The sequence below is a fragment of the Scyliorhinus torazame genome, chromosome 28, assembly GCF_047496885.1.
Source record: "Scyliorhinus torazame isolate Kashiwa2021f chromosome 28, sScyTor2.1, whole genome shotgun sequence".
Taxonomy (NCBI): Eukaryota; Metazoa; Chordata; class Chondrichthyes; order Carcharhiniformes; family Scyliorhinidae; genus Scyliorhinus; species Scyliorhinus torazame.
The window spans coordinates 20,297,004-20,367,012 of NC_092734.1; the positions used below are offsets into that span (position 1 = coordinate 20,297,004).

The following is a 70,009-nucleotide window of genomic DNA, read 5'->3' on the forward strand; positions in this document are numbered from 1 at the left end:
GTCAGGCTTCGGGGGCACAATCTGGTGAGCACCACACAGCTGCTGATGTACCCCCAGGAACCCCCAGGCAAGGCAGCAGTCGGAGGTCTTCTGGATCCCAGGACCCACCTGGGTCCCAGCCGGATGCTGGGCCTGTGGTACAGGATTATCCGGTGCTGATGGAGAAGTTAGGGTGCAGTCAGGACATTCAGAGGCAGATGTCAGCAACACTCCAGCAGGTCCATAACCGATTGAAGGAGCCCCAGAGGCTACAGGCACTGGCGATGTCAGCAGCAATGTGCAGCACCAAGGTCAACACTGCAATGTTGGCGACCGCAGTGAAGAGCCAGGTGCATGGTGCCAGCACCATGAGTGAAGATTTCCAAGGCACCGCGCAGTGGGTGCCGGCCATGGCTGAGAGTCTCGGCAGAATGTCCGACTCGCTGGGGGATGTTACCCAGTATCAGGCTGACCTTGAGATTCTGCGGGACATGTCCCGCTCTTAGATGGGAATGGCCGAGGTGCTGCGGTGACTGTCCCGGTCGCAGGTGGGCATTGCTGAGGTGCTGCAGAGCATGGCCCAATCACCAAGGAGCATCGCTGAGGGCATTGGTGCAGGCATCGGGGAGCCGTCAGGACTGGCAGAGCCAGATAATGCGGGGCAGCCGGGGCTTGAACCATTTGCCCCTGCATCCCAAGGTGAACGCCAGGCTCGTATGGGCACCGACGGTGGCCACCAGCTCCCCTGAGTACCACCCCTCTGAAGAGGCTGCATTTCGAGGTTAGCACACAGGACAGGGCAGCACGGCTGTGCATGTGCCGACGACAGGTGCGCCTGGGCCCTCCAGCCCCTCAGCCCCCAGAGGGCATTGAAGGCCACAGGTTGTGGTAAGCAGCTGGCTGCCCCCACCTCTGATGTGCATCCTGAGGACACACCTAGACGTAATGGTAGAGCTAGGAGGGCCAAGCACTTTTGAGGATCACTGAGGGCACTGGGGAGGGGGAAGAGGGTGGGGGTGGGTAGGGGGTGAGGGGACGAGGTGGGTTGGGGTGGGGCACCATTGGGAGAGTGGGGAGTTGTAAAACATATTAAATAACCAGTATTATTTTTTTTTGTTTATAAATTTAGAGTACCCAATTCATTTGTTCCAATTAAGGGGCAATTTAGTGTGGCCAATCCACCTACCCTGCACATCTTTGGGTTGTGGGGGCGAAACCCACACAAACACGTGGAGAATGTGCAAAGTCCACACAGACAGTGACCCAGAGCCGGGATCGAACCTGGGACCTCAGCGCCGTGAGGCAACATTGCTAACCACTGTGGCACCGTGCTGCCCTATTAAACAACCAGTATGACACCTCTGTCACTTTCTTCCGCAATGCAGGCCGATCTGCAAACCCCTGACCCATCTCTTCAGGCAACCCCCTCCCACCCCCACCCCGGGCACACCACATACAGGTGCTGGGTGTGAGCGAACACTCAGCAGACAGGCAGGGGTCAGACTATGGCATAGATTGAGGAGCATCAGTGCTCAGCTCCCTGCGGGTTATCATCAACCCCCTGCCCTCGACAGTGACCCGCTGACTGTGCTGCCACAGTCCCAGCATCCTGGAGTGATGCGACACAGACACTGGGTGTTGATGTTGGCTGCTGCGTGTGTGGTGTTGCCTCCCGCAGTGTTCAGGTAGTGTCCAGGCATCACGGTCTGATTGGGATGCTAGGCAATGACTCCCACATGCTACCTGGCCAACCGACCCACGGGATTCCACTTGGGGTGTGTGAACATAGAACAGTACAGCACAGTACAGGCCCTTCAGCCCACGATGTTGTGCTGACCATTTATCCTAATCTAAGTTCAACCTAACCTACACCCCTTCAATTTACCGCTGTCCATGTGCCTGTCTAAGAGTCGCTTCAATGTCCCTAATGACTCTGACTCCACCACCTCTGCTGGCAGTGCATTCCACACACCTACCACTCTCCGTGTAAAGAACCTACCTCTGACATCTCCCTTATACCTTCTTCCAATCACCTTAAAATTATGTCCCCTCCTGACAGCCATTTCCGCCCTGGGGAAAAGTCTCTGGCTATCCACTCTATCCATGCCTCTCATCACCTTGTACACCTCTATCAAGTCACCTCTCTTCCTTCTTCTCTCCAGTGAGAAAAGCCTTAGCTCCCTCAACCTTTCTTCTGTGAAGTGCTCACTTAATCACGATTGCCAATTCCCTATTAGAAATAGCCTTCAACTGCATGGCCAGAGGACTCGACAGTTGGTGGGGTTCTGGGTGGTTGGTGGGGCAGACGTGCACGGCCAGAGGACTCGGTAGTCGGTGGGGGTTCTGGGTGGTCGGTGGGGCAGACAGGCAGCGACAAGGGTTGCCCCCGGAACGGATACACAAGATCCAGGGGTTAGCGTAGTGGAGCCACGCGTGGTTGCCCCCCCCCCACCTTCCCATGGCGGCCCACTTCTGTGGTGGATCCCCCACCCCCAGTTGGGGTCCCCCCGCAACTGAGGGTCCCCCACCCCTGCCACGCACTGGAGTGGCAAGCCCAGTGCCCCTGGGTTCTTTGCCTGTGAGCAAAGATAGCTACTCACCTCCTCATCTCCCCACAGAAACCCTTCCCCCAGGTTCACGCTTTTCACAAGGAGTACTAATCAGCACTAGCGTGACCACTTTCTGGGTAGGCTGATGAATCATGGGAGGCCATTGGATAAGGAGTGGCTCCTGTTAATTGTCTGGAGATAGGGCTTAAGTGGTGATATTTGGTCTCTTGCCACGCTACGGCGAGATCCCGATCTTGCCTACGGGCCGGTTGCATCGCAGACTGTTTGGTGCCTGCCGTTGTTCTCGTTTTCAGCCTCTCCTGCTATTTACTGGCCTAGTTTCGCTCGACTGAGAGCGCAGCGAGGCCGGAGAAACGCACCTCAAATTTTAGTGGTAATCAAGAATAACTAAGTTTTCATATTTTCATGGGGAAAAACCTTAAATCAGTGGATATGGCTACCCTCCAACCCGACTGAATGCATTGAGAAGAATGCCTTTTAAATTATTCTCATAAATAAACCGTAAGGCAGAATTCAATACCCACCCAGGAACGGGCTGTGAGGCAAGGGTAGGACATGCAATGGGTGGGAAGGCACAGAGTGGAAAATGCTCACTTTCTCGACTCTCTCATAAGTTCAGGGTGGGAAAGGTTGAGGCCAGCCTTCCTGGTCCTAGTCCAAATGAGGCCCTGAAGTTTAAATTCAGCCCATACTGTTCACATGCTCAGGAGTAATTTCACCAGTTGAATTTCATAGTACACCTAGGATAAGTAGGGAACACATTTTTTTAAGATAACTTCAGATATTGGTCGTCTTTAGTTTTTGAAAGGTTACACATTTTGTTTTAGGCTTTAACTAAATTTAGCAAACTAGAACAAGTGAATAGAAACAGTAGGGCAATATTCTTTTACAGTGATTAAGGTCTGTTAGCTTTCGGTATAGTCAAAAATAACAAATAGCCCACAAGGTGGGACACAAGGTTGCTGTTAATTCTTCTGCTGTGCTATCACCATTTGTAGAAATATGACTTGTCCATCATCCTTCAGAACAACCAGTCTTCCTTTCAAGCTTCCAGGTAAGTCATGATGATTTAAGATATAGTTGATATTTGGCTTTGAAATAACATCCAGAGATTTGCAAACTCAATTAACTGTTCAGTTCAAAATGTTGTCATTTCATCGTGGACCAGAACAAATCTCACTGCATGTTTGTATTTCAATTGAATTCAGTGGTTCCTCCCAATTTAAATTTCCCCGTCAATGCATATAAATCATGTCCCAGATTAACTTGATTAATTATTACAATTATAAGTAAATCTGCCTTTAATCCCATATATACCATGACAAGAAGCTAAAGCCATAATTTACTTTTGTCACATTCGCCATCTCACTAATTAAGTGCGTTGGGTCCAACTCCCAATCTGTATAAATGGCTCGCACTGTGCAAGTGCCTTGCTTGAAATTGTCAGAGATCTTTAATGATGGGGCTGAAATGTCGAAAAGATGCACATTTGTGAGCTAGTCTCACTTTTTGGCCACATATTTCCTGTCAGGAAAACGAACAAGTGAATTGGTTGTATAAGTGAAACTGCCTCTAAGACTCGGGATACTATCAGGCCCTTGTAAAATCAGGATTGATACTACCACTGTATTGCTTTCATCCTGCTCAATATCAATGGAGTAAAGCCCATGAACCAATAATGTTAACACATTGCAAATTTCCTTCCAATTTAATGGTTCAGCTAACTAATCATTGCTCTATCCCTTTTACCTGCATCGTATTTTAAAATAGGGACTTACAGGACACTCAAATGGATTCCATCATACTGCATTGGTAAAGGAGAAAGATAGCATTTATGCTGGAGACAATATTTGTTGCAAGATAGCTCACTTTATTTGATCCATTTATGGGATGTGGTTGTCACTGATTGGGCCAGCATTTATTGCCCATCCCTTCAGGGGAGCAGCCTGCTAGGCTACATTTCATTACTGTAAGGATCAGGAATCAGATGGGAGGCCAACAGGACCGGAATTATCCGGCCATTCACTGGCGGCGGGATTCTCTGATCCCATCAGCAGTGCATTCCACCCCCACGGGTTTCCTGGAAATGTGGGGCGGCTTCAATGAGAACTCCCATTGGCATGCGGCCTTCCGCAGCCAAGAAATGGTTGGGGTGACCAGAGAATCCCGCCCCAGATTTCCTGCCCGAAAGGACATCAGTGAAACCAGATGAGTTTTTACGACAATTGACAATAATTTAGAATCATAGAATCCCTACAGTGCAGAAGGAGGCCGTTTGGCCCATCGAGTCTGCACCGGCCCTTGGAAAGAGCACCCTCCACCCCTAACCCAGTAACCCTACCTATTCTTTTGGACACTTAGGGACAATTTAGCATGGCCAATCCACCTAACCTGCACATCTTTGGCCTGTGGGAGGAAAGCGGAGCACCCGGAGGAAACCCACGCACACACGGGGAGAAAGGGTGAACTCCACACAGAAATCAGGCGAGGCTGGAATTGAACCCAGGGCCCTGGAGCTGTGAGGCAGCAGTGCTAATCACTGTGCCACCCTACTGGAAGGTAGTTTAATGGTCATCATTAGACTTTTAATTCCAGATTTTTATTGAATTCAAATTACATTAGCTACCCTGGTGGGATTCGAACCCGGGCCCCCAGAGCATTGCCCTGGGTCTTTGGATTACTAGCCCAGTGAAAATACCATTACGCCACTGCCTCCCCGCTTTCACATTCTGTTTCCTCCATCATGGAGCAGGTTCAATGTGCAGCAAATATCAACAGGACGCAGATAGCTCAGGTGTGAAAGCAGTGACAGTTTTTAATCAGTACTTACGCTGCATTAATTGTCATTTCAATATTCATCGTTGTTTGTTTCCTTTGCCATTTCTCACTGCCCAAACTTTCTTTTAGCTAATAAGATGGGCAAGTCTGGATAATCAAGATCAGTAGCTCACACCCACTGTAAGTTAGTTATACTTCCCTAACTTTGGCCAATTTAATTCCATTGCATTTTAGATTAGAATAGATGGGAGTTTTGATCTACAAGGGAGTCGAGAGTTATGGGGTGCAGACAGGAGAGTGAAGTCAAGACCACAATTGGGTCAGTCATGATCATACTGACGGGCAGAGCTAGGCTCAAAGGCCCAAATGGCCCTGATACTGTTGCATGACTTCAGATCAACCAATCCCAACCTTTCCAACTGGGAAATTTGTTGTCAATACATAAATATCCCAGAACCATAAAAAAAGTCCCTTCAACCCTTTGGGAATATAGTAAATGCAATGACAACATGCATTTCTCTAATACTTCTCATGTGCAGAAATACATTGCAGGATGTTTTACAGGGCTTAGAATTACAAAACAATGTTGAGAAGAAAGGTGGGGATGCAGGAGACCCTATAGGTTGGAGGTCAAAGCATAGTGGAACAAAAAGTACTTTCGGCTATTAAAAGCAGAAGAGCAAGATGGAGAGGCAGATTAGGTTAAGGAGGGCTGGGACATACTGAATGAAGGGGCAATAATGGTGGGTGGTGAATGGTATGCCAATACCTCAATAACATAGGGTGTGCACATGAATGTACACCTGAAGTAGATCATGGCCAGGTAACACCATAAAGAGATCGGAGGAAGTGGACAAGGACCTTGACATCAATTGTCAGCATCAGGGAAAACTGACGAAACCTTGAGAATGAAATGCATGGTATGAGTGACTTTTGAGGATGTGGTATTCTGCTAAATTGTGAGTGTGTAAAAATTGGCATGTGATTGATGAGAATCATCAAAGTCACAAAAGGGCAGCATGGTAGCACAGTGGTCAGCACAATTGCTTCACAGCTCCAGGGTCCCAGGTTCGATTCCCGTTTTGGGTCACTGTTTGTGCAGAATCTGCACGTTCTCCCCATGTCTGCGTGGGTTTCCTCCGGGTGCTCTGGTTTCCTCCCACAGTCCAAAGATGTGCAAGTTAGGTAGATTGGCCATGCTAAATTGCCCTTAGGTTAGGTGGAGTTACTGGCTTACGGGGATAGGGTGGAGATGTGTGAAGTGGGATGCTCTTTCCAAGAGCCGGTGCAGACTCGATGGGCCAAATGGCCTCCTTCTGCACTGTAAATTCTATGATTCTATAAACACAGCACAATGTAATACTTTACCTCTTGGTATGCACCTTCTAATGTGAATTGATGGAATTCATACCAACTGAAGTGGATGGGCTCAAGCTCACAATTCTTGGTTGAGACAAACATTCAAATGACTTGAACTTCACCTGACATTCATCAGCTTTTTGATCTGCAAGGGCGTCAAAGATTATGGGGTGCAGACAGCAAAGTGAAGTTAAGGCCACAACCATGTCAGTCATGATCATACTGAATGGCCTACTCCAGCTCCTATTTATTAGGTTCTCATTACTTACCCAGCTCAGCTCAAGTTCAGAAGGAACCTTGACATTAGTATGTAAATTTAGGAATCTGAATTTCAACTGACAGATCCATCTCTGGGATTCCAAAGCTTCATACTTTTACTTCTTGCTTCAGCTTCAAAGTTCCAATCTGCATAAATATTTCATTGGATGTGTTTCACACGTTGAGAAAACTTTTGAACAATTGCTCAGAATGTCAGATGATATCAGTTGTCACTGAAGCCTATGTGTCTGAGGTACTTGGTTCATAAGTAATTGAGCAAGTGCCACAATCGGAATAAAAATGACAGCTCATATTTTTGGCCCATTTCGCAAGATACAGCTGCAAAACTACTTGCACCTTTTTTTAAAAACTGGTGACTAAACTTACAACAGTACAATAAAGTGGCAGTCAATGAGCTTAACAACTGCATCGCTGGCTATCTGAGGCTGGTCCTCACTTGACTTCTGCCCCTCACATCCACCAGCTTCAGTTGGGATTGACATTGTTGGTCCTTGCTTAGATCACTCACCATTTCCATGACTTGGTCACTCCTTTCCACTGAGCCAAACAGCCCATTGCTGCCTTCCAAAATGTGACTACCCCATTAGATGAGTCATGTTATTGAAAACACATTTTAAGGCAAGGCTGGCAAGGCAAAAGAAACGTTGTGTCAGTTTGATTTTTCAGCATAATTTCAATCTAGCCTTTACAGACCAAGAAGAGCCATAGTGTCTGTTTAATCTCCAGCTTCACAGAAATTGAAAAATCTTGTTTGACAGTGTGTTACGTAGATACACGAATTAGGCAAAGTTCTGAGCAGGAGCCTTATCTCACACTCTTTGTCTTTCATATTATTGTTACTGAGTTGCCAAGAGTTGTCTTTCCCTCTGCGTCTCACCTTGGAAAGAAGTAGCACATCATGCAGCCTATTAGTGATTTTGCACACTTAGTTGCTGGTAAGACCTGTCAACATGCCTGCAATATTCACTGTCTGACACCTACATTATCAGCTGGAAACTTCAAGGGCTTCTGATTGTGATGATATGAGTTTCCATGACAATCGAATGTATTTAGTATACCAGCACTGCCCTGGGTAAACAGTGATTCTTTACGAAAACAAGAAGGTCATTACGGCAGATTGTCAAATCAATTCGATGAGTGTCTCAGCGGATTAAGGCATCTTCTTTCGGCACTGACATGGTGTCAATAGTACTGGGCCACTGGTGCATGGTCAGATGATTGAAGTGAAATGCCCATCAGTCATTGAGCTGAGGTGGACTAATGATTCCCTGTGCTGCCTATTAGAACTACATGACAACTCAATCCTCGTTGCTGCAAAAAGTGACCTTGTTGCTTTACTTGAAGCTGAATTAAATTGACAAGAGCAGCTAATCTTTACCTTGGGCGATTAACAGAATTTAAGTACAAAACCACAGAGCCACAATTGTTTAATGTATCATTTCTTTAATCCTCAATATTGTCTTTTGTTTTATTGTGCCTCTTTAGCCCAAGCTCATTTATTTATTACTTTTCATGATATGTTGTATCGCAAAGTCCCTACCTTACACTCTGTGCATCCAAAGCTTCCTTCCCAAAGCACCTTGGTGTGTTGTGCAGACAGCCTGAATACTCCAGCAGACGTATTGTCACTGGCATCCCATGGTGCCCAGCTGGTAGTTGACAATGCAGAGCCTGTACTAGCCTTAATGCCACTGTTGGTGGTCCATGTAATAGGTATGAAATCCATAGCATCTGATAAGCAAGAATTAGGAACTGATAAGAGCTTTCTGAAAGGAGAGTGAGTAATTGGCAGCTCCTAATAAAGGACACAGCTTTCACTTATCTTCATTTACTCGAAGCTTGACAGAATGACAGAGCTCTAATAAGCTCAAAAAAGTCAATGATTTGGGAGAGAAGAGTGTTAAAATCTGACAGAGCATTTTGAAAGGAGAAATGTACAGTCTGTTTGATAAGTGCCACTACTTCAAAAGAAAATAAGGAAATTTGAATTTAAGAATAAATTTGATATTGAAACATTTATAACATTGTAATCTATTTAAGTGACATTCTGCTTTACAAGTATTAAAATGATAATATGTATTAAAAGAACATTTTATGATTTCTTTTGCACTCCGAAGGAATTATGTCTGCAATTATTCTAAATGAAGAATTGTGCTTCTTTTAAATTAGATGTGTAAAAATAATATTTATTTATTCATGGATTTGTCATAGACACACGGTGCACAATACTAACTTTCTATCTTCTTTTTCAAGTAATAGGGTCATAACAGTAACCTTTAAGAAAACACAATTTGATGTCTTGTGAGACTATCATGAAGGTGATACATTATTAGTTCATATACCATTCCACTGCACAAAAGATGATGAACAGGCTTTTCAACAACTTGGTTTAAGCGGGTGGCTTAGAGCTTGTCAACTTCACTACATCTACACAACACAATAGATCATTATACTTAAAACTCAAAGAACATAGCTAACCGCTCCCAGAAGTATACATAAAACCATGTGTAATGAAACCTGTGACTAAAATTAGCTGCTTAAGACAGGTGCCTGCTAATATCAACCTAGCAAGCATTGAAGCAACATTACACAGCCACTAATATATCCATTCAATGCAGTTGGCCATTTTGTTACTGTTGGTAAAATTAATGTCAATTTCTAAAATAAACAATGTCCCAGCCTTTCCATATTTCTAAAGCAACCTGCAAAAATATGAAATGTACCAACAGAAAGATTATTTTGAGATACTGTGAAATATTCCACAATCTTTGCTCAGTACCAATCATTGGTACACTGTAGACTCTCAGTAAATGCATTCACTGCACTGTCACCATTGGATAAAAAGCTATCCAAGAATGAATGCAGCAACAAAAAAATACTAATTGATGTTATTAAAGAATCAATTCCTCCCACTGTGCTGTTTTATTAACCCTGAATTCCTGAGTTAGGTCCGTCATATTGTTTCCCAGCAGAAGAATCATGAGAAAGGAGAGCAGTGCTACTTAACTGCAGTTTGTCCGAACACGGGCAAATTCCTGAGAGGTGATGAACATTTAGTAGCCACATTATTTCCAAAGTCAAGGACTGACTTTAGCCATGCAATACTGAATAGCGGAGAATCCCTGCCAGGACTTACCTCTAAGCTACTGCCATAACTCCACCGTAAGTGTTTCGGCAAGTCTATATTCACGACACTATACCACCAGTAGCATGCAAGCAACTCAGTGGACATGGCAGCTTTTTACCTGCAATTACATCAGTGAATAATATTGGGCTTATGAAAAAATGAAATGAAAATCGCTTATTGTCACAAGTAGGTTTCAAATGAAGTTACTGTGAAAAGCCCCTAGTCGCCACATTCTGGCACCTGTTCGGGGAGGCTGGTACGGGAATTGAACCCCTGCTGCTGGCCTGCCGTGGTCTGCTTTAAAAGCCAGCAATTTAGCCCAGTGTGCTAAACCAGCCTTTCCTTAGGTATTAGTATTCCCTCAGTGCTTGTCCAATCCCTGGTACGTGAACCTAGATAAATGAGTGTTTGCTGATTATTCCACCACATATCATCTCACCCTCTTCTCATCCAATTTTTCAACTGAAGCCATAAAATAGTGGGAACAATTTAAGACAATGTAAGTATTGAGGATTACAGAATTTACAGTGCAGAAGGAGGCCATTCGGCCCATCGAGTCTGCATGGCTCTTGGAAAGAGCATCCACCTAAGGCCATACCTCCACCCTATCCCCGTTAACCAGTAACCCCATCTAACCCAAGGACAATTTAGCATGTCCAATCCATCTAACCTGCACATCTTTGTGACTGTGGGAGGAAACCGGAGCACCCGGGGGAAACCAAGCAGACACGAGGATAACGTGTAGACTCCGCACAGACAGTGACCCGACCCAGCAGGGAATCGAACCTGGACCCTGGTGCTGTGAAGCAACTGTGATAACCACTGTGCTCCCGCCCTGCCCATTAATAAAGCTACAATTTGGGGATACCTGCTGAAGCTTAACCAAGGCCAAATAATATAGCACCACTCTTAAAATGAGCATGTTTATACTGAAAAGACAGATGAAAAGTATGTTAAGTTATGTTAAAAGTTGAGATTCCTGCACTTGCGGGAAAAAAAAAAACTTGCATTTATGGAGCATCCTTCACAACCACAGTAGTTCCCAAAGTGATTTACAGTCAATTGAATATTTTTGAAATGTAGGCATTGTTGTCATGCAGGAAATGGAAACCAGTTTATGCATAGCAAGCTCCCACATACTGCTATGTGATGCAACTAGATACTTTTTATGATGGAGATTGAGGGATAAAAATTGGCCAAGACACCAGGGATAATTCATTTGCTGGTCTTTGAAATAACCCCTTTGAAATAATGGGACTTTGTACTTACACCTGAGGGAAGACAGGACATTGGTTTCACATCTCTATGAGTATTCCCTCAGTACTGCACTAGAATGTCAATCTTGATTTTGGTGTTCGGGTCCTGGAGTGAGACTTGACTCCCACAATCTAGTGACTCAGAGGTAAGAGTGTACCAATGCAGCCAAGGCTGACACATTACAGAATTATGCCGCATACAGTGTGAAGCAGGATATGGTGGAACTGTTGGTAACATTTTCCATGCCCCAGTGGGGCAAACACATTGGGCAGGATTCTCCGACCCCCCGCCGGGCCGGAGAATCGGCGGGGGGGGGGGCATGGATCCCGCCCTGACGCTGGCTGCCGGATTCTCCGGCACTGGTTTTTCGGCGGGGGCGGGAATCGCGTCGCGCCGGTCGGGGGCCGTAGGCAGTGGCCACCCCCCGGCGATTCTCCGCTCTGCGATGGTCCGAGTGGCCACCAGTTTTCGGCCAGTCCCACCGGCGTAAATCAAACAAGGTCCTTACCGGCGGGACCTGGCTCTGTGGTCAGCTTGCGGAGTCCTCGGGGGGGGGGGGAAGATCTGGCCCCGGTGGGGGCCTCCACGGTGGCCTGCCCGGCGATCAGTGCCCACTGATCTGTGGGCAGGCCTGTGCTGTGGGGGCACGCATTCCCTCTGCGACGGCCGCTGTAACGGTCCGCCATGGCCGGCGTGGAGAAGAACCCCCCTGCGCATGTGCTGGGATCACGGCAGAACTCGCTGGCGCTCCCGCGCATGCACCATCTCGCGCCGGCCGGCGGAGGCCCTTCGGCGCTAGTTGGCGTGGCGCCAACCCCACCGGCGCTGGGTAGTGCAGCGCCAACCCCGCCAGCACTGGCCTAGCCCCTGAAGGTGCGAAGGATCCAGGCAGCCCGACGCCGGAGTGGTTTACGCCACTCTTTGGAGCCGGTACGGCCCACCTGCCGGATTCCGGAGAATCCTGCACATTGAATGTGAAGTCAACACACACATTATCTTCACTCCCATTATGAACTGAGCATTCCACACAGACTATATATATTTTTTAAAAAATTAATGCCAAGGCAAAATACGCAGAGCAGTGCCTGTGAAACTGTGAAGAGAACATTTATAAAATATAAGCTTAAATTGCCTAATTGTGGTTTATGACACATATAAAGTTATACTGTCGTGCGACACAACCTTACCGGAGCAAGGCATCTGCTAAAAGTAAACTTCATTGATCAGGAGAAACATAACATATAAAACACTTTGGCAAATGATAATATACTATTAATTATCTTCAATGTTTAATTAATAGTAGATCCTATTTTAATGTTCATTTAAGTTCACAGCTGGTCAAGACCACACTTATTATTGTTATATATCCTAGTTCTCCTATCCATTTATACACCAAGTGGTAATTACATTTCTTACTAACCCCTCGATATTCTGCTCCTGTTGTGTCTGTCTAATGCTGAATGGATGATATTAGATTAATATGTTAAATGTTTCAATTGTTTTCTTCCATAATTGTATTAAAAAATAAACCTGTGGGCATCTTTTCCTGTGGTTCTTGTGGTCACTATTGCAATTTGCAACAATTTGAACACATTACCCAACAGCTCATTAGAACAAATTCCTGGTCTGAAGAGTCAGTGCTGGGTCTCGAATGTGGCTCCATGAATATCAGAGGCAAATGGCTTGTGCAAACTCCCAATTATACTGAGCCACTTAGCTCATCTCACTGGCCCTTGTCCTTATCAAGTAAGAGGAGAAAACCATCCAAGGTTTCCACTACAGGTTGCTTTCCATTAATGTATCCTAGTGATGTGAGGACAACATTTAACTCAATTGCAATGCTCTACCATAGAATGTTCTCTAATACTCAATGTCAAGCTTGAATTCTGACTACTTAATGCTGTGGGATTAGACATGGTAGATTTGCGAAAGCATGAATTGTACCTGTTAGAACATTGTGTGCGTTGTGACTTGAGCCAGATTTCTTCCATTCTCACATTCTTTATAGTGAGACTGCATTTGGGTGCCTGAAAGGAAAATGGTGTTAATATTGGGGTTAAGTGAAAGGAAAGGGGCCCATGATCACCACCTTCAGTTTGTGCTTCAGATAGGTGGATGAGAGTCCAGTGGAATTTAAGAAGGAGCATAATGCAGGAACTTACCATCATCCTGAAAGTTGTTGATGTAGGATGCAGCAACCACTACCATTCCCAGATGGAGAGCACTATCTACTACAAATGCTTCAGGAAATGTAGGCAGGCCAGCTACCCTCTGGTTCTCTGCTGCTTCCTGCAGTTTTCTGCAATCTTGTCCTGCAAGAGATAGTAAAGAATGTCAGCGGATATGTTGCAATGTGTTGGAGTGGTGCAGTTGCCACAGCTGAATAGGTGCAGGTTGCCAATGCTGTGAGATGTGGCTCTGAAACTGACAATATTGTTAAATGTGTGAGGGGTGGGCCGGGTATCTGACTGTTACTGATGAGTCTTGTCAATGGATGCGTGATGGGGCTGTGGTGCAGCGAGCAACATGAGGGATTAGTGGTGCAGGAGGATAAGAGATGCAATTTGAAGATGTTTTCACTAACTTTGACAACTCATTTGAGATCAATGAACCTTACTGGAACTAAGGCCCGGTTGTTGAGGCCAAACTATGGGATTTCTCAACTTGGCCACCTTCTCCCCTTCCCTTCACAGGGTTTCACCTGAGGGCTTCCTGGCCTCCTATGGAAACATGGCCTCGCTTCCTTTGACCTAGAATCCCTACAGTGCAGAGGGAGGCCATTCAATCCATTTCTCTGTACCAATTCTTGTGCAAAGAGTACCCTACATAGGACCTCCCCATAACCCCATAACCTTGTAACCCTACCTAACCTTTTGGACACCAAGGAGCAATTTAGCATGGCCAATCCACCTAACATGCACTGTGGGAGGAAACCGGAGCACCCGGAGGAAACCAACGCTGACATGGGGAGAGCGTGCAAACTCCACACACAGTCACCCAAGGTGGAAATAGAACCTGGGTTCCTGGTGCTGTGAGGCAGCAATGCTAACCACTGTGCCACCGTGCTGCCCCAAGACCTGCTGGACTAAGGCCTCCAAAGACGCAGAGACCCTAGGAGCCCTTTCTCTGGCCATTTCTCCATTGCCAGTCTTCCTCGTTCCCTCAAAACCCTTCTGAGATTTCCACCAGCTGGTGCAACCTGAATGTACTGTCACATAGAGTGGCAGGCTGCCTTTAAGAAGGGAGGCTAGTCGCTGGTCCTGCTAGCCACACAAGCCCCATGTTGAGCATGCAGCCAGACAGTGTGTGTTTCATGCCACAATCATGCTGATGAGCAGACAGTACAAAGGTTGCATACAGCCTGTCTCCACTGGACAGACATGGCTGAACTGTAATACCCGCTCCCACTGAAGGACTGAAGTGAACAATCTTCCCCTTGTTACTTACAAAGAAATTCTTAAAAGGATAGTGTCTTGTATTTTTTTTATTTTTTTTATTATTTTTTTTGATAGTGTCTTGTATTAAGTACAAATGTCACCCTAAGAGCATTCAGATTCTAAATTTTCTCTGATGGCTGATGATGTTACATTTGAATTTTATTGGCCCTGCATGATAAATAAATCCGACTTTGAGCGTCTAAGTAGTACGATCTCCCTCTCTGCTCTTTAAGGCCTCCTTAAAAGTCTTCTCTTTGATCATTCATTTCCCGACATCCAGATGTTTCTGTCACTTGACACAAGGTGCTTTGAGATGTTCTCTGTGCAAGCGAGGTAGTGCCACAGTGTTATTGTCGCTGAACTAGTAATCCAGAGACCCAGGGTAATGTTCCTCGAACTCGGGTTCGAATCTCACCATGGCAGGTGATGAAATTTGAATTCAATAAAAATCTGGAATTAAAAGTTGAAGGGGTTCAGCGATGATACCTCTTAAAACTGAATCGTTAGCATGCCACCAGAGTAGTTATACATAAGTTGTTTTATTAAGGATTGTGATGAATTAAAGGACTGAGTAATCATTATTAACCATTAAACATGTCTTTTTAGGACATAGTAGTAATAAGTAATCAAATGGGATTTAGGACAGCTAACATTACTTCTGACATCTTGGGCGCGATTCTCCGCTCCCGCGCCGGTTGGGAGAATCGCCTGGGTCACCAAATTTTCCCGCGACGCTGGCCCAATGCCCTCCCGCGATTCTCCCAAGCGGCAAAAACGGCCCCGTCGAGTTCCACGTGGTGCAGGCCGGAGAATCGCCCGAGACACCTGAAATGCCGATTCTCCGGCACCCCTGTTGTTCTCAGGCCCGGATGGGCCGAGCGGTCAGCCCAAAATGGCGGGTTCCCCCAGCGCCGTCCACACCTGGTCGCTGCCGGCGGGAACAGCGCAGGAACGCCGGGGGGCCGGCCTGCGGGGGGGGGGCTGAAATGAGGTGTGGCCCGCGATCGGTGCCCACCGATCGTCGGGCCGTCCTCTCTGAAGGAGGACCTCCTTTCTTCCGCAGCCCCACAAGATCCGTCTGACATCTTCTTGCGGGGCGGACTCGGAGAGGACGGCAACCACGCATGCGTGGGTGACGCCAGTTATGCGGCGCCGGCTGCGTCATGTATGCGGTGCCGCCTTTACGCGGCGCCAAGGCCTGGCGCGCGTAAATGACGCGGCGCCGCTCCTAGCCCATTATCGGGCCCTGAATCGGTCGGGATAGGGGCCGTTTGACGCCGTCGTGAACCTCGACGGCATTCACGACGGCACGAACACTCTGCCTCCATTTCGGAGAATCCCGCCCCTTGTCTTTGTGAAACAATCCAGGATGCTGGTTCTGTTATTCTGTTTCTCACAGTCAGCAAGCTGCTGGGATTGTAAGCAGCTGTCAGGATGAGGATCAATCATGCGCTGCTCGCGATTCTATTGGGTGAAGTTTAAACACTGCTTGCACTTCTATTGGATAAGTTTAAAAGTAGCAGCTTCAGGGATTGGATCGCGTCCAACTGGGGTGGGCTATTGATTTTTGAATGTTGTATAATTACTGTGTTTGGGTCTTTGTTCAGCAGAACAGATCTTGGCAGATATCCAGGTCTGTTCTCCGTGTACACGTAAGAAGCTTGATTAAATAGCCATCTTGTCCAGGTTGTCGTGTTTATTCCTCTCTGTACTGAGCTGAGCCACAGGGAATAACCCCACGTAGAAGCTGACTCAATACACAGGTCTTGAAACCGCTCCTACATCAAAAGTGCAATGAAGACTGATAGAAATTAGCTTTCTAGTTAGCTATAGATGATATAGGTAAAAGGTTTAATTGAGAACTCATTAAGAGTAATTAACTAAATCATATTAACCATGAGCATGAGGAAAGACGAATAGCTGGAAACATTTTGCAAGTTGCTTGAGACTTGCTTAAGATTGTAAGGACAGTGACGTGAAATAGCTAAAAGGCCACATTTTGTGAAAGAACAGGCAGTTCCATTCTATGGTAACAACTAGTCTAAGGTGATAAGTCCTAGCGAAGAATTTGTTTTTCTCAGGCGATGGTATGGGAAAGTTTGTACCAATATATTTAAATACATACCTCTCTTAAATTGACGAACAGACAGTTTGGCTGAATTGAGTGAATTATAAATTAGTTAAAGCAAATCATAGCTGTAAAGAAGGTGAGCCCTTAAAGATGATAATCTCCTTAAGAATCACTTGTCGGGATGGTAAAATCCATTCCGGAATCAATCTATCTCTTTCTGAAACCTATTTTCTTTGCTTACTTTTGCTAAATAACCATCTTTCTTTTGTTTAAATCACTCAGTCATTTTATATTAATGAATGATTTGAAGAATTACCACGATCTGTATTTTAAAACTCAACCACTGTATTCGCTAAAGACAATCAATCTGACTAGCTTGCTAAAGGGCTGGTCGGAATTCTCTTAATGTTGTATTGAAAATAAAGTTACCAGTGGACACTGCAGCTGACTAATAAAGTTCAAGCAGACATTGCCAAAAAGCACAGACTTGACCTCTGTTATTTGGGAACTGAGAAGGGATAACGGATATCCAGGGTTCCGAAAAGACACAGAACATAAGAACATAAGAATTAGGAACAGGAGTAGGCCATCTGGCCCCTCGAGCCTGCTCCGCCATTTAATGAGATCATGGCTGATCTTTGTGGACTCAGCTCCACTCTCCGGCCCGTACACCATATCCCCGAATCCCTTTATTCGTTAGAAAGGCATCTATCTTTTTCTTAAAAACGTTTAAAGAAGGAGCCTCAACTGCTTCACTGGGCAAGGAATTCCAGAGATTCACAACCCTTTGGGTGAAGAAGTTCCTCCTACACTCCGTCCTAAATCTACTTCCCCTTATTTTGAGGCTATGCCCCCTAGTTCTGCTTTCCCCGACCAGTGGAAACAACCTGCCCGCATCTATCCTATCTATTCCCTTCATAATTTTATATGTTTCAATAAGATCCCCCCGCATCCTTCTAAACTCCAATGAGTACAGTCCCAGTCTACTCAACCTCTCATCATAATCTAATCCCCTCAACTCTGGGATCAACCGAGTGAATCTCCTCTGCACTCCCTCCAGTGCCAATATGTCCTTTCTCAGGTAAGGAGACCAAAACTGAACATAATACTCCAGATGCGGCCTCACCAACACCCTATACAATTGCAGCATAACCTCACTAGTCTTGAACTCCATCCCTCTAGCAATGAAAGACAAAACTCGATTAGCCTTCTTAATCACCTGTTGCACCTGCACACCAACTTTTTGCGACTCGTGCACCAGCACACCCAGGTCCCTCTGCACAGCAGCATGATTTAACATCTTACCGTTTAAATAATAATCCATTCTGTCCATCAATGACCATGAAACCATTGTCGATTGTGGTAAAAACCCAACTGTTTTTTTAATGTCCTTTAGGGAAGTAAATCTGCCATCCTTACCTGCTCTGGCCTGCATGCGACTCCAGATCACAGCAATGTGGTTGATTCTTAAATGTCCCATAAATGGCCCAGCAAGCTGCTCAGCTCAAGGGCAATTCAGGATGGGCAATAAATGCTGGCCCAGACAGTGATGCCCACATCCAAATTAAAAAAGCTTCGTCTTTGCATATTCCCTTTCTATAAAATGCATGCCTTGTGGTGTTATTAATTCAGGAAAACAAATGCAGTACAAAATATAATAAACTGCAATTTTAAATATTATTAATATTTCTTATTAACAGGCATGCTTTGAATGTGAAATGTGTCCAAAAGCACAGGGACATCTCTTACATATCTAAGTGAAATGTGCAAAGGACAGACAGGTAAGGCCCACCCTTTACATCGCCTGCTTTCAAAGAGCAAATTATCCATACAGCCAAAATGTCACCCCGTCAGTTAAAATAAGGGCTATTGGATTGCTGAGGGAGCACAGGGGTATGTGGGTGATACTGCAGTCATGATTGAGCATGGTATCTCCCCCACCCACCCCGATTTGACACTTGCCGGCGAACAGAAATATCTCCCTCTGTCTTTACACACACACTGGTAATTTATCCAGAAATGCTTAACGAAATCTGATCCCTGTTACGTGAGCACACTGGGCTTTCAAAAAGTGTTAAATAGCGAATTGCTTAAAAAGTTTAAAAATGCAGCAATCCAGGAAAATTGAATCTGAACAGATAAAAGTCTACTCCAACATCACAAATGGCTTTGCTTGTCACATAAAGGAAATGATGCAGACTGAGTAAATGGATATATGCGCATACATTTATAAAATCCATGCTGACTGCACAGAAAAAATGAAATTTCTAGTACAGTACTTTTCACATCTATATTATTTGATTTTCAGCTTGGTAGTATTAACTCATCTTTTGCATTATAACCAACTGCACTGATTTCAATTCATCAAATGCACATTGAAAATATTTCTTTTCTGAGCAATAAGCAAACAGATATAAAAATTGAAATTTTACCACCGCAAACACTTCATCTCCTTGAATTCACATACCTCAGACAGAAGGTCCATGTTTGTAATTCGAGGGATAATGTTGCTTTAACTACCTTCATTGAAATAGTCTTTATAAATCTAGTAACAAAGGCTAATAAGAGAAAGGAAAAATGAGAATGTAATGCGGCCTAAATTGGCAACAATTGCTTCTTCCCATATCATAAAATGTTGTATTGAACCGTAGGATTAACTGTAAAAGAGGATTACTCAATCTACTAATCCCATTTCCCAGTAGAGAAATCTTTTCTGTATCACTAAATAGCTGCTGTTTAGTACAGTGGTAAGTGAACATAAGATTCTGGAAGCTGGTTCTTTCCTGCTCTCCAGACACAGTTTTCTTGGTAAGTAGCACATACTATACATGCCTTAATTCAATTTCAAACAGCACTGTTTTCGAGTGACCTGCTTTTGACTGTCAGCTCATGTTCATTAATTCAGAATGAGACAACCAGTAATCTCCACGTACATAGGCTTATTTTGAAGCAGGGGCGTCTGAAAGAAGGTTTAATAAAATATAGGTTTTTCATTAGACAACGCATTTTCGATAATCAGACTTTCTAATTGTGCAAATGGATGGTACTATCCCATGATATTGAATGAAATTCACTGCAAGGTAAAGCCTCCTGATGAACGTCTCATGGGCTTACTAGCATATTGATCAGTCTCTTCTCAGTTTGAAAGCCAAAATGAAAGGCGAAAGAATGCAATCCTGCATATCCTTCAGCGCTACCAGAAAAACTAAAGCTTACCTCCCTGCACAGGGCAAGACAGCACTGTGTATTTTGTGAACCCTTAAACATTTAACTTGTAGTGAAAGAACACAATGCAGGAGATCACGCCAACATTTTATCTGAATTCCTTATGTTTATTTATTCACCTTATCAAAGGTGAAAGGATGTCGATGCTGAGAAAGGAATACTTACCTTTGTTAGGTACACAGTTTCAGCATCGATCACTCCGAGGCAAGGCACGTGCCACCTTGCAACGGCATCCCTATTTAACCGGTGTAACAATTTATCATTTTGCATGGCAGTCAACCTTTCATATCTGTAATAGAGAATATCAATTCAGTGTCAACTAGTGACAAATTAAGGACTGGTTATGCATTATGGAGTTTTTTTTCAATTCCACAATATTTTTTTTTAATTCATTTTTTCATGGGATGTGGGTATCACTGCCAAGGACAGCATTCATTGCCCATCCCTTGCCCTTGAACTGAGTAGCTGTGAGGCCACTGCGGAGGGCGCTTAAGAGTCGATCATATTTCTGTGAACGTGGAGTCACAAGTCTTATGTCTTGTGGTCTTATAAATGCTTTGGCTACAAGAGATGTATTTGCTTTGTTTGGACCCTTGTTCTGCACTGTAACCAATCACTGTTTGTCGATGTACCATTAGTCAATGTACGTGGCGATTATTATTTTTTTTGTCTACTATGTACGTACTGTGTACGTTCCCTTGGCCGCAGAAAAATACTTTTCACTGCACTTCGGTACATGTGACAATAAATCAGTTCAAATCAATTTAAATCAAATCAAGAGAAGATCAGAGGTTAGGAATCCTGCGGTGAGTAACTCACCTCCTGATTCTCCAAAGCCTGTCCACCACCCACAAGGCACAAGTAAGGAGTGTGATGGAATACTCAACATTTGCCTGGATGAGCGCAGCTCCAACAACACTCAAGAAGCTCGATGGCATCCAGGACAAAGCAGGCCGCTGGATTGCTCCCCCTTCCACAAACATTCACTGCCTCCACCACCGATGCACAATAGCAACCGTGTATCATCTACAAGATGGACTGCAGGAACTCACCATCCTTAAGCAGCACCTTCCAAAACCACGACCGCGACCATCTAGCAGGACAAGGGCGGTAGATACATGAGAACCCCACCACCTGCAACTTCCTCTTCCAGTCACTCACCATCCTGACTTAGAAACAGTTCCTTCAATGTCGCTGGGTCAAAATCCTGGAACTCCCTCCCAAAATGCACTGTGGGTACACTTATTCCACATGAACTACAGGGGTTCAAGAAAGCAGCTCACCACCATCGTCTCAAGGGCAATTAGGGATGGGCAACAAACACCCAGATCCCGTAAAAAATTAGTTATAAAAAACATGACAGGAAAAGGTATCAAAGTCGAGGTAGACTCAGTCCCTTCCCCACAGGGGAAGACAATTAAGAATTGTAAACGTGACATGGTGGGAAATTGAGAGATCAATGTTCACTAGTGAAGAGAGGCTATGAGAATTCTGGATTTCATGTGGAATATATGTAGCAGAGATTTGGATGAGCTGAGGTTGAAGAATGGAAGATTTCAGGCTGGCTCGGAGATCATTGGAGTAGATGAGTCTGGAAGAGGCGAACATATGAACGAGGGCCAGCTGAGATTGGAGATGTTATGGGAATAGAAGACAACAGCCTTTGATGAGTGTCTGGAAGGCCTTCAAACTTGCAAACAAGATTTAAAAGAAGGATAGAAGTCGGGTCAAATCAAGAAACAGTGAGACCAAATTTGGGCATGAAAGCATAGACATAGGGCAGCACGGTGGCACAGTAGTTAGCACTGCTGCCTCACGGCACCGAGGTCCCAAGTTCGATCCCGGTCCTGGGTCACTGTCCATGTGGAATTTGCTCATTCTCCCCGTGTTTGCGTGGGTTTCGCTCCCACATCCCAAAGATGTGCAGGGTAGGCCATGCTAAATTGCCAAACATAGGTACCAACAACATAGGTAGGAAAAGGGATAGGGATGTAAGGCAGGAATTCAGGGAGCTAGGGTGCAAACTTAGATCTAGGACAAACAGAATTATTATCTCTGGTCGCAAGCCACCATCTCGCTAATACTAAAGCGGGACAAGGACCTGGAATCCTGCGGGTCAAACAGGCCAATCTCCCTGATCAATGTGGATGCCAAGGTCCTGGCGATTAGAATTGAGGACTGCGTACCGGAGGTGATTGGGGACGATCAGACAGGGTTTGTGAAAGGCAGGCAGCTGACAGCTAACTTGAGAAGATTGCTTAATGTGATCATGATGCCCCCGACAGGCAAGGAGGTGGAGGTAGTGGTGGCAATGGACGCTGAGAAGGCCTTCGACCGGGTGGAGTGGGGCTATTTGTGGGAGGTGCGTGGACGGTTTGGGTTCGGGGAGGGACTGGTTAATTGGTCAGACTATTGTACCAGGCCCCAAAAGCTAGTGTTAGGATGAACAGGATAATTATGTTCTATTTCAGACTACACCGCGGGACCAGACAGGGGTGCCCACTCTCCCCGTTGCTGTTCGCGCTGGCCGCAGAGCCATTGGCGATGGCGTTGAGAGCTGCAAAGGGGTGGAAGGGAATGAATGGGGGGGGGGGGGAGCATAGGGTCTCTCTCTATGCGGACGACCTGCTCCTGTACGTGTCGGACCCACTGGCCGGGATGGAAAATATACTGGAAACATTGAGGAAGTTCGGCCGGTTTTCAGGGTACAAATTAAATATGGCCAAGAGTGAGATGTTTGTGGTGCAGGCAAGGGGCCAGGAGAATAGACTGAAGGAGCTGCCATTTAGGCTGGTTGGGGAAAGTTTCCGGTACTTGGGGATACAGGTGGCACGAGACTGGGGCAGGTTGCATAAGTTAAATTTGACTAGGATGGTGGAACAAATGAAGAGGGAGTTTCGGAGATGGGATGCACTCCCGCTGTCACTGGCGGGGAGGGTGCAAACTGTAAAGATGACAATCCTCCCTAGATTTCTGTTCATCTTCCAGTGCCTCCCGATCTTTATCCCACGGTCCTTCTTCAAATGGACTGACAAAATCATCCTGAGCTTTGTCTGGGCGGGAAATCCCCGCGGGTGAAAAAGGCGATGCTTGAAAGGAGCCGCAGCGAGGGGGTACTGGCATTGCCGAGTCTGATCAACTACTACTGGCCGGCTAACATAGCCATGATAAGGAAATGGATGGTGGGTACGGGGTCTACCTGGGAGCAAGTGGAGGCGGCTTCGTGCAGGGGCACCAGTTTCGCAGCCCTGGTCATGGCTCCCCTACCGCTGTCGCCGGCCAGGTACTCCACCAGCCCGGTAGTGGGGGCGGCCCTGCGGATATGGGGCCAGTGGAGGAGGCATGTTGGGGGGGGGGGGGGGGGGGGTCGGTGCATCTGTTTGGGCTCCAATATGTGATAACCATCGAGTCGCCCCCGGGAACATGGATGGAGGGTTTCGAACATGGCTGCGGGCGGGGGTGGGGAGGGTGGGCGATATGTTCCTGGAGGGGAGCTTTACGAGTTTGAGGGGCTTGGAGGAGAAATTTGGGCTGGTAAGGGGAAATGACTTTAGGTACTTACAGATGTGGGACTTTGTACGCAGACAGGTCCCATCCTTCCCACGCCTCTCGCCAATAGGGATCCAGGACAGAATAGTCTCCAGAGGAGAAGGAGGAGAGGGTAGAGTCTCGGATATCTACAAGGTGCTCATGAAGGGGGAAGAGTCCCAGATGGAGGAACTGAAACTCAAATGGGAGGAGGAGCTCGGCGGGGAGATGGGGGACGGGCTGTGGGCGGAAGCTCTGAGTAGGGTAAATTCAACCGCAACATGTGCCAGGCTCGGCCTGATTCAATTTAAGGTCGTTCACCGGGCCCACATGACGGTAGCTCAGATGAGCAAATTCTTTGGGGGAAGAGGACAAGTGCGCTAGATGCGCGGGAGGATCAGCGAACCATGTTCACATGTTTTGGGCATGTCCTAAGCTTAGGGAGTACTGGGAGGGATTTGTGGGGGTCAGGTCCCGGGTGCTGAAAACAAGGGTGGTAATGAATCCAGAGGTGGCAATTTTCGGGGTTTGAGGCAGATGTTCTTGCCTTTGCTTCCCTAATAGCCCGGCGGCGGATACTGCTGGCATGGAGGGACTCAAAACTCCCGAAGACCGAACTATGGCTTTCGAACATGTCAAGTTTTCTGGGTATGGAAAAAATTAAGTTCGCCTTGAGGGGATCTGTACTGGGGTTCGCCCGAAGGTGGCAACCATTCATCGACTTCTTCGTGGGAGAGTGAACATCAGCAGGGGGTGGGGGGAGATTAGGGTAGAGTAAGAGGGATAAATAGGCGGGTAGTGTCTAGGGGAGAGGAGCGGGCATGTGCAGTATGGTTTGATTGAAGTAGTGGTTTTATATTGATGGTTTTATATTGATGTTTGCACATTTCTGTGAGCTGTAACTGTTTACAATGCCCAAAAAAAAACTCAATAAAATTGTTTGTTAAAAAAAAGAGGTAGTATCTCTGTTACCCGTGCCACGTGCTAGCGAGACGAGGAATAGGGAGAGAGAGGAGTTGAACACGTGACCACAGAGATGGTGCAGGAGGGTTTCAGATTTCTGGATAATTGGGGCTCATTCTGGGCTCGGTGGGACCTCTACAAATGGTTATTGTCTACATCTGGACCAGAGGGGTACCAGCATCCTGGGGGAGAAATTTGCTAATGCTCTTCGGGAGGGTTTAAACTAGTTCAGCAGGGGCTTGGGAACCTGAATTGTATCTCCAGTATACAGGAGGTTGAGAGTAGTGAGGTCATGAGTAAGGTTTCAAGGTTGCAGGAGTGTACCGGCAGGCAGGAAGGTGGTTTAAAGTGTGTCTTCTTCAATGCCAGGAGCATCTGAAATAAGGTGGGTGAACTTGCGGCATGGGTTGGTACCTGGGACTTCAATGTTGTAGCCATTTCGGAGACATGGATAGAGCAGGGATGTTGCAGGTGCCGGGGTTTAGATATTTCAGTAAGCTCAGGGAAGGTGGTAAAAGAGGGGGAGGGGTGGCATTGTTAGTCAAGGACAGTATTAGGGTGGCAGAAAGGACGTTTGATGAGGACTCGTCTACTGAGGTAGTATGGGCTGAGGTTAGAAACAGGAAAGGAGAGGTCACCCTGTTAGGGATTTTCTATAGGCCTCCGAAAAGTTCCAGAGATGTAGAGGAAAGGATTGCAAAGATGATTCTGGTTAGGAGCGAAAGCAACAGGGTAGTTGTTCTGGGGGACTTTAATTTTCCAAATATTGACTGGAAACGCTATAGTTCGAGTAATTTAGATGGCTGTTTTTGTCCAATGTGTGCAGGAGGGTTTCCTGACACAGTATGTAGATAGGCCAACGAGAGGCGAGGCCATATTGGATTTGGTACTGGGTAATGAACCAGGACAGGTGTTAGATTTGGACGTAGGTGAGCACTTTGGTGATCGTGACCACAATTCGATTACGTTTACTTTAGTGATGGAAAGGGATAGGTTATATCGGGGTGAAAGGCAATTATGATGCTATGAGGCAAGACTTAGGATGCATCGGATGGAGAGGAAAACTGCAGGGGATGGGCACAATGGAAATGTGGAGCTTATTCAAGGAACAGCTACTGCGTGTCCTTGATAAGTATGTACCTGTCAGGCAGGGAGGAAGTGGTCGAGCAAGCGAACCGTGATTTACTAAAGCAGTCGAAACACTTGTCAAGAGGAAGAAGGAGGCTTATGTAAAGATGAGACATGAAGGTTCAGTTAGGGCGCTCGAGAGTTACAAGTTAGCTAGGAAGGACCTAAAGAGAGAGCTAAGAAGAGCCAGGAGGGGACATGAGAAGTCTTTGGCAGGTAGGATCAAGGATAACCCTAAAGCTTTCTATAGATATGTCAGGAATAAAAGAATGACTAGGGTAAGAGTAGGGCCAGTCAAGGACAGTAGTGGGAAGTTGTGCGTGGAGTCCGAGGTGATAGGAGAGGTGCTAAATGAATATTTTTCATCAGTATTCACACAGGAAAAAGACAATGTTGTTGAGGTGAATACTGAGATTCAGGCTACTAGACTAGAAGAGCTTGAGGTTCATAAGGAGGAGGTGTTAGCAATTCTGGAAAGTGTGAAAATAGATAAGTCCCCTGGGCCGGGTGGGAATTATCCTAGGATTCTCTGGGAAGCTAGGGAGGAGATTGCTGAGCCTTTGGCTTTGATCTTTAAGTCATTTTTGTCTACAGGAATAGTGCCAGAAGACTGGAGGATAGCAAATGTTGTCCCCTTGTTCAAGAAGGGGAGTAGAGACATCCCCGGTAACTATAGACCAGTGAGCCTTACTTCTGTTGTGGGTAAAGTTTTGGAAAGGTTTATAAGAGATAGGATGTATAATCATCTGGAAAGGAATAATTTGATTAGAGATAGTCAACACGGTTTTGTGAAGGGTAGGTCGTGCCTCACAAACTTTATTGAGTTCTTTGAGAAGGTGACCAAACAGGTTGATGGGAAATGTTCAGACTGGAGTCCAGTTACTAGTGGTGTACCACAAGGATCTGTTTTGGGGCCACTGCTGTTTGTCATTTTTATAAATGGCCTGGAGGAGGGCATAGGATGGGTGAGTAAATTTGCAGGTGACACTAAAGTCGGTGGAGTTGTGGACAGTGCGGAAGGATGTGACAAGTTACAGAGGGACATAGATAAGCTGCAGCACTGGGCTGAGAGGTGGCAAATGGAGTTTAATGCAGAAAAGTGTGAGGTGATTCATTTTGGAAGGAATAACAGGAAGACAGAGTACTGGGCTAATGGTAAGATTCTTGGGAGTGTGGATGAGCAGAGAGATCTCGGTGTCCATGTACATAGATCACTGAAAGTTCCCACCCAGGTTGAGAGGGTTGTTAAGAAGGTGTACGGTTTGTTCGCTTTTATTGGTAGAGGGATTGAGTTTCGGAGCCATGAGGTCATAATGCAGAAAAGTGTGAGGTGATTCATTTTGGAAGGAATAACAGGAAGACAGAGTACTGGGCTAATGGTAAGATTCTTGGGAGTGTGGATGAGCAGAGAGATCTCGGTGTCCATGTACATAGATCACTGAAAGTTCCCACCCAGGTTGAGAGGGTTGTTAAGAAGGTGTACGGTTTGTTCGCTTTTATTGGTAGAGGGATTGAGTTTCGGAGCCATGAGGTCATGTTGCAGCTGTACAAAACTATGGTGTGGCTGCAATTGGAGTATTGCGTGCAATTCTGGTCGCCGCATTATAGGAAGGATGTGGAAGCATTGGAAAGGGTGCAGAGGAGATTTACCAGAATGTTGCCTGGTATGGACGGACGATATTATGAGGGAAGGCTAAGGGATTTGAGGCTGTTTTCGTTAGAGAGAAAAAGTTTAAGAGGTGACTTAATTGAGGCATACAAGATGATCAGAGGATTAGATAGGGTGGACAGTGAGAGCATGTTTCCTCAGATGGTGATGTCTAGCACGAGGGGACATAACTTTAAATTGAGGGGAGATAGATATAGGACAGATGTCAGAGGTAGGTTCTTTACTCAGAGAGCAGTAAGGGCGTGGAATGCCCTGCCTGCAACAGTAGTGGACTCGCCAACACTAAGGGCATTGAAATGGTCATTGGATAGACATATGGACGATAAGGGAATAGTGTAGATGGGCTTTAGAGTGGTTTCACAGGTCGGCGCAACATCGAGGGCCGAAGGGCCTGTACTGCTCTGTAATGTTCTAATATGGGTTGGCCATGCTAAATTGCCCCTTAATTGGAAAAAATGAATGGGGTACTCTAAATTTAAAAAAAAAAAGAAAAGCATGTAGCCATGTAAAATGGCTGCGTTCCGATTAATCTGGCCAAAACCCAGTTTAAAACGGCTAACCCGAAAGACTGCTGGGAAAAGCAGCCAAGAAGACACAAGCAGGCAGCTGCAGACAGGTTTGCATATTCAGCTCGGGGAACGTAGCCCAGATCGATACTCAGGGCTATCAACAGCCCATCAACCCAGGTATCCGCAGTTGCATTCAGGACTGTTTACACCTAATCTACTCAGACATCCACAGTTAAATCGGCTATCCCTGGGAACAATTGCAACATATTAGCAATTGAATACCGGGCCAGACCTGTCAGTGCCTGCAGTGGCCGAAACAAAGACAGGTGAGCGACCACCCCCCGATCGAGGAATCGCCTCATCATTGGACACATCGACCCCAGAGATTGGGGACAGAATCCAATCACTTGGGACTCAGGGTCGGGGGCCTCCCCGGGAGGCGGGAAGCCCCTGGGCCCTATAAAAGTGAAGGTCCAAGTTCAGATCTCTCTCTCTCTCATCTTCGCCTGCTCGAGACCTTCGCAAGACCAGCCACCGTGTATAGTAAGTTTGAATCCAGCGATTGCTATCCGGTAGAAACACCTAGCCACCGACCTGTAGCAGCCTTTTGAATCCCGCGGGCCAGATTTGATTGGACAAGCCATTTGTTTCCCTGACCTGGTGGGCTCTTCCTAAGTTAAGTATTGGCCAGTAGTGATAGGTTTATTATATAAATAGTAGTATTAGGGTATTAATATTGCTTGTTGTATATAATAAATGACCGTTGTTTTAATCCTTACTAAGCGGTGTGCTGCGTTATTAATCATAACATGAACTTGAACCACGTGGCGGTATCATAAAGATACCTGGCGACTCATGAGCAAAGGTGACCTAAACAGAGCAAATAGACTAAAGCTAGAAAGAGCAACAAGCATAGAAATGAGGGGTGATGGAGAGACTGAAGGAGGTAAAGAATTTTGTAGCTTTGAAATCCTGGGGGAAAACATTCTAAACGAATCCCTTCGATTTGATAATCCATCACCAGCCATTAGTGTTCACGATTCATTGCAAAATACATTTTTCTCTTCAAGAGTACAAGCAATTTAGACACGAAAGAAGTTTGAATATCTCGGGTAAATTGACCACCTTGTGCTGTCCAGGTTAATTAATCATGTTTGGATTTGTTTATGAGGAAAAGGCTGGAATTAAAAATGCACCTCATTGATAATGGAAAGGTGGGAGGTACTAGGAGAATGTTGCCTTGTGCACCGCAATAATATTTCTTGCTTGTCTTTTTTTTAAGCAGTTACAATGAAATCCCACAGCTTTCCAAAGTGGGAATGATTTCATTGCTGCAAATGGGCAGGATGCAGGGAATGAAACCTCACCAAACCCTCCTCGAAACTGGGTAAGGATTGAGGAAATCCCCCCACCAATAGGCCTTTGCAGATTAACAGATATTAGGTACTGCGCAAGATCTCTGTCAATTGTTGGTATCAGAATTAGACTGGGAAAAATATATACGGCAAGACTAAAAAGATGGCAATTTATAATCTGTCACTTGCCAGTGGAATGTTTTAATTATCACAGCAGACCTGTAATAACATGCTAACTTTGATTACCTTCCTTTAAATGAAGATTATAATAAAAACATCAACAGAACTTATCACTGTCAGTTTGATACGTCAACCATGTTTTGACAAGTGTATTTTATATACTTTCATCCGGTCTAATTTTTCATTACCATCGTTGCAAAGTCATTCTTTATTATGCAGGGCAAATATTTTGCTTATGCTACACTACAGGAGCCCTAATCATTAATTTAACAAAATTAAATTCCCTTGCCATTGTAGATTTTAAATCTATTTTAATTGCATCTAGCTGACTGGAATTTAATTAATAACCAGTAGCAATAATCATGTCTGGAGGAGATCCAAGTTTGTTTCTGCCAGAAACATTACTGATGGTCTTTATGAGAAAAAAACTGAAATGTTGTTAAGTATTTTACTAAATGCCACCTTATCATTTAGGGCTTGTTGATGAACCGTTTATAGATTCACATTACAAGTGATTTATTTTTTGATCTTGATTCTTCTTTGAAAATATTAATGGCATTACTGTACTTAAACAAACATCAACAATAAATAATTTAAATTCATGATCACTGTCCACAAGAGCTGCTGATAATTTAAAGCAGGGTGTTAGATATGAGAGAGCACGAGGAACAAAGGAATGGTGTCAGCTTTCTAACTCACACTTGCTGTCTTGGTGCATTCTCAGCGAGTGCTCACATTACACCTTCATTCTATCTTAATTCAGGTATTGACATTAGTTCTTTTTGGGATATTATTAATGGGGTAAAGGTTACACTGCCTGGTGATTATCTGAGCCATGAAGAAGCGATATCAGGTCATTACAATATGTGGCACACTTAGTGCAAGTAAAGTTTCATAGTGTATCACTCTGCTCAGTTTTTGTTGTGGTTCAATCAAAAGGAGCTTTGCAGACATATCGGGCTGGATTCTCCGTTCCAGCTGGCACTTAGCCAAAATCGTCAGCGAACCCTCACCGATTCCGGGACTGGTGAGGGACTAGCAGCGGCGCTGGGTAAAACTCCCGGCTCCCGCGTTGAAAACAGCCAGGCCCGTGGCTGCTCATGTGCACGACGATGATCTGTAGTGGTCGCGCCGACCATGTGTGGATCCGACCCGCCAAACGTGACTCCACAGGCTACCCCCTGGCCTGCCCCTACCAGTACCCTAGCCCTTGGGGAAGCCCCCTCGGCCAGCGGCACGGAAGCCGGCCGAGTGTGGCGCCGCTGGACACAGTCCTCAGCCGCCATGCCGGGTTCCCGACCGCTCAGACCACACATCGACCACGCGGTCAGGAACTCGGCCCATCTGGGTCAGAGCATCGCGAGAGGGCCTGCCAATGATACGCCAATGCCGTTGCAACGGGGTGCGGTGCTTGATGCGATGATGCCATTGCGAAGGGGGTGGGGACTCAAAAACCAGCATCAATCTGACGCCCCCCCCATGATTTGGGCGTCTAAAGGGATTCTCCGCCCGATCGACGGTTACGATATCGACGTCGAGCAATGGATAATCCCGCCCATAATGTCAGTTCCCATTGCCTTGAGAAACAAAGGCCTAAAAATTGGATCATTCCCAAATCATGGTACAACCCTGGCGCAGTACAAACTACAAGCGCCCAATGAGGCGGCCAATGGGACATTGGTCTATCAGACTCATTGGGAAGCAGCAGGCACCAATCATGGCCCAGAGGCACCGCCATGCAGCCAACAAGATCACGGTGAGAGGGAACCCACAGAGGACTGCAGGAGTAGTGGAAGAGGAAATTTTGAAGGGGGGGGGGGGAGGGGGTGTGAGAGCAGTGACTGGCAGCACTTCACAGATCATATGGAGCCGGGAGGCAAACCTATTTGGTTCATGAGCAGAAAGTGGCTACAGTATGCATGACACAATCAAATCTTGAAAAGCAGGCTTCAAACCCGGTGCAGGTTTGGCTATTTGCATATAGAACGGGTCTTATGTCAGTTTCAAGACTGTGCACATGACACTTAGAGGAGCCTGAACCAATAAGTGAGGATCAAAAACAGAAAATGCCGGACATCTCAGCAGGTCTGTGGAGAGAAAAGGGAGCTAACATTTTAAGTCTGGACGACTCTTTGTCAAAGCTAGAGAGAACTGGAAACTGTGTCAGATTTATACTGCAGTGGGGGGGGGGGGCATCGGAACGATGGGGCTGGATAGGGGCCCAGCGATAGGTGGGGATTGACAAAGATGTCGAGGAGAGAAGATAAAAGGAATGTAAATGGGGGTGATAAGGCTAAGAAGGGCGCTGATAGGCATATAACAAGATTAGAATGTGGAATGACAGAACAAAGCTGAGCAGTGCATCAAGGGACAATGATCAACAGTTGGCCCAAGTGGGGTGGGGAGAGGGAGGACAATGGTGCGGGAAATAAAGGTGCATGGAAGAAAAGAAAAGAAATTGATAGAAAAATGGGGTGAAGGTGGAGGAGAGAGTTCACAGTCTGAAGTTCTTGAACTCATTGTTAAGTCCGGAAGGCTGTAAACGTGCCTAATCAGCAGATGAGGTGCTGTTCCTCCAGATGGCGCTGGGCTTCATTGCAACATTGCAGCAGGCCAAGGACAGATATGTGGGCATGAGAGCAGGATGGTCATTAAAATGGCAGCGACAGGAAGGTCTGGGTCCTGCTTGCGGACGGACCGGAGATGTTCTACAAAGCGGTCACCAAGTCTGCATTTAGTCTCTTCGATGTAGAGAAGACCACATTGGGAACAGCAAATGCAATAGACCAATGAGTGAGGATATTCACTTTGAGGGCAGATTGGGCATGCACATGCTTTTTCTGAATCCCTGTTCAGGTATTTTATATCAGACACATACAGTGAGACAGGTGAATGGCAGACAGAAGCAGACAATTTCTATGACTTTAATTTTCTCAGCCAAAGAAGCAAAGGAATGGTCAGTAAGAACTGGGACCATCTTGATGGTATTATTGTCAGTAATAAAACCAGATTACAATAATCCCTAGAAATGGAAAACCTCGTGCAATTTGGGTACCTGCCCATGAAAAGTGTTATATTGAAAAGGATGTTGAAGGAGCCCAAAGAGAACGAATGCAGGAGGTGCTGGAAGAATAATACAGAACACAACTGGTCTTCATTTGGGCAAAGAAAGATGAGGAGGGCATATGCTCCAATCTGTGTTAATGATGGTTTGCGCAGTTTGATCCAGGCTGGGTTAATGTTCGTTTAGCAGGTTGATCCAGGCTGGGTTAATGTTGGTGTGAGCAGGTTGATCCAGGCTGGGTTCATGTTGGTGTGAGCAGGTTGATCCAGGCTAGGTTAATGATGGTTTAGCAGGTTGATCCAGGCTGGGTTAATCTTGGTTTTGCAGGTTGATCCAGGCCGGGTTAATGTTGGTTTAGCAGGTTGATCCAGGCTGGGTTAATGTTGGTTTAGCAGGTTGATCCAGGCTGGGTTAATGTTGGTTTAGCAGGTTGATCCAGGCTGGGTTAATGTTGGTTTGACAGGTTGATCCAGGCTGGGTTAATGTTGGTTTAGCAGGTTGATCCAGGCTGGGTTAATGTTGGACTTGCAGGTTGATCCAGGCTGGGTTAATGTTGGTTCAGCAGGTTGATCCAGGCTGGGTTAATGCTGGTGTAAGCAGGTTGATCCAGGCTGGGTTAATGTTGGTTTAGCAGGTTGATCCAGGCTGGGTTAATGCTGGTGTAAGCAGGTTGATCCAGGCTGGGTTAATGTTGGTTTTGCAGGTTGATCCAGGCTGGGTTAATGTTGGTTTTGCAGGTTGATCCAGGCTGGGTTAATGTTGGTTCAGCAGGTTGATCCAGGCTGGGTTAATGCTGGTGTAAGCAGGTTGATCCAGGCTGGGTTAATGTTGGTTTAGCAGGTTGATCCAGGCTGGGTTAATGCTGGTGTAAGCAGGTTGATCCAGGCTGGGTTAATGTTGGTTCAGCAGGTTGATCCAGGCTGGGTTAATGTTGGTGTGAGCAGGCGGATCCAGGCTGGGTTAATGTTGGTTTAGCAGGTTGATCCAGGCTGGGTTAATGTTGGTTTAGCAGGTTGATCCAGGCTAGGTTAATGTTGGTTTAGCAGGTTGATCCAGGCTGGGTTAATGTTGGTTTTGCAGGTTGATCCAGGCTGGATTAATGTTGGTTTAGCAGGTTGATCCAGGCTGGGTTAATGTTGGTTTAGCAGGTTGATCCAGGCTGGGTTAATGTTGGTTTTGCAGGTTGATCCAGGCCATGTTAATGTTGGTTTAGCAGGTTGATCCAGGCTGGGTTAATGTTGGTTTAGCAGCTTGATCCAGGCTGGGTTAATGTTGGTTTAGCAGCTTGATCCAGGCTGGGTTAATGTTGGTGTGAGCAGGGTGATCCAGGCTGGGTTAATGTTGGTTTTGCAGGTTGATCCAGGCCGGGTTAATGTTGGTTTAGCAGGTTGATCCAGGCCGGGTGAATGTTGGTTTAGCAGGTTGATCCAGGCTGGGTTAATGTTGGTTTAGCAGGTTGATCCAGGTTGGGTTAATGTTGGTTCAGCAGGTTGATCCAGGCAGGGTTAATGTTGGTGTGAGCAGGTTGATCCAGGCTGGGTTAATGTTAGTGTGAGCAGGTTGATCCAGGTTGGGTTAATGTTGGTGTAAACAGGTTGATCCAGGCTGGGTTAATGTTGGTTTAGTTGGTTGATCCAGGTTGGGTGCAGGTTGATCCAGGCTGGGTTAATGTTGGTGTGAGCAGGTTAATCCAGGCTGGGTTAATGTTGGTATAAGCAGGATGATCCAGGCTGGGTTAATGTTGATTTAGCAGGTTGATCCAGGCTGGGTTAATGTTGGTTTAGCAGGTTGATCCAGGCTGGGTTAATGTTGGTTTAGCTGGTTGATCCAGGCTGGGTTAATGTTGGTTTAGCAGGTTGATTCAGGCTGGGTTAATGTTGGTTTGACAGGTTGATCCAGGCTGGGTTAATGTTGGTGTGAGCAGGTTGATCCAGGCTGGGTTAATCTTGGTGTGAGCAGGTTGATCCAGGCTGGGTGAATGTTGGTTTTGCAGGTTGATCCAGGCTGGGTAAATGTTGGTTTGACAGGTTGATCCAGGCTGGGTTAATGTTGGTTCAGCAGGTTGCTTCAGGCTTGGTTAATGTTGGTTTAGTTGGTTGATCCAGGCTGGGTTAATGTTGGTTTGACAGGTTGATCCAGGCTGGGTTAACGTTGGTTTGGCTGGTTGATCCAGGCTGGGTTAATGTTGGTTTAGCAGGTTGATCCAGGCTGGGTTAATGTTGGTGTGAGCAGGTTGATCCAGGCTGGGTTAATCTTGGTGTGAGCAGGTTGATCCAGGCTGGGTTAATGTTGGTTTAGCAGGTTGATCCAGGCTGGGTAAATGTTGGTTTGACAGGTTGATCCAGGCTGGGTTAATGTTGGTTCAGCAGGTTGCTTCAGGCTTGGTTAATGTTGGTTTAGTTGGTTGATCCAGGCTGGGTTAATGTTGGTTTGACTGGTTGATCCAGGCTGGGTTAATGTTGGTTTGACAGGTTGATCCAGGCTGGGTTAATGCTGGTGTGAGCAGGTTGATCCTGGCTGGGTTAATATTTGTTTAGCAGGTTGATCCTGGCTGGGTTAATATTTGTTTAGCAGGTTGATCCAGGCTGGGTTAATGTTGGTTTAGCAGGTTGATCCTGGCTGGGTTAATATTTGTTTAGCTGTTTGATCCAGGCTGGGTTAATATTTGTTTAGCAGGTTGATCCAGGCTGGGTTAATATTTGTTTAGCTGTTTGATCCAGGCTGGGTTAAGATTTGTTTAGCAGGTTGATCCAGGCTGGGTTAATGTTCGTGTGAGCAGGTTGATCCTGGCTGGGTTAATATTTGTTTAGCTGTTTGATCCAGGCTGGGTTAATATTTGTTTAGCAGGTTGATCCAGGCTGGGTTAATGTTGGTTTAGCAGGTTGATCCAGGCGGGTTAATGTTGGTTTAGCAGGTTGATCCAGGCTGGGTTAATGTTGGTTTAGCAGGTTGATCCTCGCTGGGTTAATATTTGTTTAGCTGTTTGATCCAGGCTGGGTTAAGATTTGTTTAGCAGGTTGATCCAGGCTGGGTTAATGTTCGTGTGAGCAGGTTGATCCTGGCTGGGTTAATATTTGTTTAGCTGTTTGATCCAGGCTGGGTTAATATTTGTTCAGCAGGTTGATCCAGGCTGGGTTAATGTTGGTTTAGCAGGTTGATCCAGGCTGGGTTAATGTTGGTTTAGCAGGTTGGTCCAGGCTGGGTTAATGTTGGTTTAGCAGGTTGGTCCAGGCTGGGTTAATGTTGGTACAAGCAGGTTGATCCAGGCTGGGTTAATGTTGGTGTGAGCAGGTTGATCCAGGCTGGGTTAATGTTGGTGTGAGCAGGTTGATCCAGGCTGGGTTAATTTTGGTTTAGCAGGTTTTTCCAGGCTGGGTTAATGTTGGTTTAGCAGGTTGGTCCTGGCTGGGTTGATGTTGGTACAAGTAGGTTGATCCAGGCTGGGTTAATGTTGGTTTAGCAGGTTGTTCCAGGTTGGGTGAATGTTGGTTTTGCAGGTTGATCCAGGCTGGGTTAATGTTGGTGTGAGCAGGTTGATCCAGGCTGGGTTAATGTTGGTTTAGCAGGTTGATCCAGGCTGGGTTAATGTTGGTGTGAGCAGGTTGATCCAGTCTGGGTTAATGTTGGTGTGAGCAGGTTGATCCAGGCTGTGGTAATGTTGGTGTGAGCAGGTTGTTCCAGGTTGGGGTAATGTTGGTTTAGCAGGTTGATCCAGGCTGGGTTAATGTTGGTTTAGCTGTTTGATCCAAGCTGGGTTAATATTTGTTTAGCAGGTTGATCCAGGCTGGGTTAATGTTGGTGTAAGCATGTTGATCCAGGTTGGGGTAATGTTGGTGTAAGCATGTTGATCCAGGTTGGGGTAATGTTGGTTTAGCAGGTTGTTCCAGGTTGGGGTAATGTTGGTTTAGCAGGTTGATCCAGGTTGGGGTAATGTTGGTTTAGCAGGTTGATCCAGGCTGTGTTAATGTTGGTTCAGCAGGTTGATCCAGGCTTGGTTAATGTTGGTTTAGCAGGTTGATCCAGGCTGGGTGAATTTTGGTTTAGCAGGTTGAACAAGGCTGGGTTAATGTTGGTGAGGGCAGGTTGTTCCAGGTTGGGGTAATGTTGGTTTAGCCGGTTGATCAAGGCGGGGTTCATGTTGGTTCAGCAGATTGATCCAGGCTGGGTTAATGTTGGTTTGACAGGTTGATCCAGGCTGGGTTAATGTTGGTGTGAGCAGGTTGATCCAGGCTTGGTTAATGTTGGTTTAGCTGTTTGATCCAGGCTGGGTTAATGTTGGTTCAACAGGTTTATCCAGGCTGGGTTAATGTTGGTCCAGCAGGTTGATCCAGGCTGGGTTAATGTTGGTTTTGCAGGTTGATCCAGGCCGGGTTAATGTTGGTTTAGCAGGTTTATCCAGGTTGGGTTAATGTTGGTTTAGCAGGTCGATCCAGGCTGGGTTAATGTTGGTTTTGCAGGTTGATCCAGGCCGGGTTAATGTTGGTTTAGCAGGTTTATCCAGGTTGGGTTAATGTTGGTTTAGCAGGTCGATCCAGGCTGGGTTAATGTTGGTTTTGCAGGTTGATCCAGGCCATGTTAATGTTGGTTTAGAATATTGATCCAGGCTGGGTTAATGTTGGTTTAGCAGGTTGATCCAGGCCGGGTTAATGTTGGTTTTGCAGGTTGATCCAGGCTGGGTTAATGTTGGTTTTGCAGGTTGATCCAGGCCATGTTAATGTTGGTCCAGCAGGTTGATCCAGGCTGGGTTAATGTTGGTCCAGCAGGTTGATCCAGGCTGGGTTAATGTTGGTGTGAGCAGGGTGATCCAGGCTGGGTTAATGTTTGTTCAGCAGGTTGATCCAGGCTGGGTTAATGTTGGTTCAGCAGGTTGATCCAGGCTGGGTTAATGTTGGTTCAGCAGGTTGATCCAGGCTGGGTTAATGTTGGTACAAGTAGGTTGATCCAGGCTGGGTTAATGTTGGTTCAGCAGGTTGATCCGGGCTGGGTTAATGTTGGTGTGAGCAGGTTGATCCAGGCTGGGTTAATGTTGGTTCAGCAGGTTGATCCAGGCTGGGTTAATGTTGGTTTTGCAGGTTGATCCAGGCCGGGTTAATGTTGGTTTAGCAGGTTGGTGCAGGCTGGGTTAATGTTGGTATAAGCAGGTTGATCCAGGCTGGGTTAATGTTGGTTTAGCAGGTTGTTCCAGGTTGGGTGAATGTTGGTTTTGCAGGTTGATCCAGGCTGGGTTAATGTTGGTTTTGCAGGTTGATCCAGGCTGGGTTAATGTTGGTTTAGCAGGTTGATCCAGGCTGCGTTAATGTTGGTTTAGCAGGTTGTTCCAAGTTGGGTGAATGTTGGTTTTGCAGGTTGATCCAGGCTGGGTTAATGTTGGTTTTGCAGGTTGATCCAGGCTGGGTTAATGTTGGTTTTGCAGGTTGATCCAGGCCGGGTTAATGTTGGTTTAGCAGGTTGATCCAGGCTGGGTTAATGTTGGTTTAGCAGGTTGATCCAGGCTGGGTTAATGTTGGTTTAGCAGGTTGATCCAGGCTGGGTTAATGTTGGTTTTGCAGGTTGATCCAGGCCGGGTTAATGTTGGTTTAGCAGGTTGATCCAGGCTGCGTTAATGTTGGTTTAGGAGGTTGTTCCAGGTTGGGTGAATGTTGGTTTAGCAGGTTGATCCAGGCCGGGTTAATGTTGGTTTTGCAGGTTGATCCAGGCCAGGTTAATGTTGGTTTAGCAGGTTGATCCAGGCTGGGTTAATGTTGGTTTAGCAGGTTGATCCATGCTGGGTTTATGTTGGTGTGAGCAGGGTGATCCAGGCTGGGTTAATGTTGGTTTAGCAGGTTGTTCCAGGTTGGGTGAATGTTGGTTTTGCAGGTTGATCCAGGCTGGGTTAATGTTGGTTTTTCAGGCTGATCGAGGCCGGGTTAATGTTGGTTTAGCAGGTTGATCCAGGCCGGGTGAATGTTGGTTTGCAGGTTGATCCAGGCTGTGTAAAGGTTGGTTTTGCAGGTTGATCCAGGCCGGGTTAATGTTGGTTTAGCAGGTTGATCCAGGCTGGGTTAATGTTGGTTTAGCAGGTTGATCCAGGCTGGGTTAATGTTGGTTTAGCAGGTTGATCCAGGCCGGGTTAATGTTGGTTTGCAGGTTGATCCAGGCTGTGTAAAGGTTGGTTTTGCAGGTTGATCCAGGCTGGGTTAATGTTGGTTTAGCAGGTTTATCCAGGCTTGGTGAATGTTGGTTTAACAGGTTGAACAAGGCTGGGTTAATGTTGGTGAGGGCAGGTTGTTCCAGGTTTGGGTAATATTGGTTTAGCAGGTTGATCAAAGCTGCGTTAATGTTAGTTTAGCAGGTTGATCCAGGCTGGCTTAATGTTGGTTTAGCAGGTTGATCCAGGCTGGGTTAATGTTGGTTTAGGAGGTTGTTCCAGGTTGGGTGAATGTTGGTTTAGCAGGTTGATCCAGGCCGGGTTAATGTTGGTTTTGCAGGTTGATCCAGGCCGGGTTAATGTTGGTTTAGCAGGTTGATCCAGGCTGGGTCAATGTTGGTTTAGCAGGTTGATCCATGCTGGGTTTATGTTGGTGTGAGCAGGGTGATCCAGGCTGGGTTAATGTTGGTTTAGCAGGTTGTTCCAGGTTGGGTGAATGTTAGTTTTGCAGGTTGATCCAGGCTGGGTTAATGTTGGTTTTGCAGGCTGATCCAGGCCGGGTTAATGTTGGTTTGCAGGTTGATCCAGGCTGGGTTAATGTTGGTTTTGCAGGTTGATCCAGGCCGGGTTAATGTTGGTTTAGCAGGTTGATCCAGGCTGGGTTAATGTTGGTTTAGCAGGTTGATCCAGGCTGGGTTAATGTTGGTTTAGTAGGTTGATCCAGGCCGGGTTAATGTTGGTTTAGCAGGTTTATCCAGGCTTGGTGAATGTTGGTTTAGCAGGTTGAACAAGGCTGGGTTAATGTTGGTGAGGGCAGGTTGTTCCAGGTTGGGGTAATATTGGTTTAGCAGGTTGATCAAAGCTGCGTTAATGTTAGTTTAGCAGGTTGATCCAGGCTGGCTTAATGTTGGTTCAGCAGGTTGATCCAGGCTTGGTTAATGTTGGTTTAGCAGGTTGATCCAGGTTGGGTTAATGTTCGTTTGACAGGTTGATCCAGGCTGGGTTAATGTTGGTTTAGCAGGTTGATCCAGGCTGGGTTAATGTTGGTTTAGCAGGTTGAACAAGGCTGGGTTAATGTTGGTGAGGGCAGGTTGTTCCAGGTTGGGGTAATGTTGGTTTAGCAGGTTGATCAAGGCCGCGTTAATGTTGGTTTAGCAGGTTGATCCAGGCTGGGTTAATGTTGGTTCAGCAGGTTGATCCAGGCTTGGTTAATGTTGGTTTAGCAGGTTGATCCAGGTTGGGTTAATGTTGGTTTGACAGGTTGATCCAGTCCGGGTTAATGTTGGTTTAGCAGGTTGATCCAAGCTGGGTTAATGTTGGTTTAGCAAGTTGATCCAGGCTGGGTTAATGTTGGTTTGACAAGTTGATCCAGTCCGGGTTAATGTTGGTTTAGCAGGTTGATCCAGGCTGGGTTAATGTTGGTTTGACAGGTCGATCCAGGCTGGGTTAATGTTGGTGTGAGCAGGTTGATCCAGGCTGGGTTAATGTTGGTTTAGCAGGTTGATCCAGGCTGGGTTAATGATGGTGTGAGCAGGTTGATCCAGGCTGGGTTAATGTTGGTGTGAGCAGGTTGATCTTGGCTGGGTTAATGTTGGTTTAGCAGGTTGATCCAGGCTGGGTTAATGTTGGTTTTGCAGGTTGCTCCAGGTTGGGGTCATGTTGGTTTAGCAGGTTGATCAAGGCCGCGTTAATGTTGGTTTAGCAGGTTGATCCAGGCTGGGTTAATGTTGGTTCAGCAGGTTGATCCAGGCTTGGTTAATGTTGGTTTAGCAGGTTGATCCAGTCCGGGTTAATGTTGGTTTTGCAGGTTGATCCAGGCTGGGTTAATGTTGGTTTAGCAGGTTGATCCAGGCTGGGTTAATGTTGGTTTGACAAGTTGATCCAGTCCGGGTTAATGTTGGTTTAGCAGGTTGATTCAGGCTGGGTTAATGTTGGTGTGAGCAGGTTGATCCAGGCTGGGTTAATGTTGGTTTAGCAGGTTGATCCAGGCCAGGTTAATGTTGGTGTGAGCAGGTTGATCCAGGCTGGGTTAATGTTGGTGTGAGCAGGTTGATCTAGGCTGGGTTAATGTTGGTTTAGCAGGTTGATCCAGGCTGGGTTAATGTTGGTTTTGCAGGTTGCTCCAGGCCGGGTTAATGTTGGTTTAGCAGGTTGATCCAGGCTGGGTTAATGTTGGTTTAGCAGGTTGGTCCAGGCTGGGTTAATATTGGTGTGAGCAGGTTGATCCAGGCTGGGTTAATATTGGTGTGAGCAGGTTGATCCAGGCTGGGTTAATGTTGGTTCAGCAGGTTGATCCAGGCCGGGTTAATGTTGGTTTTGCAGGTTGATCCAGGTTGGGTTAATGTTGGTTTAGCAGGTTGATCCAGGCTGGATTAATGCTGGTGTGAGCAGGTTGAACCAGGCTGGGTTAATGTTGGTGTGAGCAGGTTGTCGGAATGAAATGGTGGTAGACTAAAAAATATGACACTGTTGCTCATTTTAAAGAGAAAGAAATTGTTTGCACTACTGTAATACCCAATATTACATTTAACAGTATTAGAAGCCTATTTAATGGGGCAATTGCTCATCTGCAATAACTCAGGTCACGATGATCTGTTTGCAATTCACCTGGTTCAATTGTTCAAAGGTTTCTGCTATAATATCTGCCCAATTCTGCTTCCACACATTTAGGAAGATCGTGGAGGGCTGCAGCATGTTCAATGTGGTAGACATGCTGGTCATTCCACAGTGCCAGGTCTTCGAGATACCCTCAGTGTGGTATATGCTGAATATAGTGTGGAGTAAGAGAACACACCGTGCAACTGCTCCAGCTGACTGAACTTCATGTATCGATCACCTGCGCAGAAAATGTGTCACCAGTGGTACAAATCAGCAGTGTCACCAAACTGCTTTCTCCTAATAATCACCTCAGTCTGCTGAGTGAATGGTGCCCCAGTGGTACCCAATTACAGTGAGAGTTGACTTCTACTTGTTTCGGTTTCATTGCAAGGTCAGCCCCTACCTGACAGCTGGGGCCACGGAATGTATAGAAGTGGTTATAGACATTTCCTTCTCAGTACAAAATACGAGTGTTTTGTTTTTGCTGAGAACTCACACATACGAGTAATGTGTCATTACCAAACCTTTCACACAAGACTTGTGTAATCTGGAAGGGAGTCGAGACTTTTGTTTCATCAGCTGGGAGAGAATTGAAAGCTGGGTCCCAGCGTTGGAAGGACAGTGAGTTGAATAAAGTCTTGAAATTTATAGCCTCAACAACATGTAAATCCTCTATTTTAACTAGACATCTGCAGCAGCTGATAATAGCACAATTATTTAAAAGAAAACTGCAGGAGGATTTACAGCATCAGCTCCATTCAAAATGAGCTTCATTGCCTCCCTACACTACTTACTGCTAACTGATAAATCATGACTGTTCATTTCAGAATTATTTGTGTGTGTGTGTTCAGGCTTTCAAACTGCTGTGGAAAACTGTGCCAGAGCAATGTCAAAGTTACAGTATGAAGTTCAATGGGGTTTAACTCTGTCCAGCAATATTTTCATTTTTTATTAACAAACAGGCAATGCCCAGAAGGACAATGATAAAACCCCAGAGAACAGCACAGTCTGTACAAGTGTCGCTCCTCAAATTGTGAAGAGAACTGAAACAAGCGATAAGATCCCTTTCGCCCAGCTATTCACAAATTCCAGGCACACGCGAACGACCATGTGGTGGCCGACTTGGTGTCCAGTCGAGGCCGTAGAATCTCGTGAGAGGCTCATGTAAATACGCTTTCACGGGATTGTCCCGGCCCCCGAGACCTAATGGCCAAGCCTGAGAGACCTCCTCGGGGTACCGTTTAGCAATGGTTTCCACAAACATGGACCAATAGAAATGGCACCTGGGGGGGGGGGGGGGTCTTCCAAGCCATTAGAGACTCCTGGGTGGTTGGGGACAGGGTAGGGTGGCACCCTGGCACTCCCTCTGGATGCCAGGCACCTTGGCACTGCCAGCCTGGCAGTGCCACACCAGTAAACACATGGATATAGATTATTTCTATTTCTGAATGAAACCGATAAAGTCAGGATTCCAATTAAAAACCTTTTATTCCCCCTCCCCTTCCCCCTCCTCCCCCCCCCCCCCCCAAAAAAAAAATCTTTTACTCTGTTACTTTGAACAGAATTCCATCATTGTTTGAATTATACAACAGTAATTGTACAATTACTTGTTTTAGACAAGAAATCTTCAGTGGGCTCAAGGCAGAAGCTGTGGCTAATCAAGGGACGAATGGAGGATACGGTCCTCGTCAAGTTTAGTGTAGGATTACCAAAATTAACAGAGAGGATAAGTACAAAGGCAAGCCTGGCAGAGAAGGTGGTGTGTTACCTGTCTACACTGGGGATTCAATTCAGTTCAGATCAGAGCGAAAGATCTGAATTGAACTTGATCTTCTGAGTGGTTAAAGTGCGGTTTGAGTTAAACCAGGAAATGAGTCAGTCAGCATCAAATTACAGTGAGACACATACAAACCCATCCATCATTGGCCAGTGCGTGTGTTTGGTCCTGGAATTCCAAAAGAATTATCAATACAACCTCCATTTAATCTTTTTCTTCTGTATTGTTTAGAATATAGTTCATTGGATGAGAGTTTTCGCACTGTACATTTTAATTCCAATCAGTTACACGGTTTTAACAACCATTCACAGCTGGCATTTAAGACATGATGTTGCAACACACTCTGCCACTTAGATCCAGCCTATCAGATGGCGACGGTGAAACATTGGAAGGTAAGACAGAAAATTGGACCCAAGAGCACACAAGGAAGCAAAACTCCGTGCCCCAAGTGGTTAACAATATTCTGTAAGAAGAATATGAATGCTTCCTCATCCACCACTGGGTAAGGGTGAGGGAAGCAAGGGGTCGAATGTTTCTGAATGAAAAGGAGGAATCACATTTCCAAGAAAGACAGTAGATAATAGAATCAGACCCCAAAATCCTAACCATCAAAGTACCAACAGAAAGAGAGGAGAGAATTATCCATTGCTCATACATTGATATTTTAAAATTATATTTCCATTACAGTAGCTGTGTTGTAATGAAATAACATCTGATTTGAATTAATTGGGCAAGATCTAACGGCCTCGTCGGCCCGACTCAGGGTGCGATGAGGCCGGTAAATCTTGCGAGAAGCCTCACGTGAAACCTACGACGCTCATCACGCCTCGCGAGATCTAACAAGATCTCACGAGGGGTCACGATCTGAATCTGCCCTCACTGGGGGTGATCCAGATTTGCATATTCAGGTGAGTAGACCGTCCTGCTTGAATATGTCGATGCTGGTGTTACCCAAGGCACAGGATCAAGCGGCCCCACCTTGGAGGCCTCGACGGGGCACCATTTAACATTGGCCTCCACAAACATGGGCCAGGCATAACGGCACCTGGAGGTTCTCCCAGGCAATTAGGGGCCCCTGGGTGTTTGGGGTCTGGGCAGGGTGGTACCCTGGCACCCCAGTACTACTTGGGCACCATGGCACTACCAGCCCTGGCACCCTGGCAGTGCTACCTGGGCACCCTGGCAGTGCCAGGCTAACAGTGCCAACATGCATGGGTGGCATCTTGCCTGCGCTGGGGATCGGGTCCAGGATGCCTTTCCCTTTTGAGGTTGGGTTGGGGGGGGGGGGAAGGCGCGAGGACTCCTGATTTGGTAAGTTTGGTGTTGGAGGGGTCCAGAGGCTGCAGGGGGAGGGGGGTTGAGAGATAGGGCGCCATTTAAAAATCTCGACCCCGCAGCCTCCGGAATCCTTATAAAACTCAAACTTTCCAATTAGGTAAGTTCCTGCACTGGCGATCTGAGCTCGTTAGTGCAGGAAATAGGTCAAAGTGCAGCCTCAGCAGGACATTCCTCACTGAGGCCCGGAAAGGAAGAGTCCTGTTTAAGTGCGGGGTTGATCGCAGCACTGCAAGCGTTGGTAAACACCCTGCTAAATGTGCCCAAAACGGGACACTGCTTTGTTTCCCCCATTAAATCACGCCGATTATGTTTATATTCTAGAATAATGGCAATTTAAGATTGTGGTTAGCAAGGATTGTTCAACTCATATCTAATCATAAAGTCCAAAAAATGCATAAATTCTTAGTCATTTTGTAATTAGCATCTAAATGTAGCTTTACAAAGACGCATTCTAAAATGGAAATAAATTCGCATTTGATTGGTGTTGGGATTTTGGGATTCCATCAAATTAAATAAAAAGAAAGGATGAAGAAAATGGAGGATTTGTGATTGACATCTGGTAATGTGAGGAGGGAAAAATGGTCAGCGAAAAGGGGAATGTAAGGCTCATTAGAGGAAACAAAAGAGAAGTGAGAAGGAGAGATGAAAAGTGTGTCAGAGAATAGGAAGTTGATAGGACTAATAGGAGCTCTGGATTCCAAACTTATAAATGTAGACAATCAGAAGTATTTTGTCCAAATGTGTAGTGTCATGGCAATGGAGCATAGCCCCATTGAACATTTCAATAGAATATGTGTTTTTTAAAAACGACATACAAGCAACCACTGGCTGAGACTTGCTAGAAAATTCCATTTTGGATGCCACCCTCACTAGTCAAGAGAGAATGTAATGCCTGACATTTTGAGACAGAAACACTTCAAAGAAAGGGACGTAATGCCAACAATGAACTGTAATCTCCTGTGGAGATAGTGGAGACTGATGACCACCTCAGTAGAAACCACCTCTGTGAGCTATATCTCATCCTTTGGACTTGAGGTAAATTGAAAAAAAGCAGTCTGGGCGAAATACATGTTTCTGTTTTCCCCTTCCAGCAAGACTCAAGAAAAGGGGTAAAAACCCCAACTGCAATGCTGGTCTATGTGTTCTAGTTCTAGTGTATGCTGTGAAGGTCACAGCTTAAGAACATCGACTGGACATCCCTGCACTTGCAGGTAAAAACGTATCTCTCTGATTGTTGGAAGCAAGTGACAAGTCACAAGAGCCACAGTCGAAAAGGAAACAGGACAACGCCTTTCAGCTAAGCTGCAGAACCAAGAATCTCCAAACCAACTCCTCAACTATCAAAGTCAGCGCTACTAGAATCACGCAACTTAACGGGTGCAATGTTTCACCCTCTACTCCTCACGAACAAGCCAAAGCTAGATTTACATATTTTTAAAACTTGTATTTATGGACTCATTTTGCATTACTAATCTGTGAGTATGTGTGTTGCATTTGATTATTTGTTTCCTTCACGTTTAAGTAACAAATAACTCACCCTTTCTTTAATTCAAAGGAGTTTGGCTAAATTGGTTCCTTTTAGAACATAAATACATGAGCTAACCCTCACGAGGACCAGAGGGGATCTGTTGATAGTCCTGGGCTGGGACGGTGTTTTGTGTGCCGTGATAGCGGCTTTATTAAACCAGTTTGGCCTTTCACTCGGCACCTCCGGGAATTATTACAATACATTTGTACTGGGAAAAGTTATCCACGACGGAATTAACCTTGTGCAAGCAACCGAAGGAGTTGAATTGAGAAGGGGAGCCAGTTCATCTCTCTCCACCTTGGAGCATAACAATTTGGGGATATCATCAAGAATCATAATAAATTGAGGCACCTCGCCCAGAAACCAGTCGTAACAATTAGAAATCAACAATCCGAGTAGGTATTCAGGGAGCCCAGTGGTGCAGTCCACGGTGAAGATATGGAATTAGCTGAGGAGGCATTTTAGGGTGGAAGGGATGTCGGTGCTAACGCCGCTGTGCGAGAATCATGGGTTTGAGCCGGGGGAGATGGATAGTGTATACAGGAGGTGGAGGGAAGTGGGGCTGGTCAAGGTGAGGGATTTGTATTTGGAGGAAGGGTTCGCCAGTCTAGAGGAGCTAAGGGAGAGGGTAGAGCTGCCGAGGGGTAGTGAGTTCAGGTGTCTACAGGTTAGGGACTTTGCACGAAAGGTCTGGAAGGGGTTCCCTAGATTGCCGGGATACACCCTGCTGGAGCGACTGCTGCTTCCGGATGTGGAAGGGGAGGGAAGAATGGGGATATATATAAGTGGCTGGGGGAGCAGGGAGGTGAGCAGGTGGTGAAGATCAAGGAGAAATGGGAAGCGGAGTTGGGAATGGAGATCAATTGGGGAGTATGGAGTGAGGCACTGCGAAGGGCAAACGGGACCACCTCTTGTGCAAGGATGAGCCTGATACAGTTGAAGGTGGTGCAAGGGATGCATATGACTTGGGCGAGAATGAGTGGGTTCTTTCAGGGGGTAGCAGATGTGTGTGAGAGGTATGGGAGGGGGCCAGCGAATCATGTGCTCATGTTTTGGGATTGTGAAAAATTTGGACGATTCGGGGCGGGAGTGTTCGCAGTCTTAGCCAGGATAGTGGAGGAGGGAGTGGACCCGGACCCTTTGGTGGCGATATTTGGGGTTTCGGAGAAGCCGGAGCTCATGGAGAGGAGGAAGGCCGATGTCTTGGCCTTCGCCTCTCTGATTGCACAGCGACAAATTTTGCTGGAGTGGCGGTCGGCATCGCCACCGGGGGTAGCAGCATGGTTGGGTGACCTGTATGACTTCCTGTGGTTAGAGAAGATAAAGTATGAGTTAAGGGGCTCAGCAGAGGAGTTTGAGAAAAGGTGGGGGATGTTTGTGACCGTGTTTGAGAAGCTGTTCGTCGCAGGCGGGGGGGGGGGGGGGGGGGAAGGAGAAAAATCTGTACAAACTGTACAGTTGATTGTTGGGAAGAATGTTTCCCGGCGTGTTTACTATTGCTGTAACCTACTTTGATACAAGTTTGAATAAAATGCGTTTTTTAAAAAAAAGTTTGATACTGAGGTACAAAAAGAGATATTAGAACAAGAGACCAAAAGAGTGTCTTAAAGAAGAGGGGGTTATAAACCTGGAGGTGTTTAGGGAGCAAATTCATAGCTTAGCATCTGGACAATGGTTACGGAGGATCTTAATACTGTACATGCATTAAGAGCATAATTGATGTGACATTGGATTTAATATTTCAAATTAGGTTGCCAGACATTTTGATAAGTTTTAGATTATGAGGATAACCTTGGAAGTGGGACAGGAGCATCGAAGGAGCTTGTGTTCCACGAGGAGGTGTTGGCTGGTGACATTTGCAACAGTTTGCGCTTCTTAGCACTAGTGCTGATGCCAATGGAAACTTTGTACTTTCAAAATAGGTGGTTTTAGTAACGGAAGGAAGCCAGCGGTAGTGCAATAAAGATTTATTGAACTATATACAATATTCTGACCATGGCAGGAACTCTGTCACAGTTGAGTCCTTGCTGAGAGAACCAACACCAGTCCCTGTCTGGGCCGGCTTTTACGTTTCGTCTTTAATGATCTCCAGCTGGGTGGCCTCTGCCCCCTACCAGGAAAGCTCGTACTGCACGAGACCCACGGGGAGGTGAACAATGGTTTCCCCGGGGCCGTTGTGGAGGTTATAACTGCCCCACATTGATCCCAAACAACCAGCAGCAAATCAAGTTGCACCACAAACACCTAGCAACTAGGCAGCCACAGGAATTTCATACAGGAGCATATTATTATTATGGGTTTACCAGCACTCGCCAAAGCAAACAATCGCAGTTATTGGCAAAGAGAAACCTATGAAGCAAATATTTCCAAACCAAATGCCAGTGTATAATGTTTTCCAACTCATCTGACCTGCAGAAACTCTTCTGAAATGCAGACAAATGGTTTCAACACAATGGACCTAGAGATATTGGAGCATTATTTGAATATGCATGTAAATATTGCCTGCATGATGGGCGCGGTCTTACGGAAAAGATTTGAAGTGTGGAGCAAGTGGGAATTGCTGGTTGGACCATGCTTGGCAGCTCCCCGCTAACGAGGGGGAGTAGAACTTAAATCGATCTCTCAGAGCAAACCCCAGGCAGCACGCAGCTATGCCACCGCGCAAACCAGCCCCACGTTTCGGTGATGCAGACCTTGCCCAACTGTTAGATGTGGTGGAGTCCAGGCGGAGTACCTGTCCCCCGAGGAGGACGGAGGGTCAGCCGCAGGGAGAGTCAGTGGCAGCTGCCGTCAGCGTGGGGAGTGTCACCAGGTGGACCAACTCTTGGGTGTTTGATTGTTGACTGCTGCCCGTGGCGTTGAACCTCCAATGTTCAGGCACAGTGTCCAGGCCTCACAGTCTGATCGGGATGGCAGTAACACTCGCCTGCGACATGGCATATCTATCCACGGGAATTCACTTGGAAGCTGTGAAGTTCTCACATTACTAACATTGCCAATTCCCTATTAGCAATAGCCTTCAGCTGTATGGGGGTTAAAGTGACTTGCACCATATTATCACGGATGTGGTTCTGTCCTGGAGCTGTTTGGTGGGACGGACAGGCAGAAGCTGAAGTTGGCCCTGGTATGGCTGTACACAATCCAGTGGGTGGCATGTCAGACTCATGGGCGCTGAGCCCCTTGCCCCCCCCCAGCCCAGGAGTGACCGCGCCCCCATCAACGCCGGCTGACCCCCCCTACCCCCGGGGATAGACTTAAAAAGAGAATATGAAGAAAAGTTTTGGTTCTGTTCATAATATGTATGGGCCTCTAAAGAGTGAATGAGAATCTAGTCACAGATAAGGGATAATTTTAAAACGAACCATACAGTAAACCCATGGGTCAATAATCAATAATAACCTTCATACTGCGTGTACTCCTCCAGTGCCATCTCCTTATTTAATAACTGTCTTCCCTAGTCAATCACTGGTGCCTATTGGTTTTATTTTTGGAGTGAAGAACAACCCCACTATTCTGCTTTACTGTTTTGTTGAAGATACTATTTGAGATCTCTCAGGCTGGCCAGCCAATCCAACAACGTTTGTTAAAAGTACGTCTATGAGCGGCTCCACTGACTAACTTGGAAAGTTGAGTTTCACACTCTTCGTTATCAATCCAGGAACGGTGAGAACTGTGTGATTGTTGCATTGGCTCCTGGAAAATAATAAAAATATCCCTGCAAATTATCTAATAAACCAACAATGTTAGTTTTTAAAAAATGACATCATATCGTATTGTGAGGAATACCTAAAAAAAAAAATCTGATAAATGAAAGCCAATATTTAGAAGATTGGTCTGTTCAAATTGTCATGAGGCTGTGCTCCTTTATTTTTGAAAGTACGATTTTTAATTTTCAACTGACTAGAAAGCTTGCTATCTGAAATGACGCAAAACAAACTAGTTCTAAATGCAAGGCCACCTTCCAAGGTGAAGGTGAAAAACAAACAAACCACCCACAGGAAAGTAAGAAGAGAGAGACATTACCTCCAATTCAGGCATCCATTGAAACTTGTTATCGTCTCAGGAAAAAACATTAACATGCAAAATGCTGGATGTTGAAACAATGGCTGCCACAGACAGACCCACCCAAAACCTCTTGGAAATACATAATGGTGAAGTACAAAGAACAATACAGGCCCTCCAAGCCTGTACCGGTCATGATACCAAGCTTTGCAAAAACCCTCAGCGCTTCCTTGTGCCATATCCCTCTATATCCATCCTATCCATGTGTTTCTCAAAATGCCTTTTGAACGCCGTTTATGTATCTGCTTCCACAACCTCCCCAGGCAATACGTTCCAGGCACTCACCACCCTCTGCGTAAAAAACCTGCCTCGCACATCTCCTCTAAACTTCGCCCCACAGACCTTAAACCTATGCCCCCTAGTGACTGAACCCTCCACCCTGGGAAAGAGTACCCGCCCATCCACTCTATCCATACTCCTCATAATCTTGGAGACCTCTATCAGGTCACTCTCAACCTCCGTCTTTCTAATGAAAACAGTCTGAGTCTATTCAGCCTCTCCACATAGCTAACACCCTCCAGACCAGGCAACATCCTGGTAAACCTCCTCTGCACTCTCTCCAAAGCCTCCACATCCTTCTGGTAGTGTGGTGACCAGAATTGTGCGCAATATTCCAAGTGCAGCCGGACCAAGGTTCTATACAACTGTAGCATGACCTGCCAGTTTTTATACTCGATGCCCTGTCCAATGAAGGTAAGCATTCCATATGTTTTCTTGACTACCTTGTCCACTTGCATTGCCACCTTCAAAGATCTGTGGACCTGCACAAATAGATCTCTCTGACTTTCTCTATTAAGGGTTTTACCATTTACAGTATATTTCCCCTCTATGTTAGACCTACCAAAATGTATTACCTCACATTTGTTTGGATTAAACTCCATTTGCCATTTCTCTTCCCAAGTCTCCAACCTATCTATGTCCTGCCGTCTCTTCTGACAATCCTCAACACTATCTGCCACTCCACCAACCTTGGTGTCATCTGCGAACTTACTAATCAGACCGTCTACATTTTCCTCCAAATCGTTTATGTGCACCACAAACAACAGAGGCCCAAGCACAGATCCCTGTGGAACACCACTAGTCACAACCTTCCATTCAGAAAAACACCCTTGTACTGCTACCCTTTGGCTTCTGTGACCAAGCCAGTTCTGTATCCATCTTACCATCTCACCTCTGATCCTGTGTGACTTCAAGGTCAGGCTGCATCCAGTGCAGGGAAGTTGCAAGAAAGCTTTCAGCAGAAGAAAAAGTTCAGGACTTCTCTCTTCCTCTCTCTCTCTTTCAGAACAAGTTCAGAACCCAGTTCAGAAGCCAACTTTACTGGAAATCTACCAGCGGATTGAGACCTTGTAATAATTGCAACATCTTCTACATTACATGTGACCACATCAACGAAACCAGTTAAATCCAAATCTGCCCCAAATTTTAAAAACCTATGCCTAAAGGAGAATCAAAAGACACTTGACAGTATGCTCTTTTAACTTTGTTTCATTATGCTCTAACACACCTTATTTATGATATATGTGTGATGTTGAGTTTTATTAATTTTTCCCTGAGGTTTCGTGGTTAATAAATCTGCTCCTTATTTGACTTAAGAAAATCTTGTTTGATTGGCTCCTTATTGCTTACATCTTAAATAGTTAAATACATTTGAATGTTGAAAAGGCAAATGCTTGTGAAAAAGAAATTTTAAACTTTGTTGGGACGAACTGAGGAGATTGCATAGTTTGTCCCTTTTCACCTGGTCATAACAACAATTCGTACACATTGTTTTGGAGATGCAATCAAGGCTTCAGATGGGGGCAAACCTAAAATATGAAATTTACCTTGCAAGAGATATTTGGGGAAGTAACTGAGAAGAGATTGGCAGCAAAATTAAGCCCTCGTGGAATTAGTGCCAAAATAATGGGAGTGATTCTCCCAAAAGGCAACAAAGTCCCTAGTCAGCACGTTTAGCCACGTGTTTCCTGGCGCTCACATTGAATAAGGGGCCTGAATGGGGAATGCGTTGCCGAGGGCACACATAGCTCATTTTGCACGCTGGCCAAGCCCGGCCCGATCGCGCACGCACAAAAGTTGCCAGCTTGGCACGTTGGCAGTGCCAACCTCAGCAGTGCCAGGCTGGCACCCAGGTGGCACTGCCAAGATGGCAGGCTGGCACTGCCAGTGTACCCAGGTGGCACCAGCAGTGCCAGCGCACCACCCTGCCAAGAGGGCATGCAGCTGGAGGCATCCAATCCCCTGGGAGACCCCCACAACTGCCGTTCTATCTGGTTCCCATTTGTGGGGACCAGTGCTGAATGGCACTCGCCCAAGTTCTCTGAGACGAAGGGGGTTGAAACCCAAAGCCTCAGGTAAGCTTCCTGCCTCACTTTAATATGAAGACTTGCCAACAAGTGATTTCACCCACTGTGGACTGGATTCACATTGCAATGTCTCATGAGGTGCATTGGACCTCCCAAGGTGATGTGTCATGTGAGAGCACCTTTAAGAAATGAGTGTTTATAAATGGGTGTGTATATAAATATAGTGAGAGTACCTTTAAGAAACGGGTGTTTACTACTGCAGTGATGTCAGAGAGTGGGTGGAACTTGGCTGTCTGTCAGCTTTTTACTTTCGTTTGTGAGCAGGCTGCATGGTGTGTTTTAGTTTCGTTTTCAGTGTTGGAGCTGAAGCCAGAGCAAGCAGGTGTACTGCTGTTCTCTCTGCCATCAAAAGACTATCTCTTGATCATTTGGTGAATTCAGAATTATAAATGTTTTCAATAGTGACTTTAACCTGACGTGCTTCTGTTAAAGGTTTTGTTTTTAAGTCGTATGGATGTTAAAAAGGAAAGCTTAGAGGTTTACTTAGTGTTGTAGTCTTTGGGGGCTTTATTTGAATTGATGGTTGCTAAGATGTTCACTGTATGTTTTAAAAAGGTTAACTTGAGTTCATAGAATGTTTTGCTTTAAAAAATACTTTTCCATTTCTGCTGTACCACACCTGTACAGTGGGCCGTGTGCTCCGCATACCACAATCTATTAAAAGTTGTAGGTCAGGGGAACTCCATGATACACTTTGGGGTTCTCTAAACCCTGGCCCATAACAAATGCGAGCCGGGTAGTTCCTGGGAGCCGAGTCTCCTGGCTTTCGTCGGCCACACTGCGCCGCGGTGAACTGCATTTCAGGTGCAGTGCGGCCATTGGATTGTACCCTGTGAAATAGATAATATGACAATGGGACATGGGTAACAGGTATAAGTTCACACTAAAGAAAGGGAATAATACTGTTTCCCAACTATCAGTGCTTTCATAATCATTTCGGGCTGGATTCTTCCACTCCGCCCACTGCAAGAACACCAGAGGCAAGACACCGACAATGGAAAAATCCATTGACCTCGGGCGGGATTCTCTGGTTGCCGGGCAAATGCAGCCGGAGAATCCCGCCCTTAGCTTAATCTACTCAAACACCTACACAAGGAGATTGAAACTGCAACAGTTCAGTAACGTGGCAAAATGTGAATCAGATATAAATGATGTTCAAAGGGAACTGGAGTAGACTCGGGCAAATTATTGAGGAGTTGTGCTTAATGTGGACAGATGTACAGCAACTTGCATTCAAAGAACGTCTTTACTATTGTAAAACATTCCCTGGCATTTCAGGGGTAATTTATCAGACAAATTTGGCCCCAAGCCACATAATGAAATACTTGGCCAAGCGACCAAAAGATTAGTCAGAAGAGGCAAGTTTTAATTGATGTAAGGAAGGATGGGAGCATGATCGTGAGGCAGCAAGGGTGGGAATTCCAGTGCTTATGGCTCAGAAAGCTGAAGGCACAACTACCAATAGTGTGATGATGGAAGTGTGGGATGTCAGGGTGGAGGAGGTTTCAGAATGATGCAGATAAAAACATGTTCTGAAAAAGAATTACATATTTGGCAAACAAAATCATCATGAATCAATTCAGTTTCTTCAAAATGACAGGTGTCACAGATCACAAAATTTGATTTACCTGGTAGAGAAGGTGTAGTCAAACAGCGTGCTACAGGAGTCTGTGGCAATCAGGTTCTTATTACACAGGAAGAAATTAACAAGTTGGTGTAATCAAGTATTCATTTCCCAAACAATTTTTGACAAGAGAATAATTAGTATGTGGACTTTTCCTGCCTTTTGATATTGGAATATATTACACCAAACATATTAAGTTGTTTATTTTTGGCCTGGTGAATAATTACAATTAATTAAATTGCTATAAATTGAATCCATTCTGCACAAGTTTATCTATGAGGCTACATATACCCAATACATTTTGATCTTGTCATGCACCTTAATAAGATATTGAAGCATTTTCTATTTGCTTCCGACAGAGCACACACTGGTCTCTATTTGACCTTATAAGCTATTAGAGCCAGCTTATTAGGGAAGTGTTATTTTGACTGTGAATTTAAACATGATTGTGTTACATTTTGTTGTGTTTGCCAGAAAGAAATTACCTTCTCTGTAAAAGTTGAGAGTTAATTGACAACCTTCTGCGACTCCGTCTGGGACAGAATAATAATAGAATAAACAAAATGAAATGCTGTGCTTCTTTTCAAAAATATGAACGCCAATTCTGAGACAAATAGCCATGTTTGTGCTTTGGGGAGTTTTGTATCCTCTCCTTCTATTGTATTGGAAAAATACATGACGTGTACAAGTAAGATCCATACCAGAACTTGACAATGGTGATATCTAGGCTAAGGACACTGAACTGTTTTCCTTACAGTAAAACAAAGGGTGAGAGGGATTGCCATTTGCATTTTAAAAATGATAAAAGGAGCGGATTAATTTGGAATCAACAAATTCTTTGAATCAAAATATGAACAGAGGACCAAAGAGCATGCAGTCAAAATGAACGTACCTCAACCTCAGCAAAGATTTAGACAGAACTTTTGTTTTGCTGTAAATAACCTGAAAAATAATTGGCACCCAGTGTAACCAATTTGAATTTTGTAGAGCACCCGGGGAATTTGGCAGTAAAAGTGAGGGTTGTCTGAAAAGAATAACAAGACCTTGTCTTGTATTTCATTTCAGGATACAGCACAACAAAACCTTAGCAAAAAACAAACAACATATATAATTTAGAAACGTTAGCTAAACGATTTGGTGAAACCTCAAAGTTCTGCTAATGAACAGAGATGCCTTTTGCAGCAGTCTTCAAGAATACTTGGGAACTTCAAGCGTACAATGAGAAAATACCCAACAAAAACCTCTTGCTTCCATGCACAAAAATACCAATTTCATCTTCTAGTATTCTGAAAGGATGAGATCATGTGGAGAGAAGAGTCTTCTTCATCTGAACATGTCTTTGTCATCACTGCATTAATATTCCCTCATCACTTGAGGCAATCAAAGATAAATTAGTATTTAGGCATTTCCACTTTGCCAAATCTACCATCATCACCCTGACTTCACATCATAGGAGCCTTAATCATTTAAGTCCATACCAACTTTGTAACTACCAATTGCAACCAGATCCAATTCTTTACTGATAGAGTTAACACAGAAGCAGCTACGAACCCATAACTACTTTGGGAGGAAACAAATAACTGTTCTAAATTAGCCTAGATCATGGTGTGTTTCACAGTTCTGTGCCCACATCTAAATTAACTTGGCTGCTTACATCCACAGCTTAAAATCTGGATCAGATACTTTCCCAGTCTACAAACATATACATCTTTAATGGTCCAGAATTTAACCAACTAGTTGTAGTGTTATTGGTGAATGCAAGGAGATTCTCCACAGTTCACATGCTCAAACTACAGTACTGAGAATTGCAGGCACATTTGGTAGCTCTTACAAACATGAAATAGTAGAAGTAGGAGAAGTAGGCCATTCAGCCCACGTGCTTGCTCCACCATTCAATAAGATGATGGATGATCTGTTTGTGTTTAGTTCCACATTACCATCTACCCCTGATGATATTTGGTTCCCTTGCCCAGTTGCTCGATACTAACTCAAACTCTAAGTTTTTTTTTTAAAGAGAAGCTGAGACCTGCAGACAATTTATTGAATGCATGTCAACGTGAGTTATGTAAATTTTAGTGATTTATTGTGCTACTATTACCAACGATACACAGGGGGCTAGCAAATGAAGAGCAATAGCCGACAAAGATAACCATTATGGATGGCAGGTGATAGAAATAAAAATAGAATACTGCTCTCATTTAATATTATTATATTACTATATTATATATAAAATAATAGTTCCTCATCTGAAGTTAGGCGGCTAAGGGACAGTAGAAAGGATTTACCTGACGCTTAATGCAAAGCCTGCTCAACTCTGGGCGGCACGGTAGCCTTCTTGTTTCACAGCTCCAGAGTCCCAGGTTCGATTCCCGACTTGGGTCACTGTCTGTGTGGAGTCTGCACATTCTCCCCGTGTCAGCGTGGGTTTCCTCCAGTTTCCTCCCACAAGTCCCAAAAGACGTGCTGTTAGGTAAATTGGACATTCTGAATTCTCATTCTGTGTACCCGAACAGGCGCCAGAGTGTGGCGACTAGGGATTTTCACAGTAACTTCATTGCAGTGTTAATGTAAGCCTACTTGTGAAAATAATACAGATTATGTGTAGTCAGACTGCAAAAAAAATGTGTTCTGCTGTTCCTAACATTTACATTCCCTTACCTTAAATCAGCAGAAAAATGATAAAATAATGGGGCATGTTTGGGGAGCAGCCTTAGTACCAGACAGAAGACTAGGGCGGCACTGTGGCACAGTGACTAGCACTGCTGCATCACAGTACCGGGGCCCGGGTTCAATTCCGGTCTTGGGTGACAGTGTGGAGTTTGCACCTTCTCCCGTGTCTGCGTGGGTTTCCTCCGGGTACTCCGGTTTCCTCCCACAGTCCAAAGATGTGCAGGTTAGGTGGATTGCCCACGATAAAAATTGCCCCTTAGTGTTCAAGGATGTGCAGGTTAGGTGGGGTTATGTGGATAGGGCAATGGAGTGGGTCTAGATAGAGTGCTCTTTCAGCGAGCCAGTGCATACTCGATGGGCCGAATGGCCTTCTTCTGCACTGTAGAGATTCGATGGTTCTAATTCTATGGATGACACCATTATATTCTCCATGTCCTTCAAATTCAAGGCTTGTTGTGTTTGCTGAATATCATGACTCAGAAGGTATTACAATCCTATTAATTCTCGGCAGAGCCCAGGAGAGGTCAACAGTGTGAAGATTTCTGAGACGACATGGACCCTTTGGTGTTATGACTTAGCAAAATACAAGCACGACCAGAAATGTGTCCAAACTGGAGCTACATTACGCAGGAAGCACAGACCACACCAGAGAGCTGAAGGTGGCAATAGTTAGATGATGTGGGAGAAACAAATGAATAATCAAGAGAGACCGACGTCTGCTGTTATTTTTCTTTACTACAAAACAAAGTTTGGCTCACAGTTTTAAATTTGACACTTTGAGTTATTTTTGACATACTCCAGTCTTAGAAACCAGAATACAACTGGACATATTCCAAAAATTGCTTCCAACTGGTTATGCAATTTGTGAAGTGTTGGTTGTTGCGCCTTTGAAGGAGCATGTGTTTAAAAGTGGAAACATACAATGTTGCTATAGCATCGGCTTGGGATTTTACCTAGAAAAAGCTTTTTAACTGGCAAAAGGACTGATGGTAATCAGAGCAGACTGCAGTGCACATTCGATGAATTTTCTCACATTCAGTCCCGTCGCTGTGCTACCACATCTTACCTCAAAGCTGTCCAAACACATTGTCTAGTGCGCTGCTTCCATCCTATAGAGATGTAATCAGTTCCAAAGTATCCAAGGAGGATCAGCAACTCCTGTAAAATGTTTGAGAAATGCACACACGGACAACATGAGAGGATTCATTCGTTTGTACAATTATCTGCAACTTGATAACCCAGATCAGAATGTTTGGTCCCTTGTCTATGTTCAAACCTTCCTGCTTGTAGGCCGCATCCGAAATAGAGTTCAAAGTTTGATTGTCGTGGATTGGCACAGCTGGATTATTCAAAGACTATTTATAGAAGGAAACAAAAGCTTGATTCTAAAGCCTCAAAAAACATACAGTGAATTGTAAGACACAGGCCCCATGATAGAGGCCCTTCTATCATTTTATGCTACTACTTCATTTCCCAGAACTTCCCACACATGCTCAAGTAATACCATGCTCCACATAGCTGCCTTATTTTTGCTTCACTCATCACCAAAGGCCTTGAGGCAATAAGGGAGTTTTGGTTCCCAGAGATTCTTCCTAATGACTCACCGCTATTCTCTATCCATAATTTCCCTTCAGGACAGATTCTTCTTCCGAATCGATCCGCAATCATTTCCCTCCAGCCGAGGACCCTGACCGGTCAATCACTTCTCCCATCCGCAATTGCTCATGGCATCCCCTTCTCTTCACCACAGTCTAGGGTTCAGGTTTACCAGCTTACCCGTTTTCAGCATCTTCGCCAAAATGTAATTGACCAATCTTAATTTCTGTCCCCTAAATGCCTTGGCTTTTCCAGGCCAGATCTTGGTCAACGGCGATGAGCCATCATTCTGGAAACTTCACCTGCAGTTTGCATCTAAACATGAACCAAGCTGGAGTAATACTCATTGCTGGGGGATTATCATTTCCTGCCCCTCATCCTTGCTTTCAGCCTGCACAACATGTCGCACATTCATTAAGAAACATGTTTGGGCATTTTACCTAATCATTAGCTTCTTTGCAAAGTTATAGTGGAATATTCCATGCCATAGTCCTCCACAAATTGTTTAAGCTCTTCAGCTGAATCCCGGCTCAGTGCAATTCTGCTCTACCAGAGTTCCTTTCTCAGTGAAAAGTGCTGACACAGGACTGATCCTTGCTGAGTCTGATCATCGACACTGCAACCATGATTTTAAGAGAGGTTTGTGTAGTTTTAATCAGCACACAAGCCACTCTACAGTTTTCCTGTAATTCTGACAGTAATGCTTGAAAACATACCTCTTAAACTCTACATTGGCTTCAGGTGCAAAATGATTAATCAAGACAGCAAGAGAGTCCTTGTACCAACGTGAGTCAGCATCCATGTGCAGATGAAGGACAATTCTTGCACTTCCAATCCCATGGAGTGCAGAAGCTGAGCCTTGGATAGCCAAGTACAAATTCATCTGAGCATATTAAGCAGTGATGGGCAGGGAAAGTCCAGTTGGTCCATAAAGCCTGCTCCACAGGAGGCCTGAAGCATCACGAGTAGACATTCCTCTCCCTACACACCACCCCTCCCCTCCCCTCCCTTGGGCGTGTAATCTTGTGGGAGAAGCAAAAAAACCTCAAAACTCTCTAATCCTGTCTGGCGATCCCGACCAGCCCAGGAGATCACATGGGCCCTGCAAAGCCACATATCTTATATATGACTAGATCTTGGCCCCATTCAATAACTGACCCGGCTCCCAAGGAAAAAGTCAGCGCTCACTATACCAGCGCTGTGTAAGATTTTGACTGCTGCTTGATAATTGTTGTGTGTGGGTCTCGCCGGAGTAAACTTTGTGTAAAAGGAATAAACATTTTATTCAGAAGCCTCAGCGTACACATGCAGAATGGTTGCATACAGTAAAGGAAATGATTTCAATCCCTTTGACCTTTCTACATCACTTACTTTCCCAGAACCTTCCATGCAACTCACATATTCTCACTGCTATACAGTGCCCCACATTTTTCTAAAATGCTGCAATTCATCAACCATGAAAGCAAAACTTATACTTTGATTTAAGCAAAACATGCTTAACCTATATTAATTTTGCGCCACTTTCGTGTTTGCACACAACTGCACTGTACTGTAAGTGTGATTACACGAGCTAAGTTTGCATGAATCAGATAAAATCAAAATGTATCAGAAAAATCAAATGGGAGTTAAATTTATACACAATAACTGAAATTCTTGGACAGAATGAAGCCCGTAGACTGTAGTGGACATTAAAGCAGTGTGGACATTTATTGACTTCTAGGGGATAGTGCATTGGAGATTAGGTCCTGTTAGTGACTCACTTTTATTAGCTATTTAAGAGGTGTTTGGCAGTAGAAATGGTTTGAAAATATTACAGGATTTATAACAGAGCTGTTAATTGTGCCGTTAATCTCAAAAGAAAACAATGGAGACAGTTTGCTTTCTTTTAAGTGAAACAGGTCTAAATATTTGAAATCGTATTCTACCTAAAATAAAGCATTAAACCTCACTTTTAATTCTTCTGGAGCTGAACAGATGTTTGAACCACCTGCAAAGAATAAAGGTTTACTTTCAATCAAACACACAGTGGACTATTTATCACTGTTTTTATTAGATCTGGATGTATTGCAGGACAAGCTGAAATGTGAATGGTCTGTAAAATAAGCATTAATTTCCTGGATTTTCAAAATTGATGTGTGTGGGTTGTAAGGGAAAACATAGATTGAAGCCTGGATATGTGAGTGGCATTGTTCATAACATCCAATGCAACAGTGACTTATTAAACCATGTTTACTTTATCGTGTGTTTTTATAATCTGGCATATTTTTGGAGATCGTTTACATTGATATGACTTGTAGTTTTTTTCCATTTATAATACGAGTTACTGAATCATCACTATATTGGAGCGATAGTTTAGTTTGACCACTCTTTGCTTTTATATTTTCTAATCCACCATAATCTTGTCTTTCAAAGATAATTATTGACGTAAGGCAGCCACAAAGACCACACAAAGTTTATTTTACTCCAAACTCATATATTTAAGGTAAATCATCATAGAACTGCCAGTGCATGGAGCCAGGTTTTGAACTGTGCTGAGCTAGTAACAAAGCTAGCTTCAGATAATCCATAACTGGACATTGTCACAGCACAGCGACAATCACACGCTTTTCATTATAAGAAACCTTCACCTCCAGGGGGCATTTGCTTCCTGTATACTCGGAAGAAATAACAGTCTCCCTCAAAGACCCTTGTGGCGACTGATAATGTGAATAAATGTCATTGTTTCCAGCAAGCATTTCAGTGTTTGCATTTAAACTCAAGACAAACTGAAAGAGAGCTCCGGGCCAGTTTAATGTTAAACACGGCGCAACATGCACTGTGCTGCAGTAGATGCATCTCCATCAGTGAAGGAATACTGCCCGGGGGCATGCTCAGCATTGTGCCTACGAAAACTCCTAACTGTTAATAATTTTCCACAGCGGGTGATCAGCATAGGTGTTTCTTCACCTTGTGAGCTCCATGAATTGAAGGTCCGACAGCAGTATGTAGAGATGCTATTGTTATTAACTTCACACTGCACAGTGAGCATATTCTGCCATCTTAGTCCAGTTGTTCTACAATATAAAACCATTTATCCCTTTCTAATAATAAAAATATTTAATTCAACTTTCAAATAAAATGGCATGCTTTCACAATTAACAGACCAGCCAAATTTTACTTGTAATGATTTCATAACACCAGAATGTTATTTTATTGCTTTGAAAATTAAACTATTGCACCTGTGAAAAATAATAGACCTGTTTGTGAATGTCTGTGACCTTGTTATTAACACTCAAAGCTGTCCCCTGTAGACAAAGGAGCAACTAATAAAGTTGCACATTGCAGCATTTCAGACAATTGGCTTTTTAAAAGGAGAAAGCAAACAAAGAGAAGAAACGTCAGACTGAGGTGGGAATGGTGGATGGACTTCATCACTCATCAATTATGAATCATTCACATAATGAAAACACGCCATGTCCATACCCCCACCCCGAACTTGCCATGTATTTTCCGTACACTGTAATGTATGTGCACTGAAGGTGAACATTTCGAGGCACACAATGGATTGTGTTTCCATCTTATTCCTGCCTTTGATGCCTTGTAGGATTTTGCATGGAAGAATTTCAACACAGCCCCGTCGACAGGAAATAAGGCAGAAATCCAATCTCATTTATATACTCTTCAAAGCAAGCGGTCTTTATTGAACAGTTATAAAGCTACTCCCAAGTACTGCAAAAAAATCTTTTCATATAATACAAGCATGTGGTAACATTTTACTTTCCACAGAAGCCCATTTACAGAACAATCTTGATATGTAACAAATGAATGCATCCAGCTCTGGTTAGAATGGTGAAAATGGCTTCTCCCCTTTGCACTCTCAGAACATGCACCACCCTTTGTGATATGGCACTGATCGGGCCAAAAATGTCTCGATGCTGAATCTTAATCTGCTTTTGCCTGGCTAATAGAAGCTGTGAAGGTAGCAGAAGTGCTTCAAAAGCTTGGGATATGAAAGGGGGAAAAAAGATTCAGCCAGTGACCACTGCTGGGGTTCTTCAGATCATTTTGGGAGGAGGTTTGACCACCATGTCCACTGCAGTTGGTCAGCATGTCAACACTCACTGTTGAGCTTAAACGTATGAATAGCCGCTGATCAAGATGGGAAAGAGCTACAGAAATGTACAGCACGAGGGGCTATAAATACAAGATAGTCACTAATAGATCAAATAAGGAATTCAAGAGAAACTTCTTCACTCAGAGGAAGGTTTGAATGTGGAACTCGCTCCACAAGGTGGAATTGAGGTGACTAGCATAAGGGGAACTATATGAGAGAGAAAAATAGTTGGGATATGTCAACATGATTAGTTGAAGATGGCTGAAAGGAGGCGTGTGAGAAACATAAACACACTGGCATGGGTCAGATGGAGCGAATGGCCTGTATCTGCGCTATAAATACTGAGTGATACTAGACCATACTATGTTATGCCCTCAGGAATCATTCTCTGTCAGCGGGATCCTCCGCTTCACCGGCACTGCACCCACGCCCGCGGGTTTTCCGAATGGCGTGGAATGGCCACTATGGGAAACCCCATTTGCCCGGCTGCCGGAACGGAGGATCCCCCTGCCGGCGGGGGCTCGCCGCGGCGGAAAGCTGGGCAGGCGGGATGGAGAATCCTGTCCACTACCTTTGACAGAAGAGAGGGAGAAATGTGACAACTGAAAACAAAACTGTGAAACTACAAAACAACTGGAATAGTTTAAACACCTTGGGTGGCATTTTATGGCCCCACCCGGGTGGGGGCAGAGCGATAAAATGTGGGCACCCATTGAAAGGTCCACTGACTTCGGTGGTAGTAAAATCCCACTGGTGCAAAATTCTGCCCTATATCTTGTGCATCAGAACTGCATGTGTTTATTGGGTTCACAGAATATTGTTCATTCTGGCACAAGCTTTCAACGCACTAGATAAGAGATCCAAGCACCCCATGACTGCAATGAAATTTTGTAGGTCTGTTTATACCTAAAGAAAGCAATGAAATAAATATCTGTAAAGCAGAAATATTTTATTTGTCATATTGCCATTCTATGTTTCATTTTCGTGCTGATGATGTAATCCGTACAAAATGTTTTGCCTTGATGAAAATAACAGATGTCCAAGGCAGCTTGCGTGGAATAAAAATCGAGCTGTCCACGATTGCAAGCGTCCAAATAAAGTGATAGATTTAAGAGGGCTCACCACCCCACGGGAGGATAAGGAGGTGAGAGATTGCAGTACCAGTTTACAACAGCTGAAATGGTTGCCAATAGATACAACATGGCAGACACTGTCAAACATAAGAGAGCAGTCAATGTCTGCCGTGCTTTTACAAAAATAAAATTGAAATAAATTTAACTGCGTAATGTTAACATGGAGGAAATAGAACCATTTGAGTTATTTTTAAAAGTGTTTGGTAAACATTTTTACATCCTCTCAAACAGAAACATTTGTCAAATATTTTGCATGGAAGGCATTGTGTTTCTTTAGTCACAGTGCCATCCCATAATAAACAAGCCAGAAATTCCTGATGACTATGCTTGGCTAAACTTCAATGGAGTGGTTCAGTTCTTCCAGCAACCCCAATGTTTTTTTTTAAATTTAGAACACCCCATTATTTTTTTCCAATTAAGTGGCAATTTTAGCGTGGCCAATCCACCTACCCTGCACATCCTTGGGTTGTGGGGATGAGACCTACGCAGACACGGGGAGAATGCGCAAACTCCACATGAACAGTGACCCAGGGCCGGGATTGAAACTGGGTCCTCGGCACCATAAGGCAGCAGTGCTAACCACTGAGTCATCATGCCGCCCAACAACTCCAATGTTGCACTAACATTAGCCATAGACTATACATGATACCAGAGATTCAGCCGTGACTCAGCTGGTAGCACTCTAGCCTCGGAGTCAAAAGGTTGTGCATTCAAGGCCTGCTCCAGAACTTGAGCAGAAAAACAAGACTGATGCTCTAGACAGTACTTTCAGAGGGCAGTCTTTTAGGTGAGACCTTAACCCAAGGCCATGTCTGTCCTCTCAGCTGGAAAAAGAGCATGGGAATTCTTCCCACTATCCTGCCTAATATTTATCTTCAACAAACATCGTGAAAAAGAAGGATTTGGCCATTATGTCATTACTGTTAGTTGTAGCTTGCTGTGGGTAATTTGTCTGCCCTGTTTCCTACATTGCAACAGTAACTATGCTTCAAAAGTACTTCATTGACTGCACACGTGTTGGGGCATCTTGAAGTTGAGAACGACACTGGATAAATGCAAGTATCCTTTTAGATACAAGCATGCCCTTGATGCACTCAAAATATCAGTATGTGGTATCTGCTGGGCTATTGGGGGAAGCCACAAGCCCAGCTATGGCCATGTCCAGTTGGCCAAGTTTTTTTTTTGTCAACCCCTCCTTGATAGCTCTTTATTTTGTGCATCATCTGTTTTTGTCTGAATATACTCCTGGGAATCATGCTATTGTATGTATGTACTGTATAAATATAAGAAAGGGCTTTGTTTCCAGGAACAAATAGCACAGCATTGTTTCTTACAGCTTCCCACTTGCCCTGAGGATGTTAAAAATCAAGCACATAGTGTGATATGTAGGCTACACCAGATTGGGTGGCAGACTCCGTTCCCTGAAGTCTATTAGTGAACCAGTTGGGGTTTTATGACAATCTAGAAGCTTTAATGTTTTTTGTTTGCTATTTTCTTTCCAGGACTAGTTAACAGGTTCATTAAATTAAATTTCACAACTCGTCTTTGTGAGATTTGAACTCGAGAGCCTCTGCACGGTTAGACTACCATTGTCCATTAGTCTATTAATCCTGGAAGCATTTTGGAAGTTGTTCTAAGTAAACAATCAGGACTTTTAAGTAGAGAGGGGAGAAAGACACACTTTTCACCAGATCAATAAATCGTAAGCCAGGTTAATATGATCAGAGGTGGATTTTCGCTTCACTATACTGTACACTTATTGTATCTTGTGTTGTCTTTCAATTTTCACATTGCTGTTTGTGGAAGCTTGCTGTGCACAAGTTGGCGACATTACAGCAGTGTTCCCTACATTATAACAATGACTACACTTCAAAAGTACTAGATTGGTTGTAACGCACTTTGCGATGCCCTCCGAGTTTGTGAAAGGTGGTGCATAAACAAGATTCTTCCTTCCCCCTGTTCCATTTTTAAACATATTTTCTACAGTGTTACACACCGAATGGCAAAAAAATAAAATAATTCAGAATTTCAATGACAAAGAATGAATTAGACGTCCACATTGGACTGTGCTCCCTTGTTCACACAGCATAGTTGCAAGCAATCGGAAACAAACACGGAACTGCAGCCCTCCAGAGGTTAAAGCTAATTTATCAAGCTTTCTTTTAATTTGTATTTAGCCATTTCTTGCTCGAAATATAGTTTAATTTTACCAGTAAAACAAAATAAAGCTTAAGAACTAACAGATGGTGGCATGCCAGTACAATTCTTTTGCGCATGGTACTAAAAGTGATTTGCAACCACGTCATATTATTTATCATTACTCATTTACTGTCAGCAGTGTATTAAAGGTTAATAGAAGTGCCAGAGCATGTACTGATTTACTTAGTAAAATTTTTGTTCCAAGGTTCAGGTCGACTGATTGGAGTCTGCGAGACTTTCAATATTCATACATTATGAACAGAAACCTCAGTGACCTTGAGCCACAACTACTTGAACAGTATATTATATCAGCTTTGACCTTCAGCAGCTTATAAATATACTAGATGTATTTAACCAATATTTTCTTCCATATTACTGACACTGCAACACGCAGTCTGGAAGATTAATTCTGTGTGACAACACGAACAAAAATCATGTGACGCAGATATTCCAAGTCTCCTCCAATGACCTTCAGCATTGTAAGCTGTCAATACTAAAAGGGCCAGAATAATCATAGGTAGCCTTTAAGGGAAAAGAGATTTCAGTCACCTTCTGCTCATTGTGCTCCGGTATACAGGGAATTGTCTTATCTAGCTTTCAGAATCCCACAATGAGAAAATAAAAATCAATAGCTATGGTGTCAGCAGGCATGTTAGTAATGCTACAGCAACCTCTAAAATATCAAGACAATTCCATTTCTTTCATAAATGTCTTCATTTCCAAATGTCATTGCTAAGTGATTTCTTCAACATATCGAAAGCTTATGCCAAATAGGATTTCGCCAAAGTTTTTATTTCCCTTAATTGTTTCCCAATTGGATGTAGCAGGAAGTTAACTGATTTTGTTACACTGGATTGTGATGTGCTGTGTTTTATCATTTTGTTTTTAAAAATGTATTTGTGAGGGGAAAGAAAATCAAAATGTAGCAAGAACAGAACCATTGTATTGTAGTGTAGAATAAGAGGTAATTACTGAGAAAAATGAAAGCTGTTCCCGCTGTTAGGAGAAATGATAAGGGAATACTGTTCCTTCTCAAAGCATGGAGTCCATTTTGATATAATTGGTTCCAGAATTATTTATGACATTAATTGCTGCATTATCGACTGGCTGTCAGCTCTTCTGGCAGTCAGTCCATCTTTCTTACCACTGCAAGCCAACGCAGCCCAAACTAGACTGACAAGCTAATTACACTCATCTCCCCCTCAATGACAAATGCTGCTCATCTGAAACCTTTCCAGAAATAGGCGCTTTTTCTTCCCTTCGAGTGAGTTCATCCTGAGCCAGTCTTTGCTGATATCTACAGGTACAGAATGCAGCTAACTCTGCACACATGATGATTAGTTAGAACATCTCACTCGATCCAAATACCCAAACACCTCGTGCTATCAATCTGAATGTCAGCCCATGATACGCTCCTTGCTTTCAGTGGATTTTCTACTGGTTCATATCTGTCACTCAACCCTGAAGCTCTGAGCCGGATGAAAAAAAAAATAGAAAAGTACCTTCCACCCGCGCGCCCCCCCCCCCCCCCCTCCCACTTCTTACTTCCAGTGAACAAGGATCGAATACGACACGTACCAAACTCGGAATGTCCCGCAGCCAGCTCCATTCCCTCTGATGCTGTCATCTCGAGCTACATCAGGAGCACTGGCTCAATGGCAGCGTCCCTGACATCTGTCAGAAACTTTTAAATGTCTGCTCTTTTCATTAGGATGCTCCTGTATCCCAGCCAGGGGAAAGATGACATTTTGTAGGGAGGAAACTTGTTGTAGCTCCCTCTTCCAACTGTCATTCCAAGTATCCTCTAAACATATCAAAACACAGACAAATAAACATGGTCATTTGGAAATCTATTCAGTAATGACCAAGTTTAAAAAAAAAACATGTCAAAGCAAAATGTGCACATTTTCTCAAAGGAAGCAACGCAACAGAAAATTTAGCGGCAGGCTATCTTTGACCTTTGTGATGTGCTGCTTCCAAAGATTGATGAGCACAACTCAAATACACATGAATTCCTTAATTCTCCTGTCCTTTTTCCATTTCAGTGGAATACTTGCCATATAAAAATTATGAAGCAAAAATTGGAGAAGGTCATTTTGATCGCAAGAGCAGTGGAAATATTCATCCAAATTAACACCTTCATGGTCAATTATGAGCTCGGGAAATTATAACAAAATGGCCTAACATTTATCCACAGCGGTTTGTGAATATCAATTTATAGTTGCATCTGGCACACATCCTTGTGTACCTTATTTTGGGGTCACTTTATAATTTACTAGCTCCTTGTTTTGTTTATTTTTTTCTCCTTTCATTATTCCTCTGATTTTTGTCTCTAATGTCTGTTCTGCTTGAAGTCTGATGCAGATGGACCACAGCTGTACATGCAATACCAGTGCTCTTTATATCCTGGCCCAAGTGGTGATTCTTTGTGTGCAAGTTGAGGGTTGGCACATATTCAAATGGGCAGACGGGGGCGGTTTGGAACATCCCATCTGAGCCCAATCTTGTCTCACCTGATGTCCATGATAGTGCACTACCCGTAGAGGTCATTGGATAATGATCATGAGCAGCAGCTTGGCTAACTTCACCATTTCTTAATCCAAGGACGCAGAGGGCAAGGTTGCTGAATTCAGCTAACCTAAGCACAGACCAAGGATAAAAATCCTGATATCTTTCTTATCTGAATTGCACCCTATACTCAACCACTGGTGGAAGTGAGTGTGAGGATCTGCATTGCATAGTTTAAGAAACTCAAATCCAAATGAAAGAAAATCCTAATTGTAACTTTCCTGTGTCTGGTGGCTGTTCAGGAGACACACTAAACTCAATGGCAATACTGTTATTTAGATGCATTGCCTCAAGCTAAAATTAGACCTGGCATGCTACACAATAAACGGATGGAAAACAAATGGAAACATTCTTGTTCATTACTGCTTGGAGTTTTCTCAATTGGTTTTTAAAAACAAAGATTTCCTGGAAGCAGATTCTTTAAGACATTGCACATAAATTAAATAACCATTATGACTGACTATGGCTAATGTTTAGATGACACCTTGAGTCCAATCTTTCAGACCAATGGTGTTACTGTTGATTTTTGGGCCTGGCAATGGTGCAGAAAAGGTATCGGGGCAGTAGAAAAAAGAAGCTTAATGACTTTTACATTACTTTCGCCATCAGCTAACCTCATTCATAGTAAAGCAGCCATCCCACATTGCTGTTTTTTCTCTCTACAAAATACAAGGATCCCAGTCTCAAATTTGTAATGCAGCCAGACTGTTGGTCCACAAAAGTATTTTTAACCAAAAGTGATGTGTTGGGTGTTCTGGATCACATACAGGTCACCGTGGAGAGGAGAAGAGCAATCTTTCTGGTGTCCGAAGCGCCCTCCCTGTCCGTGGCTTCGAGGAAGAGCTGGAAGCGCTGTTTGAAAATCTTCCAGTTGGCCCCGAGGTTGCCGGCGATGCGGAGCGGCGGCGGGCTGATGTTGTCCATGTTGCAGGATGACGGAATGCTGGCGGAAGGCAGATCACTTGCAGGTAGGTCTAAGAAGTGCTAGTATGCAACCACTCCTGGTATCATGATGTGTTGGGTGTTCTGGATCACATACAGGTCACCAACACTTGAAGTAGTACAACACTATTTTATTAAAAGGTTAACTATTTAAACATACTTGAACTGTGGGTAAATACGATACTAGCTTTAACTAAAGACCTTTACCTTGTCCTAACCAGTTGATGCACTCAGCACATGGTGAATGTCTGTGTTGCAGGCTGTGAACTCTGTGCTCTTAGCTAGCTGCTACTTGAATGAGCGGGAACTCTGATGCCCCCTGTCTTTATAGTGCGTGTGCTCTCACTGGTGATTTGCTGCGGTGTTGTGTATGTTGATTGGTCCCACTGTGTGTCCATCAGTGTGTGTCTGCACCATGATATACTGGTGTATATTATGACAAAAAGGTCATTTGAAACATTTGATATTCTGAGTTTCTCTTTCCCTATCCCTAACTCCCACTTAGTTGCAAACTGTTAGACCCGTGGCAATGCCTCTCTGCAAATGCATATTGTTGCTAAGGTGATGATAGTAATTTAAGGTGATTCACTGTCGAGACGGGTCACTCTTCCCATCTTAATTCAATCATGCAAAAAACTTTCAATCTCCCCCCCCCCCCCCCGCAACAAAGAATTCATTAAATTTCAAATTCAATGAATCTAAGCATTGTAGCTCTGCTTCCCTCCTCAGATGTTGACCACACTCTGTGTGAAGCAGTTCTTCCTGATGCAACCATCATTGCTTTGCCCGTCCATTTCTGTGGGAAAATACCTGATGACTCAGCTGATATCTGGGCCTGTGTTCATAGAATCCTGACAATGCAGAAGGAGGCCATTCGGCCCATCGAGTCTGCATTGACTGTGCAAAAGAC

The 70,009-nt window shown here is 44.7% G+C and overlaps 1 long non-coding RNA gene across 1 annotated transcript; it reads right to left on the reverse strand.

The window, feature by feature from the left end:
• Positions 1-10,101: 10,101 nt before the first annotated feature.
• LOC140403456 (uncharacterized) lies at positions 10,102-52,683 on the reverse strand. The gene is made up of 6 exons (XR_011938322.1): positions 52,448-52,683; positions 20,248-20,371; positions 19,325-19,415; positions 13,512-13,661; positions 13,294-13,376; positions 10,102-10,210 (listed from the first exon to the last, which is right to left on the reverse strand). It is a non-coding gene; the product is annotated as an uncharacterized lncRNA (long non-coding RNA).
• Positions 52,684-70,009: the final 17,326 nt, after the last annotated feature.